At 45.6% G+C, this 72,089-nt stretch overlaps 2 protein-coding genes across 4 annotated transcripts; both read right to left on the bottom strand.

Moving 5' to 3' along the window:
• Nucleotides 1–20,758: 20,758 nt before the first annotated feature.
• LOC119385425 (uncharacterized) lies at nt 20,759–25,516 on the bottom strand. 3 transcript variants are annotated; one of them, XM_049413190.1, is made up of 4 exons: nt 24,920–25,516; nt 22,545–22,753; nt 21,684–21,998; nt 20,759–21,070 (listed from the first exon to the last, which is right to left on the bottom strand). In XM_049413190.1, the coding sequence occupies exons 2-4, from the start codon at nt 22,658–22,660 to the stop codon at nt 20,989–20,991; spliced, it is 513 nt and encodes a 170-aa protein (XP_049269147.1). In that variant the 5' UTR covers nt 22,661–22,753; nt 24,920–25,516; the 3' UTR covers nt 20,759–20,988. The 3 variants fall into 3 exon arrangements, with proteins under 3 accessions (XP_049269147.1, XP_049269148.1, XP_049269149.1); XM_049413191.1 differs by having other exon boundaries at nt 21,702–21,998; XM_049413192.1 differs by having other exon boundaries at nt 22,608–22,753.
• A 12,614-nt stretch (nt 25,517–38,130) lies between these two features.
• Nucleotides 38,131–71,781, bottom strand: LOC119384896 (bursicon). The gene is made up of 3 exons (XM_037652539.2): nt 71,700–71,781; nt 53,791–54,043; nt 38,131–38,383 (listed from the first exon to the last, which is right to left on the bottom strand). Exons 2-3 carry the CDS (start codon nt 54,034–54,036, stop codon nt 38,171–38,173), a joined length of 459 nt encoding a protein of 152 aa, XP_037508467.1. The 5' UTR covers nt 54,037–54,043; nt 71,700–71,781; the 3' UTR covers nt 38,131–38,170.
• Nucleotides 71,782–72,089: the final 308 nt, after the last annotated feature.

Raw genomic sequence — 72,089 nt, 5'->3', positions numbered from 1 at the left:
AATGGTCGTCGTCAACCGCGACACTTGTCGAATTTCCTTGTTGAAAAAAATTTTTTTGAAAACGAACTGCGAGTTCGTGCTGTGCAGTCATATGTGCACAACATACAACATTATCAGGAAAATCGGAAACATCGAATATACCCCTTTTTCGATCTTTCGTGGATCGCCCGCTGCTTGTAATGAATCCCACCCAACTAGCACGCAAACGTGTCCCGACAATGGCACTCATCTTGGCCGCAAGCATTTTGGCCGCCGCGTGTCTCCTGATGTTATTGAAAACACCGCGATGCTGACCGGCAGTCGAATAGCCAGAGTCATGAATGTAATGCCCAGGTATGATAATTGGTGTTCGGGACTGGGCACCCTTGCGATAGTAGTGGTTAGAGCAAAAAAAAAAAGATACTCTTATTTCTATGATCCGTGAGGGAGCACGGCGAGCGCATTTGGTATAGAAGGGGCGTGAATTGAAGAGAGCAGAAAGGGCACCTTCTCAAGGACAAGAGTGCGCGCAACACATAACCTCAGGCCGTGCTATCCATTTTTCAATTAAAAAAAAAAAAAACGTGGGTGCTTGGCGACACTGCGAATCGAACCCAGTACCTCCCGCATTGGTAGTCTGACGCTGTAACGACCGACCACCGCGGCAGTGTTTCAGAAGAGAGCTGGCCACGTAACACTACTTCATTGTATATTCTTATCTTTCCCCTCGAAGACACGTAATTCAGACGTCCGGTGAAAGTCGATCAAAAAAAGAAGAAAAAAAACTCGGGATCCTAATGCATTTGCTAAGGTGACCTCGAAGGTTAAAGCCATCAATGGGGCTATATTACCGTGCCTTTGTATCGAGTGCGACATCACTGATCACCTATCGCTAATTGACGTCACTAATGTCACTTTCACTAATTGAATATTCAATGTGTTTCGAGTATTGTCGTTTAATAATCTTTCACTAAACAAATCGCTACTCACTTAATTTGCTTCGATTCTCATATATAAGCACAATCAACGTTCGCTCGCTTTGTATGGCTTCGCTCCCATAGACGTTAGTAAGTAACGCGAACCGCCGTCTCTTTTTTTCTTTGATTAATCGTGCGAACGCGCAGCACGCGCGCCCTGTGAATCCAGGCGCATGTGTAGTCATGTCACTTCAGGCCGAGACAACACCGCTTCTTTTATGTTTGCTCACGCAAACTCGGCAAGGACGAAGTGACTGCGCCGTGTTTTCTGAAGAGCATTAGCACGTAGAAACCTCCCGACGAATCTTCCTTGTTTTACGCGTGCACATATCTAAGCGTATACGATTGCTCTCTCATTCCAGCCTTGTCAAAATGCTGCGGTGAATCGGACCTGCGGCATTACGCTATGATACCTTTCTTACTGCTGCTTTGTATTTCTGTACAGTTCTCCGTAGGCTCAAAAGCCGCTCCTATGTCTTGTACTGAGATCTTCGTAAGAAATGCAGCATTTATACGTCTAGCTACAAAACACCCTAATGGCAACCACCATACCGTGCTCGAACATGCCTAGTTAGTTTAGTGGCAGCGCAGCTTCATGAAAATGTAACTAAACTGGTTGTGGTAAAAGGCGGAGACGTTTCGGTCACATCTTCAAACCTTCAATGTTTCAATTTACTCGCGGTTTAAAGATGCAGTGCGTCTGGAGCGTTGTTCGCCTGCACTTGACGGGATAGCGCACGGATTATTAACAGCCATCGAGCAACTAGATTTTTGTTAGCTATGGTCATCGATGAAACACGAGCACTGGGCTTCGCGCGAGACCCCCAGGACGTCTGCGGCAACACGTAAGAGCTGTAGCAGACGCCCGAACTGGAAGCTGAGATGCAGCGAAATACAATGGGTATCATCGTATACCCCGATGCTAGACGCTTCGCGTGCAGCCTTGCTATCACCTGCGCGCACTTCTTTCTTTCCTTGTCGTTTGATCGGCTTTCGCGTTGCCTCCTTGCCCTCAAAGTGGCTGGTAAGTTAAATTCCTACCATTGCTATCGTAATCCCTCGAGATACGAGAATTCTTGGCTAAGAAATTGCGTAGGCAAGAGAAAGCTTTGTGAATTCGGGCCCTGAGGAGCACATCAGCTGCACGCTATTGGAAATAAAATTGAGCGGAGCATTTCAGTTAGCCGTTATTAAAGCCTATTATATGATTCCACAACATGTCTAGTTGGATTGGCTTTAATGCCCCAATAGGCATGATCGCTGAAACGCAGCTGTCACTAAGCGCTTTGGGTCAATCCAGAGCAGGCTCGTACATTGCAAATCGCAGCATATTATAGATGTGCGAGATTATGCATGAAATCTCAAACAAATCAAGCTTTTCGATCTTCACTGTTCGGAAACCGAAACGGAACGCGTTTATACGGCGAGCAGTCAGAAGTAAATGATCCAGTAATTTGAAACGACATCAAAAATATGTGCGAATGCTCACGATTCTCGAGTATAAACAAGCCTTTGCCGGATCACGTCCCTTTGATTACTAACTGCCATTTAACATGGCGTGCGAATATCAATTGAAGGTGGCTTCACCACTCATAAATGTATTTTGTGCTCATAAGCGTCAGCTTGACCTAGAAATCATCGCGTAGATAAGGCGAAACCCCCGCAGGAGGCTACTATCGTAGCAGGACGACAAACGATAGCAGACGACGGCTTGGGCGAGAGGTGCAACTCGTGATTGGTTGGGAAGCAGTACTCTCTACAACAGCCCATCTTATGACGTTGACAAAACACTTCTTTCATCGCGCGCTCCTGTCGTGTTCGTCATATCTTCCCCCTCGCACATAAGAGAACTTTTTATCTTCTCGCGATCAACGCGAAAGAGCTTTTTCTAAGTTGTCTTAGCGCCTACCCCTGCTGCGCAGTTTGTAAGAACAACATGGCGCCGTAAACTGTAGGTGTCGGCGCCGATTTTCGCAAACGCATGAGTCCTTCAGCGTTCGACTGGATGTGCTGTGAATACCGCTGCTTTTCCGGTGCGCGCAAGCGGTGTGAAGACCGACGGCAGTGTCTCTTGGTGTGCCGTGAAGCGTAGCGAAGCCTGTGCCACGGAGTGTTTATGAAGCGGGGATCGGCGCCTGTGTACCGACGGTAACTGGCACTGGAGGAGCCTGCAATGTGTGTTTGAGTGTCGGTAACAGTTCGTTTGCTTCGCGTTCCTGTGTCTCATTAAGGTGCAGTGCGGCATTTCGAATTGACAGCATTTTGGCACGTTACTTGAGTGATTCCGTGCTTCCGTGATTCCGTACGGTAACGCATGAACTACGCTCTGTATTTGGTTCTTGCTTCGCCAGTGGTTAGCCCGTGCGCTTCTATTTTCTTGTGAGCAGTCCAGGCAAATGCAGTGTTCGGGAGTGAAATGATGTGCGTTGTGAACAGTGGTGCTATGTTGACATTTCCAAGACTTGTGAAGCGGCTGTGCCCGTGTGACAGAAGATTAAAGCGTTGATAACCGTGTTTCGTCCTACGAAGTTGCGATGGTGCTTTTTGAGGGCTTTAAGGATTTGGCGCTGGGCTTGGCGCTTTCTTTTTTAACTCGTTGCTTCTCCTTTTTGTGATAACCGTAATTCGAACGTCATAACGTGTCGAACCGAAGTCGCTCGCCGAGGCATTGTGCTGTAAATGTGGCTGCTTTGGCAGTATGCCTTGACTGTTCTCCGGTGAAAACTTGGACTTGTACCTGGCAGCGAAAGTACGTGGACGTCACGCTTCGCTCGGACAGAACACAATTCTCACTGGTGCTTTGCCTTGTATGAAGCCGTAGACCAGCACCTGCTAACTACAGGTTTTCGAGCCCATCTGTCGTGTTGTTTTGCACGGCACTGGAGCCTTGACTACAGCGGCCCACGGCGATTTCTCACGCTTCACCAGTGGACGTACACGTCTTGCTAGCGTTGCATTTCTACGTCAACGGCAGCTTCCAGTCCACTGACGTCTTTTGCCTTTGGCTGCAGAGCACATTCCATTCCCGATGACGCTGACGGCTGCTAATATCGTTGTGCCATCGGTGAGTTGAACTTGCGCAACTAATTTCGTTGCTATTCGTGTAGTGCTATAACGTACGTTTGTAAGTTTTTGATCCCAGCAGATGTAATACCACCCCTTGTTAAGTTCAAGTACGAAAAATGTACTACTAACGCTTGGTATATACGTATATATGGCCTATATACATATATTGCAATATGAGCAAGTACACCAGCAGTTTTATGATTTTGCTTAAGCAGGCTTTTATCTGATATTAAGAGGAGCCTGTCTGTTTACCACGCTTGACAGTTGAGAGAAAAAATATTTGATGCGAATTTATCTTCCAGGAGCCATTTAGCACTTTTTCAGGACTTCCCTTATATTGCAAAATTACTTGTATAGAAGATTACCACTGTGGCAGCACTATACTTTACCAGGACATATACATTACAGTATGTAAAGCTTACATGGGGCTTCAGTTTGTTTCAAATTGAATAAAGCATATTTGATAGCTATGACTAAGCGATAATTTTGTGTTTCTGCCGAATATGTATTAAGAGCGCTTTCAATGATGGTTTTTTAATATATCCTTCTGGCCTCTTCACACATTGCAGATTTTCGTAAAGTCGTGGGATACATCGATTGCAAGCACTGGCAAATCAAGCCACCTCTATGACTTGGAGCACCCTGTACAGAAATAGGAGGACTTGTGCTCCCTAAATCTACAAGTCCTTTTGCAACGGTGGGGGTGTCATCATCCAGCCGACCTCAAAGGGGCCTGAAGCACGCATGACAGCCTCATCTGGATGGACTGTGCTCTGCCTGGGAGCTTCAAGGGTAGAAAACTGCCTAATGGCTGGTTGCTCAGGTCGTTTTTTTGCTTGTGTTTAGGTGTTTAACCCCCGTAACACCGGTTCATGTACACACCTTCACAACCAAACCATTGTACTAACAGTGGCTGCTTGTATGATTTTCACACCAGGCCCCGATGCTAATTGGACGCGTAAAGAGAGCACATATACATAGAATTGACAATGTCCGGAAAGTGTAAAGTCTACAGCTTCTGCATTTTACTCCATAGACAGTGAGGACGGAAGTTGTGCTTTTGACATAGCCACAAGCACTTTTTAGTGCTTATTGAGCTCTTGTGCCTGTCACTCACACAGTGTATCAAGGTGCTCTGCATGGAAATAGCAAGCGGGAGAAAACGCCTGGCTGTTCGCAACATGCAGGGAGAAAGAACTCTAGTTCAAGCCTCAGGCCACACAGGAGCAGTAAATGCGCATTTTACTGCCGTAGCTTATCTTTTTTCAATGTTGTGGCACGCTTGTATTTCCGCCGTACATGTTCTCAGCACAATTGCATAGTGGCACAGGGTATTTTCTACAATCGTATGTGTCCATGAGTATACGCTTGGTGATCTCTGAAGGTCACTCTCACTTGCCTGCAGAGCCATGGGTGCTCACACCTCCTGTCCCGTGGCTGGCCCAGCTGAGCAGCATGTGCAGTGCAGCCCCCCACCCATGCAAGACAGGTCATACAGTGCACCTTTGGTGTTCTGAGCAGGACACAGCGTATCCGTCCGGCATGGCAGTGACATCAATAATAATGATGGGAGTGTTTGTGGAAGCCATAAGAGCCCATTAACATGCATTAGGGATTATGAGTGTGTTTGTTTGCTCGGAATCATTTCTCCTAATCAAGTGCATTTTTTTGCAAAGTGTAATTTTGTTAAGAAAAACCGTTTCGAGCAACAAAAACACACATAATCCATAATGCTTTGTGTTTTCAAGTCTTCAAAATTTGCTCCTTCACACTGTATGATGAGGTGGCTATGTTAGATAACTTTAAAGTGATGAACAATAACTGTTGTCCTTGTAACATAGAAATACATGAGTACACTCTAGGAACAAATCGTCTATTTGGGAGTATTTCTGCTACACAGCAATAATCAAAATCTTGCTTGCTCGCATTTCCTTTTATCAAAACTTCGCTCTTTGCACTTTTCTGTCAAGAATGCTATGTCGCTTTGATAACACGCGCGTCATTCGTGACCCGGAAGTCCCGGGACCGTGGTGATAACGCGTGGAAAGTACGTGAGGTGGATGACGTTATAGTTGTGGGGTAGCAATACTCACAAATACTTGATTTTTTCTTAGAGTATAGCATAGTAAACTCATTTTTGGTCGGCTTCTTGCACCTAGTGTAAAGTCGAAATAGAAGATACTTTATTGGCTGATGTCTCACTATTAGGCAGAAGTTTGTTGCCTTCAAAATGAACATCGTAGGTATACATTTATATCATAAAATAATTTTTCAAGGTCTTCATTGTTGGTGGCTCTATGTTCAGACCTTTTTTCCTTGTTTTTTTATTATATTTCATACTTGTCACTGGATTCTGAAAATACGACAGCTAGACTTTTTCGCACATATCAGCTGTCGATTTTTACACATAGCATGGTTGTAACAATCACCTGTACTTTTCTATGTTCCAGCAGTGCCATGGGATCAGGTGCCCCACTGTCATGTAATTGTACAGTGTATCTCGGACAAAACACACAGGCCAACAAGTAGAGAGCGACTACCAGTGACTGTGTCCTTCTGTTCAAATTGCACGTCAACAGAAAGAATGCATTGTGATAGTTGGAACAGCTTGAATTGTATGGTGAGAATCTGCACAGCTGCAGTTTAATCGTTGAGAAGTGCATCATTCAGCAATTCCTTGCACCTGAGGATTCAAAATTAATTAAATTCTGCATTTAATATACCAAACCTTGACGTTGATATAAATCACACTGTAGTGGTAATGTGCAAATTAACTTCGGCTACCTTGAATTTTTAACATGCACGTAACTCAAAGTGCATATGTGTCTCTGCATTTCACTGCCATTAGAAACAGCAGCCATGGTCGGCAACCAAAACCGTGTTTTCATGTTTGGTAGTGCACGAATGAAACCATTGAAGCGCGTAGTTTTGCTTTTGCTCTATATAGGCGTTCAGGATACATGCATTATTATAGCACAAATGATTTTATGTATATATAAGCTCTGGAAAGTCATTTTCCGCGGAATATTTAGATGCAAAAGGAGCGTCACTATTCCTAGTATGTCCAACAGGCTTTAGCACCTGTGTAATGTTATCATATCGCATGCTTGTCCTCTTCAACGGTCAACCTTTCTGCATGTACTGTGTAAGTTTTAATTTTTTTTTCATATAGTGTTTGCTGACATAGGTTTCTCTATAATGTACTTGTATACTCTGCAAATAGTTTATCATCTATGCAGCTTTGCTCATATTACTGCTGAAAGTATTTATTGCTTTTTGTATGGTGACTATGCATGCATTTACTTATGCCTTTTGATGCGCCTGTGCAGTGGTTTAGCCTGAAGAGGGCTGCTGGTGTGCTCTAAACTTGAAACTGGCGACTTCGAACAAATTTGAAGGCTGATAACCATTACTACTATATTCAGACAAGCTGTGATAGCTCCACGAAAATATATTTAAGATTCTGTAAACTGTGCCAGGTAAATGTTCCTAAATTCCTCTATTGTTGTCCATGTTTCATGCACCTGAAACATAATTACTTTGTCATGGCACATTATAAATGTTATTCTGCCCATTTGTGCTGATCAACATTGCAGCTGAGGCCAGCAGCAAGATATACATGCAAGGTACTGAATCTTTGCATCACATTCCTTGCCCAGCAGTGCACTGAAATTTTTTTCAAGCGAAATGAGAGACTGATATACAGCAGTCTCTCATTTGAAGGAAGTCGGCACATGTGCACACTTTGAAACCTTTTTGAGGAGTGTTTTCAGAAGAAGCAATAGAGTATTTACATGTTAACAACAGCATTATTTGTATCGAGGAGCTTAGTAACAGTGAATTGTTTTATTTATGTATTGTCGAGAATTTGTCAGAGCTGTGCCAATCTTCCAGCCCACGTCACCTGACATGGCTTGTTATAGTGTTGTCAATATGCCGGACTATGTAAATAAACTATGTGTCATCTTGCAGACATGTACCAGAATGTGATGCATTGCGTTTTTCCTTGACATCACATTGTCGGGGGCTCTTTTCTTATATATCGTCGTAGGCTGCTGCCCACGAAAATGTATAAAAACTGCTTGTGAGTGGGCAGAAGCAGAAACTATACATGAAATTGTTCCAAGAGGGTTCGAGAAATGCCGAGTTGGCACATAAGAGTGGTGAGAGATTTCTCTCGTAAGTTACTGCCTTGAAACCTCATGTGCTCAAGACTGCGTGTATCAGCATTGTTGTTTTATAGCAGTTCATCCTGTTAACTACTACTCAATGTATGTATGTATGTATGTATGTATGTATGTATGTATGTATGTATGTATGTATGTATGTATGTATCTTTTAAACAAAAACTTACGTTTTTTTTTCTTTAGTGTAACTTTCATAAAAATTTTGCTATTTGATTTCTAGTTCTTTTTCTATCTCATTTTCATATCTCAATTATGTTTTCTACTGCGCAAAAATTAATGTGACCTTACAAAAAATATGTGCATTCAAACAAGATGTTTCACTTAACAACGTACAGTTCTCAGCAAGAAGTTGGGAACTATGCAACCAACCAGCAAAAATAAGTTTATAGGGCAGCTCCTCTGTGTAACATTGCTTCTACACATTGCGTTTGTCTAATATGTACAACAGACTAGGCGACTTCAACCAGGAGGACCAAGCTTTCGCCGTGGCTGTACATATTTTTACATATGTGCGTGGTATCTCTACGTATTGTCATACGTGTTGCCAATTACTATTAAGGGCACAAAACTAGGCAAGCTGAATATGCGGATTTTTGTTTGTTCACCTGTCATCTATACTGTAACTGCTGTTGATAAAGAATAAACTCGCGTTTAAAATTTTCATGTACTTACCAAGGGAAGAGTAGCCCTTTATGACGAAAAAGAATTTGCCGTAATGTTTTCCCAGGCGTACTGTTTTGCCCTCTCCTCAGAACTCGATAGCCTGCTGGAGTCCTTTATAGCCATTGACAGAGGCATTACACGGAGCTGCGCAACACGACAGAGACCGAGAGAGAAGACACAAACACATCACTGCGTTTGTGTGTTTTCTCTCTGTCCCTGTCGTTTTGCGCAGCTGGTCGATTCCACGAAAGATCGAAAAAGGGTGTATATTTGATGTTTCCGATTTTACTGATAATTTTGTATGTTGTGCACATATGATTGCACAGCACGAAATCGCAGTTCGTTTTCAAATAATTTTTTTTTTTCAACACAGCAAAATTCGACAAGTGTCGCCGGTTGACGACGACCATTTTACGAAGAATGCGTTTTCGTAACTTCGGAACCGTGGTGGCAGCTACTCAAGCTATATATTACAAATATCTTTCTTTTTGGCGGAAGTAGAAGTAAAGAGGAAATAGCTTTTATCATTTCATGGAATTCTGAATAAATTATGTATTTTTTAAAAATTCACGAAAAACGCTGCGTTTTTGAAAATTAGTCAAATTTGGGACGCTATGGCTACTTCTGTGAACACCTTAGCTTGTTCATATTTGCAGTATGAATAGGCCTTTATGTGAATAATGAACCTCTGCATTTGTATTTCTCTAATAATATTCAAAGTAGTAAATTTTCATGCTCGAAACAGCAAAAAGAGGAAAAGTGCTCCTCCATTCAAAAATCTATAACAAAAAAAAACCCAATCTCAATTTTGTTCAAAGTCCCCCAAAATGTTCTCAAAGGACTGCAGAATGATATTATGAAAAAACATGTTGCATCATTTTTATTACAACAAAAGCAGAAAATGTCAAACATTGTGTTTCCAGAGCGTGGTGGCCACTGCGTAAAGGACATCTCTAGTAACAAGAAAATACAGTAACACGTCTTTTTTCTTCTCTGAGCTTCGCTAAACAGCAGTAATGAGTGGGAACTGTTTTGTAAAGAAAAAAAAAGATCGTTCCCATTAAATGCATTTGCGACACCACTTACATTCCTCGTCGACGGGCAGCACGGACATTTTCATTCCTCTGGATAATTTTTTTTAGTAAATGCGCTTATATAAAAGTAACGAAGCTAAACGCGAAATATGTGTAGCTGAGTCGATCATGCATTGTAAGAATGTGAGAAATCGCAGAATGGCGGCAGTGGTGAACGGCGAGTACCGCAGTGCAACCTAAGCACAGCAGCCACACATTGTTTGCCAGGCTTTGTCGCTATGCACGAGAAAAAGCTGGGGTGTCGATTGCGTTGGTTACACGATACATTTTTCACCGCTCGTCGCCCTCCCGCCCGGTCTCTGGATCCGCACAGTGCGGATCGTGTGGCCCGCGCTACAAGCACTCGTGTAAACGGAGTAGCATGCGTTAGGCGGACAGATCCAAAGGGCGGCGCGATGGACGCCCGCCTGAGCGGGCGACAGCAACGAGTACGGCTGTGCCAGTCAGCCAAACACCACCTGAGATAGAAGTAAGCATCCAAATTGTGCTTCACTTTGATGCGATCACTATCCTACGCTCTGAAGGTGGCTATGGGTAGGCGTTATAGCCATGGCCGAGATTTTGTACGGACTGCCTCATGGTGCACAAAAAGAAAATTCCGCTGCAGCAGAATTTTCGTTACGTAGAAGATATCGGATCGATACTCTTTTGCGGAGGGTCATGAAGCAGGATGCGCGCTCAATTCAAGAGGGAAACCAGATCTGCCAGCACTCCTTCAAGAGAAAGAAGGATATGCAAAACAAAGCAGATGCAATGCAAACAAAACGTGTTTTGTCCGTGGCCAGAACTGCTGCCACCAATCTTCACGTGATCGATTCTTTTTAAACTCTGCATTCATCACATAAGGTTTGACAACGTACACATTTGGGGCGAACAAAAACCACACCTCTTGGCGACCGCTCTCCAGAAATTCATTTCCATTCATGAAGAGACCTTGGCTTTTATACCAATCTCTCAATTCTGGCACAGCACATCACCATAAGAGACGCATGGAGGGAATGCGTTCTTTAGCACTCAAGATATGAATTATACTCAACTGAAATAGATGAAAGAAAAGGAGGCTACAACTGAAAGTGCATACTGTGGACTGAGGGATGTGTAACACTGGCGTGAAGTCGCAAACCACGCGAATGCATTTAATTGGAACGGTCTTTTTTCTTTACCAAACAGTTCCCAATTTCCGACCAAAGATCATTACTGTTGTTTAGCGAAGCTCAGAAAAGAAAAAAGACGTGTTACTGTATTTTCTTGTTACTAGAGATGTCCTTTGCGCAGTAGCCACCACGCTCTGGAAACACAATGTTTGACATTTTCTGCTTTTGTTGTAATAAAAATGATGCAACATGTTTTTTCATAATATCATTCTGCAGTCCTTTGAGAACATTTTGGGGGACTTTGAACAAAATTGAGATTGGGTTTTTTTTATTATAGATTTTTGAATGGAGGAGCACTTTTCTCTTTTTGGTGTTTCGAGCATGAAAATTTACTACTTTGAAAATTATTAGAGAAATACAAATGCAGAGGTTCATTATTCACATAAAGGCCTATTCATACTGCAAATATGAACAAGCTAAGATGTTCACAGAAGTAGCCATAGCGTCCCAAATTTGACTGATTTTCAAAAACGCAGCGTTTTTCGTGAATTTTTAAAAATACATAATTTACTCAGAATTCCATGAAATGATAAGAAATATTTCCTCTTTACTTCTACTTCCGCCAAAAAGAAAGATATTTGTAATATATAGCTTCAGTGGCTGCCACCATGATTGCGAATTTACGAAAACGCACTCTTCGTAAAATGGTCGTCGTCAACCGGCGACACTTGTCGAATTTTCCTGTGTTGAAAAAAATTTTTATTTGAAAACGAACTGCGATTTCGTGCTGTGCAGTCATATGTGCACAACATACAACATTATCAGGAAAATCGGAAACATCGAATATACACCCTTTTTCGATCTTTCGTGGAATCGACCAGCTGCTTGTAATGAATCCCACCCAACTAGCACGCAAACGTGTCCCGACAATGGCACTCATCTTGGCCGCAAGCATTTTGGCCGCCGCGTGTCTCCTGATGTTATTGAAAACACCGCGATGTCTGACCGGCAGTCGAATAGCCAGAGTCATGAAATGTAATGCCCAGGTATGATAATTGGGTTTCGGGACTGGGCACCCTTGCGATAGTAGTGGTTAGAGCAAAAAAAAAAAGATACTCTTATTTCTATGATCCGTGAGGGAGCACGGCGAAGCGCATTTGGGTATAAAGGGGCGTGAATGAAGAGAGCAGAAAGGGCACCTTCTCAAGGAAAGAGTGCTCGCAACACATAACCTCAGGCCGTGCTATCCATTTTTCCATTAAAAAAAAAAAAACGTGGGTGCTTGGCGACACTGCGAATCGAACCCAGTACCTCCCGCATTGTAGTCTGACGCTGTAACGACTCGACCACCGCTGCAGTGTTTCAGAAGAGAGCTGGCCACTGTAACACTTACTTCATTGTATATATATTATCTTTCCCTCGAAAGACACGTAATTCAAGACGTCCGGTGAAAGTCGATCAAAAAAAGAAGAAAAAACTCGGGATCCTAATGCATTTGCCTAAGGTGACTCGAAGGTTAAAGCCATCAAATGGGGCTATATTACCGTGCACTTTGTATCGAGTGCGACATCACTGATCAACTATCGCTAATTGACTGTCACTAATGTCACTTTCACTAATTGAATATTCAATGTGTTTCGATTATTGTCGTTTAAATAATCTTTCACTAAACAAATCGCTACTCACTTAATTTGCTTCGATTCTCATATATAAGCACAATCACACGTTCGCTCGCTTTTGTATGGCTTTCGCTCCCATAGACGTTAGTAAGTAACGCGAACGCCGTCTCTTTTTTTTCTTATTATTAATCGTGCGAACGCGCAGCACGCGCGCCCTGTGAATCCAGGCGCATGTGTAGTCATGTCACTTCAGGCCGAGACAACACCGCTTCTTTTATGTTTGCTCACGCAAACTCGGCAAGGACGAAGTGACTGCGCCGTGTTTTCTGAAGAGCATTAGCACGTAGAAACCTCCCGACGAATCTTCCTTGTTTTACGCGTGCACATATCTAAGCGTATACGATTGCTCTCTCATTCCAGCCTTGTCAAAATGCTGCGGTGAATCGGACCTGCGGCATTACGCTATGATACCTTTCTTACTGCTGCTTTGTATTTCTGTACAGTTCTCCGTAGGCTCAAAAGCCGCTCCTATGTCTTGTACTGAGATCTTCGTAAGAAATGCAGCATTTTACGTCTAGCTACAAAACACCCTAATGGCAACCACCATACCGTGCTCGAACATGCCTAGTTAGTTTAGTGGCAGCGCAGCTTCATGAAAATGTAACTAAACTGGTTGTGGTAAAAGGCGGAGACGTTTCGGTCACATCTTCAAACCTTCAATGTTTCAATTTACTCGCGGTTTAAAGATGCAGTGCGTCTGGAGCGTTGTTCGCCTGCACTTGACGGGATAGCGCACGGATTATTAACGCCATCGAGCAACTAGATTTTTGTTAGCTATGGTCATCGATGAAACACGAGCACTGGGCTTCGCGCGAGACCCCAGGACGTCTGCGGCAACACGTAAGAGCTGTAGCAGACGCCCGGAACTGGAAGCTGAGATGCAGCGAAAATACAATGGGTATCATCGTATACCCTCGATGCTAGACGCTTCGCGTGCAGCCTTGCTATCACCTGCGCGCACTTCTTTCTTTCCTTGTCGTTTGATCGGCTTTCGCGTTGCCTCCTTGCCCTCAAAAAGTGGCTGGTAAGTTAAATTCCTACCATTGCTATCGTAATCCCTCGAGATACGAGAATTCTTGGCTAAGAAATTGCGTAGGCAAGAGAAAGCTTTGTGAATTCGGGCCCTGATCTTTGCACGTTGCTTCTGTGCGAAGCCACAACGATGCCCGTCTTCAGCATCTTTTCAAGGCCCGAAAGAGCGCTTCTCACATCTAGCATATCATTGCAGCCAACGCTGTGTCGAAGGATCTCAAACAGGGATTTGATTGGATTGCTTGAAAATTTTCTAGTAAATACAAATTTCAACACTCTATCTAATATAATTGTGATACACTGGACGTTGGCCACACTGGTGAATACAACATGCATGAGTTTCTTTGCTCAGAAAGTTCATTGGGGCGCCGGCCACCTTCAGCTGTTCAACCTATTCTAAACAAACAAGTTCCAGGAATGAAGTCAGGAGTCCTCAGGAGCAGCAAACTCCCTAGTGTCCGGGTGGTTCTGGTGAATATGCCGCAGGCAATTCTGACGTCCATGATAGTAAACCATCTGCTTACATTATTTATGAACTCAGCAGTTGGGCCGACGCTGACGAACTTTGCGTCGCACGTGTGCCGTGCATGGTCTTTCATGAAGGACAAAGCCGCTGTCAATGCTGGTGAAAACAACAGGACGCCAGGCTTCACTCCCATTTTTTTAATGTTCCACGGATGGAGATGTTTGCTCGTGAGAAAACGGACCGGCTTGAGAATCGAGCCCCGCTGCATCTTGTAGAGGTCTTTATGTAGGTTGACGAAACTTCACCATTTCTTCCCAATTCTCGTGCTAGAAATTGCGATCGGATGTTTTTTAGGATGTGACTCTGATCCAATGTCAGAAACAAACTGCGGTTTGGGTCGGCGGGATGAGGTACTCGGGTTTTCGGTTGCCCATCTAATAATATTTCCATTGCATCGACGTTTATATTATGGTTGTTAGAACTCGAACTATCTCGAATCCCAATTGTTCAGTTTTTTTGCTGGAAACAACCAAGGTCTGGCGACCTTGGTTATTTCCGCAAGTAGTTCACCAGTACATGCTCTGCTAAAGAAGTATCCCACTGGGATCCGGAACCTAGCATGAAGGCCATAGATCAAGAAGCACAAAAGCGAGTTCGCTTGTTCGCTCCTTTCCGAGTCCGACAAAACTTTGTTTAGAGCGCCCATGTCTACATCTCCCAGGAAAACATGTCTTTGTTTGTTGTATTCAAGCCTTTGCTTGATCCTCATTTTATCTACGACGAGGCTGCACATTTTGGCTTGCTCCGTCCCGAGGCACTCCATTTCAGTGCTGAGACTTTGTTTCACTAGTTCACTGAAACCTATTTCTCCCGCAGTAATTCCCAGGTACTTTTGAAGCGTAGTTCTGCACGGGAGCGCGAGGAGCTCTGTCTTTACATATTCATACGACTTTGTCGAGAGGTCCCGCAAAACTACACACTGTCGTATAGTGGTTTCACACCACTTCAGGTTTTTCGCCTTGTAATTAACACTTGATCCATAATGACTATTGCTGCAGAGCTGCCCTGATCTGTGTCCCAGGCTACTTGAAGAAATTTGCTCACGTAGCACTCTTCCTTCAATTGTTACAGCTCCTTTTTGCAGGCATTGACTGTTGCCTGCAGTCGTTCATTTTGTTGTTTCCATGCACTTTCCTTCTCGCGCCAATTTTATCGCTCCAAGAAGGCTGATGTTGAGCTCCTAGTGTCGGCTTGAACACCAACTGACCTCAAAGCACGCGCGCCTGCACCCTCTCCCGCTGGCTGCGTATCTGTTTGCTCAAGGATGTTTGCGGACTGATAGTAGTCACTAGACGCTGTCACAAAAGGCAAGTCTTGGATGTCGCTTGAAGAAACACTTTCTGGTTGCTGCCAGCTACTGGGCTCAGTGACTTCTTCAGGCGTGTTTGCGCGAACTTCTGGCGCCGATGCAGGGCGCGAATCGATTTTTTGACTTGGCAGACTTGCCGACGTGTCCGTCGAGGAATCCCGCTTTCTCTTCTGTATGCTGCTGCAGCTTCTATCCTTAGGTGGCTCCTCCTTCATGTACGATATAAAATGGGGAAACACACTAGGCACCGCATCGAGATTTAGCATACGCCTCTTGGTATTTCACGACAGTCAGCTTCCATAAAGTGTAAGCTGCATACGGCCGAGTAATTTGAGGTGGAATTCGGCACCCAGTTATTTCTTGCAATAACTCGTAGCCCTCGTTCACGTAACTCAGTGTCCGCTGATATCTCGTGAAAAGACACTCTTCTTAATTAATTAATGCTGTGGTGCGCAAAGGAACGAAACACGAAGGAAGGCAAACGAAACACGGCGCAAACTATGAACTGAAAATTTATTGAAACACCAAATATATATATACGCGGTTAGATGACCCCGTGTTAAAGGCAAGTGTACACACAGCGATTGTCTCACTGACGCGCTTCCAGAAAATTTATCTCCGCAGCAAGTAGTGTGGCGGAGGGCTTCGCGACACATGCATCACCAGCTTTGTCGATCACATAAGCTTCCTCAATTTCACGCGCTACCCTATCTTTGAACCTCGATTCCACCGTCGTCTCAGCGAACTGCGTGAAATTGAGGAAGCTTACCTGATCAACAAAGCTGGTGATGCATGTGTCGCGAAGCCCTCCGTCACACTACTTGCTGCGGAGATAAATTTTCTGGAAGCGCGTCAGTGAGACAATCGCTGTGTGTACACTTGCCTTTAACACGGGGTCATCTAACCGCGTATATATATATTTGGTGTTTCAATAAATTTTCAGTTCATAGTTTGCGCCGTGTTTCGTTTGCCTTCCTTCGTGTTTCGTTCCTTTGCGCACCACAGCATTAAGATAAGTTACCAACTCGCCCAGCAGTCCGTACTTCTCAAAAGACACTCCTGCTTCTTTCTTTCGCTGGCTAGAAGTGAAGAACGGAACGCAACAGCAGCGCATAGTGACCGATAAAAAGGCAGGAGGACATCACCGCTGAAGCAAACAGGCAGACCTACAACTGCCTCTGCGACAAAACGACGGGTTAAACTTGTCGTCTGCAAGGTGACTGCCAAGCGAATTATCACTTCGGTAAGAGTCATATTGACAATTTATTTCACCTTTATTCTTATTTACACATGAATATTACTACTTTTAATGTGATGGCAACAACTTCGAACAACGCTCGCGCTTTTTAGCAGACGACAGAAAAAGCGCCAAAGGCTGGCGCGCGAGCGGCGGAGAGCGGCGTCTGCAAGAGGGTGATAAGAAAGATAACAAAGCGCCGCCAAGCGGCCTCTAGGGGCGAAATCGAGAGAGTAATAGGAGAGGCCTCAGCGGGCGCAGCGGCGCTCACGCGGCAGGCACACAAAAGATAGACTAGGCGCTGAGAAAAAGAAAAGAAAAATAACGGCACTTCTACACTGCTAGCTCGTTGCAGCGGAAGTCGCCTGCTAGGAAAGCGCCCGCTCCTCGACTCCACTCGTGCAGTCACGTCCTCCCCGCGTCATTGCTTCCCTATTGGCCTTGGGCAGACGCTTTGGCGCGAGCGAGTTTTTCCAACTGTAGCGAGGAAGATCGCAGTGACGTTTGGGCTCTCTGGAAACTGGTTTCCGGTTCCCTCGACGGCAGCTGCTCCACTCTTGGAGCAAAATCGCTGTTATGTGAAGCAGGCCAACGCCTCCTCTAGAAAGATGCCTGCGGCGTCGCTGGCTACCCCATTGTAGCCGTCCTTCCTTGTGTTGTGGTCGCTTGTCCAGAGTTGGCGCCACGTACTGCCCCCTTGTTTTCAATGGGGCTGGCGTGGTGTGACGTCGAGGGGGGTAATGTGAGCATGCGCAAATGTGTGTTGCAAGCGGCCACCGCAAGGATCGCCAGCTACTGCCCTCATTGGAAACGGTGAAGGATGAAAAGGGGAGGACCGGAGGTTTTTGACTCTCGCGGACGGCATCTTTCTAGAGGAGGCGTTGAACAGGCTTAAGTGCATCGTCACCGAATCGAATCGCCCTGGACACCGCATTTAACCGACCAAAGGGTTTTCTACAATACTGCAGCGAAACCCTCCGCCGCGCTGAGACTACCGAAACGCACGCAGTCGGCGTTCGTTAGTGTCATGATCATTACTCGTGCCCTCCGAGATTTCCTCCGGCGTCGCGTCTTTGCTAGTGTTACTCAGGCCCATAGAGTTTCTTACAATAATATCTAGAGGGGCATCTGGCGCTAGTGTCTACGCGGGCTCCTTGAGCGGCGCTTCAACCCCCATGGGAATGATGGAAAGTACAGGCTTCGGGTCTGCTTCGGATGGATTGCGTTCTTGAGATTCGCGACGCTTGTTTGCCGAGTGTAAAACAAAGTGATATGAAGTTATTTCCAATTAAAACTTGCTTCATTGTATTGTACGTAAAGCCTATTACAAAAGGTTTGCGTGACCGTGCGGTGGATGTGAAACTTAGACGAATTCAACCACCAGGGTAATGGCATTGCTCCGCAAACGTGTTCCGTATTTGACAGTCTCGAGTAATTAATTATTCTTTTGTGCACCACTGAAAACAAACATGCGTGCCTTTATCACGAAGGTACTCCTGATCTATCTGTGGAAATAAAGATATTGTATTGAGTGAAAATTTCTCTGTCTCTGAGAAGAACACCAAACGTGTCGTCTGCTGCGACGCTTGCTCCGTGCGAGCGCGGCAACTGCAAACATTTTCGCAGACGATATTAGAGACTTTAGGCGTTTGCTGTGTATTACCGCCGCGATACTGCTCAAATCATCCTACTTTAGTGGCTCGTGCGCCACCTGGATCTCTCTGGCGTTCTTCCAGCGTGTATCAAGCTGACAAACAGGTTCTTTTGAAGCACACGCACCGGCCGTTTTAATGTCCTGGCTTTGTGCGTGCCCGCTTTGCGACAGCGGGCTGCAGCCTGAAAGCAGCAGCCTTTCATACCGCAAGTAAGTCTGTGCTTTCAAATGTACTGAAACACAGCTTTTAAGCAGGCGCTTTGCAATGTGTAACTTAACTGTAAACCAAGTTTGGCCTCATAGATACTCAAGGTATAGGTGTAGGCCTATCGAACAATGCATTATGCCATAATTTTGCTGCTGTACTACAATTCATTAGTAGAAAAAGTTATTCAAAGGCTGTTTTCAAAAGATGTAGTGAACCTTGGCTGAATTGTACATCTTTAAGGCTTGCAACAAAAATATTTGTACGAGAAGCCAAACTCCAGCGGCAGTGAGTTACACCTACACACTAACCTCTATTTTTACATTTGCACTGTTGCAAATATAGGTTTCCAGTTGACAATCTAAGTCTCCTGGAAAAATGGCTTCAAGCCATGGGTGTACAAGGCTTTGTTCCGACCAGACGTCACCCTCTGTGTTCTGCCCACTTTGAGCCATCCCAGTTTCAGGGTGGTCTACAACGACGCCGACTTCGTGAAGGGGCAGTGCCATGCAGGTTTCAAGCAACTAATGACAACACAGGGGTAGAAGTACGTCCATTTATTTCATTTTTACTTTCAAAGAACTTTCACTGCACTGCATGAAAATGAAAAGCAGCACATCCCAGAATGCCAGGGTCCTGTAGGCCCTGAAAGAACATAAAAATAAATCCACAAAAATTGTTAGCAGCAGCACACAGCAAAAGTAATATGCAAGAGAAGAAATATGCACTATTAAGGAACAATGTAAATGCATTATTAAAGTGTGGTAGTCATTTAGTGTTGATTGCAGTAATATGATACGGCACTGTGCTATATTTGTAACACATATACTCATCTCCTATACACTGTTAGCTTTTGTATTCTACGTAATGCCTTTTAAAAAAGTCTGAACTCGCTATGTTCATATGGGTGAGCTAACCAAAACAGAGACAAGTCAGACGGAGGTGAAATGTTTTTAAGAGTACACTCAGGGCCAAACAACGAAACGTTCCTTTCCTTCGACCGCGTCCTCACCTTACGTGAGGCCTCCCTACAGCCATGTACCGACGGAGGAAGCAAGCGTACTCTGAAAGCTCCCTTCACCCGTCCTCGCGGGAGGAATGGTTGCCGCGCTCCTGCGTTCGAGATTATCGAATATAAGCTTTGCTCACAAGCCTTTGTTCTGTAAAAAAAAAGTTGGGTCACCGCATCACTTCTAAATTGAAGTGTTAATGCAGAGACGCATGTTGGCTTTCTTCCAACTGCGATTACCAAATGTGAAAAGCCACCGTAGTCGAGCGCAAAACGTGGTGCGGTCTAGCAACACTGAAACGCCCGCCTCTTTAAACGCTGTCAGTCTAAACGCGCTTCACGAGTCAGACATACCTGCAAAAACACCCTTCTCCGAAGACGAGAAAGATCTCGTCCAGGACCTTGTGCTGAAATAGAAGACCGTCATCAAAAATAAGCGTACGGTCGCAATATCCATCAATGCAAAAGCCAAGGCATGGGAAAAATTGTGCACGGAATTCAACCGCAGGCCCTTTGTGCACCCCCGGGACGTCAAGCAGCTAAAGAAGCTGTGGGATAACATGAAGCAAAGGTGGAAGCGGGAGAAAGCGAAGCAAAGCCGTGACGTCCCCACTACAGGTATGTTTCCATTCTCTGTAAAAGGTCGCCGGTGCTACAAGTTTTGGGGTATTTGCAGGAGGCGGCCCCCCACCACCGCCTATGGACGAAAGGCTCGCGCAGATCAAAGCCATCGTTCCGCACCTGACCACGCGGGAACCACTCCTTGCGACAGCGACCGCCCGCTTGCCACGCCAGCAGCCCAAAACGCGTCGAAAATTCTGAACAGGATGATCTGTGAAAATGGACCAGCTGACAGTGATGAAGGTATGTCGCCTTCTGCGAACTCGATAGCGCGGCCACGGAGGTAGAAACCTCTGCAGGCAACGTGAGCGTTTCTAGCACACCACAGGTCACGAAAAGCGGTTGTGCTTACACACTGTCGTGATGTGGCAATGCATGCAGATTCCTGTCCGATTTATGTGCACTGCCACCCTATAATGCCCACACATTTCTTCGCTTGTCTTTCATGGATGAAACAACACATTTATTGCAGACCGAACAGAAGAACTCAGCCAAACCGACACACAGCAGCTATGCAGTCAATGCTGCAGAGCTCTTGCACACCATCCGTGGTTGGTGAAGATAGGTTATGCTTGGACGATGCCGAAGTCGATGCGGACATGAGCCAAGAGGAAGCTGCTGAGCCAGGTGCACAAATTCAAGCGGCAACAGCTGGGTCAAGTGTGCGGAATGTCCGCGGAGGCAGGTTGTCTCTGTTGCAGCACAGACTCGACGTAGAACTCGAGGCTCGCCTTGATGCTATAAAAGCAGATAAGAAACATGAAAAAATTGAGCACAATCAAAGAATGGAGTGTATGAGAGAAGAGAATGAGATCAAAATGAGCACCTTGAAGGAGGAAATAAAAAATTGCAACATCCAGCACAAAATCAAGCTTCGGATCTTAAAAGAAAAAGAAAAAGTACAGCAACTGAAGCAGGCGCTCCTAAGAAAACAGCTGCAGGCAGCAGACTCTCAATAAAGGAATACCTGAGAGCATGTTTTGGAAACTTGTCATATTGATATGCAACGACAAGCATAAGTATATTTCTTGCAGTTGTTGTTAAGTCATCAGTTGTTTTCACATTGTTTTGGAGATGAGAAGCCAGATGTCTCAAATGTTATATTTAAATGTCAGAAAGTGTAGTGTCTGAATGTACATGTGCCTGTTCAGCTGATGTTTTAAAGTTTTCATAAAGTCATATGAAGATATGACCTGTGTCATGTACAGCTTTCATTTACTGAAACGCCACAGCGGTGCAAGCAACACTGCTTGGATAAATGCATGCAGCACTCTTTAAAGTCAACCAGACTGAAGAGAGGCGATGTAGAGCAGGAACATATTTTTTGAAACAGCTCTTGAATGTAGATTACTTCAGGTTTGCACTGGACCCGTTTGTTCGTTCCCAGAGGAAAAACACCGGCGGATGTAGCAGCTGCGTACTTGTGCACCAGCAACTGTCAGGATCGCCTTGGCTAGGGTTGTCAGGTAAATTAACGTCGGGGTCTACTTCATCAGAGAGTGGACATGGGTCCCGACGCAAACAGGCAATGTTGTGGAGTGCTACACATGCTGCAGACCGATCAGTGTCCGTCAGCAGCTTTACCCGTAGGCATGCGAAGCGCCTTTTCCACACTCCAAATGTACGCTCCACACTGTTTCTTGTTTTTATCTGGCTCTTGTTGTACCTGCACGAAACGAGAGAATGTGCAAATAATGCATGAGCAACAAGCTATATGTGCAAAAGCAATTGTGAACATGTGAAGATACAGCCACTGATACATCATCACAATTATTAGGAAGAAAGAGTTCTTTCTTTTTGAAGACAACAACTTGGGTGTTCCATTTTAAATGTGTTTTAATACATCCTGTGTTATTGGCATGTGCACATCATGGGTACAGCATGCTTTTAGAGATAACAAAGAAGGGGCTGTGAGACAGCAGACAGCAAACCTCTTCAGAGACTGCAGTAAAGCATGTTTATGCTTGTATGGGAGCAAATTTAAAATTTAAGCGGCTTGCGTCTAGGAATACATTTTCTCTTTTTGTTTTTACAGTGGGCTTTACAGTTGCAAGTACTTCATTTGTTCCAAGAAATTTTGACGTTTATGTTATAAACGGCAGGTTTTCAATCTAGTTTTCATAAACGACGCTGCAATTTTAGTGCTTCAAGTAGTAATGTGCCTAGTAGCGCACCTATTATAATTTACATTCGGAGGTGCATGTGCTGTTACCTCTTTTCTGCACATGTTTGAGGATTCCTGAGTGGTGTCATGAAGAATGATAGGCACGCATACATCTGGTCACCAAGGAGAACGCCAGGTACAGCCTTCTGTTCGTAGAGTGCCATCACTCTGCTGTTGGTGAATATTCTGCTGTCATGCACGGATCCAGGCCAACTGGCAACTACATCAAAGAATTGGAGCTCGGGACCAGTGATAGCCTGTGAATCATGTATTGCGAATTTCTTGGAAATGGTTGCACCCAAAAGCAACAGCCATGTTTCAATGTGTGCAACTTGAAAATTTAAAAAAATGTGCACTTCACCACCACTTACCCTCATGCAACTGTTAAGCACACTGTGCCCGGATAAAAAGTGGCTAATACAACAGGCATTCACAACCCTTGGTCATTATCAACCTACGTGACAGTTATGCAATTTAGATCAGTTTATTGATGGTGCATATTTACTGAAATGTATTTGCTTAATGTTACTGATGCACAACCTAGTGTATGGGTGCGACATTACTGCTTAACACATTACCATGATCAACGCGACCTAAGGTACTTAAAAAAATGGCAATTAAAAAGAGTGACATTCAATAGAGTACCTTTCTGAAGCTGTACGTTTCATATGTAAAAGAAAAAAATTCGGCAGATCCCACGTACCGTGGGAGTCGATGTTATGCGAAGCATGTGGCGGGTAGGGGACTGTGGCGGTACTTTTTTTACTGAGCGACACGTTACGAAATGACGCTACAGAGTTGTATATATTTTATACGCACACATATATATGTTGAAGAGCCGCATATGTGTTATATAACCAGTTGTTTACGGTTGGGTAACGCTGCCATTGGCAACGTGGGTATTACCAACACCAGAAGCGGTAAGCTGATATGTAGTGACATGTCCCGAGGACGCACGCACGTTTCACGAACCTGTGTGCATTTTTGCAAGAAGTTCTTGACAGTTCTTGAACAAGGGCATCATCACAGTGATCAGTGATTACCAGCAGCTGGTCATGACTTGTTGGATCAGGTCGTGATCGTGGTGACGAGGGGTCCTTGTGTAGTGAACTATGCGGCATAGTAGAGCTGTTGGAATTCGTGGATGCCTCGGTCATTTGTCGACAAATTTTCTGTCGACAGAGCCGGCGACATGTCGGAACCTGAAGCCACCCTTCGCTTTGGTGAGGTATAGGCCGTCGAGGCTGGTAGGCCTGGATAGTGCTACGTAGACCAACATCAGTGGATGGTGTTTGTCGTATTCGTAGACTACCTGGGCGTATGTGGCCTACGTAGCCTAGTCTACAAAGCGGCTGTCAATCAATCTGGAATCATCCTCGGTCAGCATGAGGCCATCGCCCAGCCTCGTAAGAAGTGAAGAGGACACTGCGTCGTTCTGGTGGACGAAGTGCACTCTACAGTGCGGGGATGTGGATATCATATGTAACTTTCGTTAATGTATTCCTCCGAGATCGAGCAATGCTTCAATATAGCTTGCTGAATCGCAGGAATACAAACGTAATGTTTATTAGACTGCTATGAAATCGGAGCCAACACTGGAACTACAGACGTTAATCTGATATGGCGCCCGTATCGTAGGTGTATCAGGTAGTGTTTATTGCTTTCTTGTAAAATTAGATAGCCAGCACCACAATCGCAATTGACGTTGCACCGATATTACGCCTGCGTTGGCTGTTTCTCCGAACCAATTTATAGACCTGGCGTGGCTCAGAGGTAGAATACCTTATTGCCACGCAGAATGCTTGGTTTCGATTCCTGCTGGGATCCTAATTTTCATTCTTTCCATTCGTTGAGTCAACGCTGCCGATGTTGGTTTTCCTTAACGCTCTAGCATTTAAGTTACCGATGTCTGTTCTCGTCGTTCCTGGGTAGATATAAACTGTCAATCACCTGTGGCGCATACCCGTACACCGCGGCCCGTGGTAAACGGGTAAGTGCCACACGTGTCTAGTGGAAAGGGTTTGAGACGTACGCGACAGGATTTTAACGTTTTTCCTGTCATGACGCGGCAATCATATTCGCCAAATCCTCTTACCCCGCCATGTAAATTTTGGTCTACACCAAGTTAAGGAGGCGATCATGAGAGCACCCAGACGTAGGCGGCTAGATAGATAGATAGATACCTAGATAGAAACGCTCAAAGTGCCAGAGGTTCGCTAAGAAATGCTTCGCATTTAAAATTAGCAAGGGACAGTTGTACCTGAATGGCGTGTATTCACCATGGGCATGTGCAACAAAGGCAACCCTATTTCAACAGCAACGGCACAGCTTTGAAAACGTGCGTCTATACAACGCTGTCGCAAAAGTTACACACATCGAACAGGTTAAGAAAAGAGACAAATGAGACGAAGGCGTCACTTTACCTGCACATTAAATGAGAAGTATCCCTTGCGGTTGCGGAAGACCTCGGCCTTCTCGCTTCCAGGGCTCACAATCGGGACGTGCGTGCAGTCTTACACCCCGTTACACCTGGAAACAGGCCAATTGCGTAGAAGCGGGCGATCACATCATTCGCGTCTGCTGCATCGGGGTGTCGCACATATTTGGGAAACAGACGCAAACATATGACCTGGGTGATCTCCCAGACACAACGCCACACATACTGCTGTGAGACGCGCACGAGGTCGCCAACCACTGTCTGCATGGCACCAGTGCCGTAAAACCGAAGCGTGATGAGCACCTTCAGCAGCGGTGGGAGCGGGGTTCCCCTTCGGTCCGTGTTCTTTTTCAACTGTAGTTCCGACATGATCGGAATGACAGACGCCTTGGTGAATCGGAACCTGAAGGCGAAATCTTCTTCATTGCACAATTCCATGCGGTTGACCGCATCGCGAACTATCCTCACTGCCGGTGAATACCGGTAGACCTCTCCGAATGGGAAATGACAATCGCGGTTCAAGAAATCCGTGAAGTCAGCCGCACTCCCGTCCGCCCACGACGCCATTCCTTCTTTTACTGCGCACCGTGCACGCACGCTCGCGTCTCCTCGCAGAGGTCGGGTGGGAGGGTTGCCTCGGAAACAGGCATCACGTGGGCTAGCTGTGAGGTGAAGCGCTCGTTCAGGGCCAGGAGCAGACCTAAGGGCCCACGAAGGTAGCCCCAAAGCAACCTTAAGCTGAGGAAGCGCCAAGGAAGCCTTCACCGAGGGCTCCTCAATGAGGAAGCTTTCAGTGACATAAGGAACGTTTCGTTGTTTGAACGTTTCGGAACGTTTCGTTGTTTGGCCCTCAAACCTCGTATAACCAAGACGGATATAACGAATTATCGTTTATAACGAAGTAAATGAATAGTAGTCTTGTTATAGATAGTTACCTATACACTTTTATAAAGAATTTTCGCATATAACAAAGTTTTTTTAGGGGCAGATGTGACTGTTATAATGAGGTTGGAGTGTACTAACACAGAATAATTATCCCGATTACTCTTATTTCGTTGCATGTTTATCGGAACCCCACAACCAAGATATTGAGTTTTAGCCCTTCAAATGCATAACTAATAATTATAGATTCTCTTTATGCGACCATTAAAAATTATAAGGCAAACGTCACCAATTAAGAAGATGGAGTAATTAAGAGAAGTGTGAATGAAAAAGAAATAAATTGACAGAAGTTTTCAAATCAATGTGCAACCAATGGCACATGTCGATTTACTGATTACTCAGGCTATACGCATTGTTCTTTTTAGGTGCTTGTGAACTTTTTATACAAGGAAATTGTTGATGTCACTTTCCTTGGCATTATTGTCTGTTAGGTCCAATTATTATTGTGTCTAACAAAGAAAAATGACCCCCTAAAAAGTCATCTGCCGTCTTTCTAGTGAATATTGAGACATTCCGATTTGATTATGAATAAACCAGAATATGTACCACAAATTTGCATTTGAGGGAAATCCAGATAAGTTAGAAGTTCGCGCTGAAATGACATCTTGAAGCAATGAAAAATCCTTGGAACACGGGGTGTCGCTGAAGACTACCCCCCACCCCTTGTTGCAAGAATATTTGGTGGAAGAAATATACTAGAAATGCTATTGCAGTAGTATATGCTAAAGAACTACTGACACTAAAATTTGAAACTTGAGATGTTTGTGTTGTTTCATTCTTCTGCATACCCAGCTACCCATGATGAACTATTAGAGGTAAATGTTGCTATGAACGTATTGTCACATGCTTGTAAAGAAACGTGAGAACTGATCTGAGTCTGGGAGCATCTCGTGACATTGTCATTTATGACACATACTAGTTGCTCTCGCTTTATCTGATCGTTCGTTCATCCCGCGAGGTATTCTCAATATTACAAACAGAAAAGTTTTGGGAGTGCATACAACATCACAAAGAAGAGTGTACAGCGAGGGCCTTCATCCCTCACTTCCCGCATTGCATTGTCGGGCTGCTATCTAGGTGATACTGGCTATTTACACCAACGTAGCAAGGAACTCTTTTCTTTTCCAGTGCAGGTACGCTCTTCTTGTCTGTGACGCAGGGGCTGGGCAGGCAGGTGTACTGTGTGTTCTGTGATGGGTGTCTAATGGTAGACAGATTTCAAGACATGTATGTTTTCGCAGTGTACCTAAGTGTGACTCATATCACAGTAGCCACACTGTTCATTCCTTACTGCACTTGAGGTCCTAGTTCAAAAATTGCAATGCCACCAAAATTTGAGCCCACAGGATGTTGCGGTATTCCACCGTGGTGGGGTGCAGCAGTGTTGGCGGCAACGTGTTACACGTAACAGCGTTATCGATAATGTATAATTTTTTCGGTAACCTACTAACATAGTCGTTACCATTTTTTGGTAAGGTGAGGTGTCGCGTTACTAGTTACGTTTTATTCAACTTATCCAGGGACATTCTTTTGTAGCAGCAGCGGAATGCTGCCAACCCGCAAGGTGTTAAGAGTACCATCCAATGCGCTTGTCGAGCGCCTATTTAGCGTAGGCGCGGACGTATTCATGAAGTAGCGAGGTAAACTGTCCGCAGACAGCTTTGAAATGCAGCTGTTGCCTAAATTTTACAACACGTTGTAGTTACTAGAAAGGTCTCTATGCAGTACTCTAGAACTGGCATTCAATTTTTCTTTAAAAACGAAATTTGCTTCCTTCTATCGGCAACTGCAGGTATACATTCCTGTAGTTACTCAATTTTTGAGCGCACGAGGCTGACCTTGAAAACCTTCATATAAACACTCACAACTTTTGTAGCAAATATGCGGGTTAAAGGGGAAAAATTGTATATCTGTGCAAATATTTCCTCCCTGGAACTGGGCCGTTTAAGCATTTCTGCATGAGTAAAATATCTGAGCATCTGTCTTGTTTAGAAGCACAGCATCAGAATTACTGTAAACTTATTGAGGGCTGAGTGATGTTTTCTTTACGGAGAGCGTTGATAATTATATCTCATTTTATGCTTAATGCCACACTGAGAAAAATGTCTTTTCTATGTGCTACAGAGTTAGGAGCCATCACATGTAACTACAGGCAACTTCACAGCAAATGTTATACGCCTGAGGTTCGGCACACTTGTGCAAAGTAATCTTGTTAAACCATTATTTCAGGTGAAATTGTTATTTGGGCAAGACGGTTTATGTGAAATATGAATAATGAGCTTTATCGCATTATTACTGTGGGTTCGAATTTCTAACCATGGTGTAATGGCGCAAGTAACGTGCGTTTCTTTTTTTTCTGTAACGGTAACAAGTTACCGTTTTCTGGAGGTAACGTAGCGCTAAGGTGTACTAGAATTCCAGTACACCATAGTAGCGCGATAAAATGTTCATTTTATGTTAGTATAAGAGTAACGTATTTAGTTACTTTTTTGGTAACGCCTGTAACACTGGGTGCGAGTTTCTTATGATTTCGGGTGGGCAATTTGAATTGAGGTGTTATAGATCATAAAAGATGATGTAGTAGCATTGATTATATGTCATGTTCGAGCATTTACAATTCAGTTACGTTCACAGTTGTGCAAATATCGCATGTAGACACGCTTAATACAGCGTAATAGACCGAAAGAAAATATTTGGTAGTCAGCAGTCCCTTAGAGTGGAGAAGCTTTATGCATACACTTTAAAATAATGTTATGATCATTGTTCTGCACTCCCTTCGAAGCCTTGCTCTAAAGATTTGTTAATCTAAGTATCATGTGGTTACAATGTATGACACTAATACTGTTTGCTGCTGTGTCAACATACCAAAACAAAAGAGTATTAGAATGCGGCCCAGCTGCATACTATACAGTGTGTATGTTTTCTTTTGTTCGTGCCTGAATGAATATTCCTATTTCGGACAACCGAAACAATACTGTCTGCCTGTACACATATATCTGTTGTCTTCCGTATCCACCTGTTTTTACAGAGGCATTTCAGAGAAAATAAATGGCGACTGTGAATGAGAAAAGCATAAGTGTCACATAAGGTTAGGATTAAAAAGCAGTGAGTATACACTTCTAGTATTGTAAACGTGAGCCACTTCTGAGAATATTGAGTTTATACGTAAAAGTTAACATGTAGCCATGAAGCAGAGTGTGTAATTCGGGAGAAACGTGAACCAACATGGTGCACACACCTCCTCTGACAACAAATGACATTTGTTTGAGAACTAGAGAGAGCGAGTGTAGAGGTTGTTGCTGTCGTTGAACAATATTTCATATTCTAACTGCAGCATTAATTTTTTTCTGTTTGCACCATCGTGTGTGTGTGTGTGTGTGTGTGTGCGCATGCACATGAACCTAGAAAAAGCAATGCTGTTAGTGAGCACCTGTGTTTATATTAATGTCATTCAAACTGCCTCACTGTTTAGAAAGTGAGACCTAGTTAGGTCTTCATACAGCCCTGTATAATGACACACATCTGTCTTTCAACTTGTGCAGGTGCTATCACTTGATGACACCGCTGCTCAAGAAGCCCCCACAGTAGTCCTTGCAGCCGAGGCCTGCAACAATTCTGAGGTCTGTTTGAGATGCAAGAAAAATGAACAGTGAGCTTATGTGTAATCTATATTTTGAAGCAGGCACAAGGCACCTCACTGGAAGGCACACACCTTGCCGAAGACGACCAACAAAGAAGTGCCGAATGCCTATCCTACGTGGAGTTTACAGAAGCAAAGACCACTGAACAACTTCACCAAGACCACACGTATGCCTCAACAGAAAGCCCTAAAACCGAAGCGAAGCAACTTGGAGAGTCCCTGAAGGCAGCCAGAAAAAACATAAAGCTACTAGAAGCACGATCAAACAGATGCAGTGAGCAAAGCCGTAGTCTGCAAAACATGATCGATGAAATGAGAAGCAAATCATTAATAACAGAGGAGGCGCAAACAAAACTGGAATAATTTGAGAACTTGCCAGTTGATATAATACACAACTGGTGCAAAAATGCCCCAGAACAGCCTCGAGAGAGAGAAGGTACAGCATGGAAATCAAAAAAATTGCCACTACACTACATTATTACTCCCCCCGTTCATATGAATACATGAGCCCCTTGTTTGCCATGCCTAGTGCGAGATCAATACGGCCGTGGCTGAAAGTTGTGGGAGGGTGTCCTGGATATACAGCCGAGGTGCTAGAAGCACTATAACAACAACACAAAAATGACGCGCCAAGAGAGCGCCTCTGCTGAGCAATGAGCATTAAAAAGCATCTGAAATGAATGCTTCAAGCGGCCGCCTTATTGGCTTTGTGGATTTAGGCAATGGCCAAGAACCTCTAGATGCAGACGATGTCCCCCTTGCTACAGATGCGCTCATATTTATTGCTGTGGGGATGGCGGCACCCTGGGAAATGCCCTTTCAGTACTTCTTGAATGCAGGACTGTCGGGAGAAGTACTGAAGAACCTGGTCCTTCAAGCCATCTACTGCATACAGGACTGTGGACTGACAGTAAAAGCAATTGTGTGCGATTGACTCATGGCCAAAGTGGCAATGGTGAAGCTCCTTGGATGCCGCGTGCACGAGCTGACTTTTGAGGACCTTAAGACATCATTCCCCAACCCACAGAATGACCAAGAAGCAATATTTGTGGTGTTTGATTCGTGGCATGCACTCAACCCACTGAGGAACCGCCTCGGCGACAACAGCACTCTGTGGAGTCCCACTTATGGCGTAAGTGTTACAAATCCCAGCAATCACTGGTTTGAAATTTATTACAGTATTGTCACAATAATGGAGACATTACTAATAACTGGTGAGAGTTTACATGCCAAAATCACGATATGGGCACGAGGCATGCTGTATAGGGAACTCCACTTTAATTTACGAGGACATGATAATAAAATAGCACCAGCTTTTTGAAAATTACAAATTTCTTTTTCTACTTTGCGCAGTTGCATTTCTCTGCTTTCATGGCAACAGAAATCAACGTTGCATGTGACATGCAAATGGGATATAATTGCATTGCAAGAGCACAACATCGCCATTAAAAATTATATAAGTGGACATTGTCTAGAGTAGCGTCTCTCAACCATGCAGCACAGCATGCAGAGTGAAATACGTGGCTTTTATTTAAATGGGTCTTCGCGGACCCCCATTTGGGAACCAATGGTCTAGAGTATCCTAGCCAGCAATGTGTGGCTGCTTGCCATTGCAGTTCGACAAACCCTGAAATTCAAATTGCTCTGTTACATGCACAGTTCTCAGTAATTCAAACGCGGTAATCAGTCGGCGTGGTGGCTGGCATTTCCTTGTGCTATCGCACAGCGCTGCGAACATCGAGCTAGCTCATTAGGGTATACAATTAAAGTGAAATCCTTGGTCCTGCATTGTGACATCATTGTAACTCGATGTGATCACCCAGCGATTGCTTGTGACTCAAGAGAGGTCTGACCACCATGTGCACAAATTGTAGCGTGTAAGCTGTTGAGCACTGTATAACAGTGTTGCAGTGTATGAGGGGGGCTTCCTAGCGAGTGAAACGTCAGTGTAATAATGTAATCAGTGATTATTAAGATACCACTAGAATGGTCGCCTTTCCGTTATCTGTCCAACATTTTTGTACTGGCTGATGCGGGCCACAATTATCAACTATAGCCAGAAATTTATTTCTACGTGGGGGAACCCCCAAATTCCTGAAATTTAACATTTTTGTATGTGTATATTGTGTACATATACGCACACACACACAAACATAGACATAAAGGAACAAATAAAACATGGGCCATGAAGCCAATGCGATGAGAGTTTTCAGTGAAGTAAACTCTCTCCCCTATAATATTTCCAATGCATGTAATTGAGTGGAGGTACGTTGTGCTTCTTCATGATCTCCAAGAAGGAGGAGGTCTTCGGGCAGGCAACAAGCTCTCTCTTGGATATGTGGAGTACTGCAGACAAGTGAGCTGTGCTTACAATGCTCGAAAGCCACACTTTTAAATGTGTAAATTTGTTATGTACATCATGAAATATGTTTTCGTGTAATACACCTGTTTTTACCGCTTGCAGATTATGAAATTCAAATTTGCAGCGCAAACTTTCAGTTGATCTCTAAGCAAGGCACTCACTTTTGCAATGGAGCTTGGTAACCCGACTTTGACGGATGCTCCGGCACTGCTGAGTTCATCGTCATGGTTGACAGGTGAGAACTGCTTCTTTGTACCTATATTAGCCTACAAACTGGTATTACGGTGTTGCAATACGATGCAGAATGCTAGATCCGAAGCAGACAAACGAAAACACACTGTATCATTAACCAGATGTTATAGGAACAGCTACCAAAAAACAGAACAGTTCGCATGTAGTGTATTGGGACAACTAATGAAGTGCAAACCCAAAGCAAAGTAAAGTGGTTAAAAGAATAGCTCATAGAGCTAAAGAAATACTAGTTTCAGGCATAGCAAACATCCTAGACTAGTACGAGTTAGCAATGTCTTTTGATACAGCATTACATCTTGTATAATAAATTATACCCACAATAATTCAAATTATGATAACTATAACTTTCAGTTAATTCAAATATTCTTGAAGGTTTTCTTGAGGTTTTCGTGCTTTAATCTTAATGAAGCATGAACCAACTCGCCCAGGCATTCGTTGTAGCCCTAATAAGTAACATTTCACACATAATATAAGTTGGTTATAACCGTGCGACATTAAAAAATAAACCTTTTGGTTTGAGACAGCAGTACATACAGCCTCCGAATTGACACTGGAATCATACTGCCACATTTACAGAACATGCATGAAAAGTAGACTGTGATGTGCGCAATAAGTGCCTCCTTTCTTCCAGGACATCTGACACTTTAAACTCGAGGAACCCGGTTGCCAAAGGTTTTAAAGCCCCTCTGCGGCCGTGTACAATGCACTACCAGAGAGAGCTCATTGAACTGGCCGGGAGAGAACCCATGGGCATGCTACTGGGGTCAAGATGAGCTGTAGTGGAGGATGGACGAAGAATGTCGGTGATTTCTTAGGCATTTACACTGAAAAGTGTATCTCAACTAGCAATGAAAATCTTCGAGAAAGAGCTATGTAAGTAAGAGAACTTTAGAGTGTTAGTATTCTGCCATAAAATGTGTACTGTAAACAAGAAGAAATAGTGATAATTTATTTAACTTGACATAGTTACAAAAGCTTGACTAATTTTATATCAGTGTAGATAATTTAGGTGTGAGCATTTATACTAGCTGCGAAGTAAAAATATTGCATGGCATTTGAAACTCTCATTTAATGTCTTAGACGATAGCAAAAAAACAAAAGTAACAACATTTCTACAGTTTTCAAGAATTAACCAATTCTGGCAACTAGGCTTGCGCGAATAGTAAACTTTAGTTTCGAAGCGACTTCAAAGCCAATAGTGATTTGGTCGAATAATTTCGAATCGAATTCGAATAGTCTATATCAAATAATATTTAAAAAATGAGCATATTTGTCATGACCCAACTAAGCTGCACAATATTTTTTTTTAAATTGAAACAAGGCGTGTGCAAATGTCATTCTTTTTGGTTCAAAGTGAACTGGAAGCAAAATTGAATAGTAGCAGGATTTGACTTTCGGTAGAATGCAATCGATAACCTGTAAAATGCGTTATGTTTTATGATTTACTTTAGTTAGAGCATATAAGCCGGTACAACGAACTTTTAAACTTAAAAATTTATGAATCGATCTGAGAGTAATTTATTCATTTAACCTTGAAGTGGGGCTTCGTGGCAGTACAAGTTTCCCCTGGCAAGGTGTAATCACGGCACAGCTCTACTCCACTGCAGTGAAACCACCTTTACAAGGGGTTATTTGTTCATTTCGAATACATCGAAATTTAGAATAAATTAAATTCATTTCGAAGCGAATTCGCATACTGTAATATTCGTTCGAATATACGACGTGCTCGAATATTCCCACAAACCTACTTGCAACCTTAAAACTTTCGCATTTTACCCATTCTTGAAGTCAGAAAGCTTTTGCAATGCATTCAATATCTTTGATACCCCAAATAAAATTTTTTTTGTGTTTCTCTGCCGTTTTTTAAATATATAATGAAGTTCTTCAATAATATATACTCTTATTTTGCCACCTACAATATTGTTTTACAGTAATGCTTCTACAGTTGTTCAAATTTTTGCAAGTATCGTTTGACCTCATCAAGAACACACAGACACGCAAGCATACACACTCACACACGCACTGAGTTCCTGTGCTATGGTTTTGGAATTGAAATAATTAGCACATGTTTTGCATACTATTCAAAAACGGATGTACACTTGATCCTGAAACTACTAGTTGGCTTTTCGCTCATACCAGATGGCAGCAGGCACCGAAGCCATTTTTTCCTTTTTTTCTTGCATGCAACATAAAGTTGTCATTGTATGAAGTTCAAGTTTCCTTAGGATTACGGGAAACAGGGAAGCAGAAATCTTTAACATGACATACCAGCAAAGCCACAGTTCCTGTGTTGCTGTTGCAGTTCCATCAGGGCCACCTTAAAGGATACTTGATAGCCACGCGTGAAAGGTCCACACAGGGTCTCGAGTTCTTAATGTGATGTTTACCCGTGCATACTCATACTTTCCCGAAACCTGATGTATGGCACTCCTCAAGGAAACCTGTCACAGAAGTTGCTGTAGACAATCCAATGAAAAAAGGAGAATATACAGGTTGCAAGAGATACTTTCAGACATGACTGTGTATCATGATGACCATGTACAGGGGTGGTCAAAAGTTCCCAGGCCGCAACGCCCGGCTGAGGAGCAGCAGCTCGCTGCTATCGGGGCGCCCTCATCGCAATCACGCCTTGGCGCACGCTGGCGTCGAGCGTGTGCGTGAAGGGGGAGGGGCACCCCTCTCTCTTTCTTGCTCTCCTCGATAAGAAAACGACGTATAAACTTGGTGCATCATGTTCCATCATTGTCCGCTCGTCGATGTTTTACTACTGTGCAGCGTGTAGCGAGGCGGCAGTCTTCCGGAAAACTGACGCATCATGATTGCGGACACATTTAGCTAGGCACTATATTACATTATAGTGGTTTTCCGCTTCCTGGATAACAATATCGTGCGTTTAACTTTCCATTGGCACTGCGGTGTTTCTATCAGCCGTCTTCGCAGGCCATTTCGCTGCATACGAGCTTGGTCGGAGCCCGAAATGTATTCAGAAAAGCTTGTGTTGGGGCTAGTTGGAACATCTTAGTGGAATAAGCAGCGCTGCACCGTAGTAGTTTATACCTAGCTTCCTTATGAAGGAGAGTAACAAAGAGAAAGAGGGATACACCCCCCCTCCCCTTCCACGCACACGCTGGACGCCAGCGTGCGCCAAGGCGTGATTGCGATGGCAGCGCCCCGATAGTAGCGAGCCGCTGCTCCGCGGCCGGGCGTTGCGGCCTGGGAACTTTTGACCACCCCTGTACATCCTCATTCCACCATTCCAGATAACCAAGTTTACTTTACAAACTACTTTCCCGATTTAAACGTCCTGATGAAGTGACTTGTAGTCCTAGTAACCGTACACCAACCATACCTACTTGGGAGACAGGTGCCCTTCTGAATCCTATCTTCCTAGTCTTGTTTGCAGGATGAGACAAGCACTAAGGGTCATTTGTCATTGCAAACAGATGAAAGGTTGCACTAACGGTAGTGAGATGTCATCAAACTTCGGTTTCTACAGCAGGCACAGGCTATCGTGAGACGCCAGAAAAGTCAATAGTGGCCTCTACAGTGTGCATTCAGGTTGCACAGTGAGGAATGAGATGTGCAGTATTATTAGGCACTACTCCTGAATAATGAATTTGCTCACTCCTACAAAGCTTTGGTGCATACATTGCCTTTAGTGTGGAATCATAGTTCTCAATAGTTTAACCATGCTTCATTTTTATATCTATGGGAGCATCACAAGAGAAAACTTACAAGAAAGGAAGCTTAGAATAACAGAGAGCTGAGCTAGTTGGTAAATATTCGTTCTAAAAAGACAGGGCGTGCAAACACGGGCACAAGAAAGAAGTCAGGACACCACAAACGCCGCGCTTGTGGTGTCCTGACTTCTTTCTTGTGTCTGTCTTTGCACGCCCTGTCTTTTTAGAATGAATACTTACAAGAATTAACAAAATACAAAAATGCATGCCAAAGGCTGTTGTTTGGAAAGCACTGGCCGATGTCAATGCATACCAGCTGATATGATTACGCATCCGTTTCCGGAACAGAATTCAGTGATCATTTCGGGCTAAGGTGTTTTTATTCAATAGAACCACAAGACCGCAAAACCGTGATATTTTAGGTAATGTAATGGCGACCCAGAAACAAGAACTTTCCTGTTTCTTCAATATATTTAAACTCAGACATCCGACTCACAATGTATAGGCAGCAGTCGCACTAAAAATGTGGCACTGCACGTCACATTAGTGAGGCTACACCAAAAAACCTGCAAGAACTTACATGTTGCCCTGCCATACACTTGCTAATTCCAATGCCTTTCCTTGGTGTCCATACAGCACTTTGAAGTATGTGTGACATTTGGCTAACTGACGCATGGCTGGACATGAACACATTACATTGCACTAAACATGTTCAAGAATAATACATAAATTGCATAAGAATGGAAACCTGAGCTAGTTGGTATAAATTCATCTTTCGTTCATGCAGTGCACATGGGACGAGGACAAAGAATAAGAAGCCAGGACAGGTGCCTGTCTTGTGCTCCTTATTCTTCATCCTCATCCCTTGTGCGCTGCATCAACCAAAGATGAATAACTAGAGTGCTCAGCCCTAACCTGCCTTAATTCACAAGTACATCTGCACCAGCCACCTGAATCAGGACCCACTCGAGATGTACTTCAGCTGCATTCGCCAATGTGGAGGCTGGAGCAACAGTCATCGGCATCAGAGTTCCGCCATGATTACTGCAAGACGCTTGTCCACTCCGCCGTCATGTCTTTAAGAAACGCCCATGCTATTCCACAACTTGATGGCATCTGCTTGCCAAGAAGCCAGGCACACAACGGCGACTTGCTCACTGCACGCAGTGAAGGGGGCAATGTCGACCTCAGTGACACACGAGGAACAGCCGCTCTCACAGAAGCAGCCTTGTTCCACAATTACCACTTAGTCTTAAGTGAATATTCAAAAGAATTGGTAAAGTACATAGCTGGATACGTCGTCAGAAGCACGGCGAAGAAGCTATCCTGTGAAGAGTGTGCTGCACTGCCTCTTTGTGACACCATGCACAGCCTTCTCGCAATGCTCAAAGACAACGGCGGCCTCATTGAGCCCTCCAGATTTGTGCACACAGCATTACATGCTGCCGAGTGCCTAATGCGTCGTCACACTGACGTGCACAAACAGAATATTGGAGCACTCACGCTCCAGGCTTTCCAAGAGTTCGCTCAAAGGAACAACAGCTTGCTCCAACAAATTGCACACTACCATGAAGAACCGCAACACATTATTAACCTAACAAAAGCGCTGCAACGCAAATATGTCACACTGCGACGGCATGCTATTGGCTGATGACTCACTGAGCAGAGCAGAGGAGTGCATATCATACATCAAATGACAAAACGCATACTGCCCATGCACCAGTAAGAATGGCATCAGTAGATGAATGCAGGCCTAAGATCATTAGGAGCCCTTTCATGCAGTGCTGCTGATCAAGTTCTATTGTTGCAGAGGCTTTCAGCTTTCCATGTAAACATTTAACCACACCACTGATTGATGGGCGGTAGGCTGTAATGTGGCTGAGGAGAGCGCCAAGAAGCCTTTCAAGGCTATCAGGCTCAGTTGTCAGCCAGAGTGGTTAATTCAGTTAAAGCCAAGGATGAGTTTTGTGTTTCATTTACTTCTGAACTGCGCCTTTCAGTTACACTTCCCCATTCCCCCTAGGCTCCTCCTGTGCCACTTGCTTTTGCGAATGCCGACGACACCAGCGCAAAGAGAGCAGCGCTGTAAGATTATCTTCGGCTAGTTTTAGAGCGGCTCTGATAACAATACGCGCAATCGGCATGCCCCCCCCCCCCCTTAAGATCAGCTCTTCGGATTTGTTCCATGTAAGGGGATAAGGAATAATAAATAATAGACGTGATGGGTTGAACCTGTCCGCGCTGCGGTAGTTGTTTCTGGACGTATTCAATAACATGAAGCGAAACATGCCGAAACATGACATTTCTTGTACTTGTCTTTATTTGTCTTTTTTTTCATCTGTTAAGTCAGCTACGGAAGGGTCAGAGTCCGACGAACTCTTGCGGCAGAACTGAGGCTTCGTCTGGTGCAGTGCAAGGCCGGCACATGCACTCTACTGGGGCCCGGGTGACCAACTTGCGGAATTTGGGGCCCGGGCCTTTCGGGCAGAACACAGCCTTCGTAGCCTCGCGCTCGCCCATCTCCTGGCAGCACATGCACGACCGCTCCACCTGCCAGTAACGGGAGCCGGACACCTACGAATTACCACACACACAGTTTGAACATCCAGCACTGAAAAAGTAGGCAGCTCAATACACTTTTCTATGCTTTGGTTTTCTTGTGATAATCGGTAGACAAGCAAATGCAAGCTTCATGCACGAAACTGATACTAAAGAAAAAGTGGAAAGGAACAGGTCTCGTCTCAGTGCCCAAACCTCCGCACACATTAGCTCTCGGAAATGCACAGGTGGAGAATAATTTGCAAGACTCTACTGAAATGTTGAAAAAGGTAGGCTCTAGCACTCACCCTGCGTCGCAGTATTGTTCCCACACGTTCAGCGTGCTCAGTAGAAGAATTTGTCACCCTACCATTGAGACGTAACGGGTAAGCAGAGCTCTAATGGGCGGTTAATGCTGACTTACAGAAGGCACTCACTATAAGCATAAACGTCAAGGTGATGAAGTTGTGTGTGTGTGTGTGTGTGTGTGTGTGTGTGTGTGTGTGTGTGTGTGTGTGTGTGTGTGTGTGTGTGTTTGCGTGTGTGTGTGTAGCCCACCAGCCGAAACGGTAATAAAACTACATTTCGGACGTGAGTCCTTCTTTTCACAACTCTATCGTACCGGACCCATCGATCTATCGATCTTCATACCCAAATTACTATATATATATATATATATATATATATATATATATATATATATATATATATATATATATATATATATATATATACATTGCTTTCGGGCTTAGGTACAGATTCCCGAAATACATACACAGATGCACACACCGTCGCGATTCAGCCGCAAAACGTAATTGAGTACCGGTAATCAGTTACAAAAAATGTAATTGAGTTACCCAGAGCGTTACAGTTCCGAAAAAGTTATCGATTATCTTACAATGTTTCAAGATAATGTATTTTAATATAAGTAACCGATTATTTGTAACGGGTTACGTACAACTCAGCTGATATTAGGGAGTTTTCGAATAGGGGCCCCAATCGTTTTGGGGCCCCAAAGAAATAGCGTCGAGGCCACTGCGCATGCGCGAGACCCTAACAGCGTTTGGGTTTTGCATTGGGGACGCTATTTCTCGAATTTAGCGGGAGCCCCAAAGCCTGCCGCAAAAGCTTTGCGTCAAAGAAACACAACGGTACCCACTGAAGCAACGGCTCTTGGCCAAGGCTAGAGTGACCTAGCACAGGGGGAGTGTCCAAAGCGCCACAGACCCTATACGAAAACTCTTAGCTCCTCCTTGACCCAGCACACGCAAATGGCTTCGGGGCCGCTATTTTAAAACTCCCCATTATCAGCTATAGCGAACTGAATACGCACGCTGCTTGACCACGCCTCTTTTCTCTGGCATTTACTGTTTTTGTGACGACACGCGAGAGCTGCCCGGATATCGGCTATGCAGAAGAAACATCTGGCTGGCGCAAGGCTCAAAATTCGAAAGGTAGCAAAAATTAAGGCAGCTTCGCACTGGGGGTGCCAAGCCTGAAGGAAGAGCGGAGCATGGCCGATTTTCATTGTTTCTCTTCGCTCCTTTCTTTCTTTCTCTTTTTTCGTTTCTTTTTTCTCTCCTTTATCTCTTTCACGGATGCAACAGCTGCGCCAATTGCGCCACTTTGACACAATTGCTTATTTTTGCGCCAAGCTGAGGCAAAACTGTGAAATTTGTGGAAATTGCGCCACGCTGCGCCAAAATGCCCAACCAATTTCAAAATTTTCTCAGGTGCGCAAATTTTAGCATGAAATGGAGGCTGCGTTCGTCATCTGTAGTGTGAGCATTGTCGTCTATTACAGACGCGCATATCCTAACCCCAGTCTCTGTGTCACTGCAAGGACGAAGCAATGAAAGCGATAGCAACAGATTGTTATACGAAGTGAGGCTGGCAGCAAACTCTTTTGTATCCGATCTCGCGTAACTCTACAAAACGTTGGTGTAAGAGTATACGGCCGCTCCGGGAAAAGATGCTCTTTCTGCACAGTGTCTTCGCATTGAGAGCGCGACAGGTAGCAGGATAAACGAGCCGCCCGCTGATGGCTGCCGAGATAGCGCGCGCGCCCTGAGAATCAAAGTTCGAAGTTGCTGCTCGAGCGACAGTCCCCCCCCCCCCTCCCGTCTTTTCATGCTCGTTGAAGACGGGCGGAGCATTTACTCTCTGCTTCGATGGCAGGCCTCCCGAGTGGAGTGGTGTTATCGCATGCGCCCTCCGAGCAACGGAGATGGGCTGGCTCGTTTGATATCTGCTTCAGCCGCGTTCGTCGCCCGCACTCGCGCGCTTTTACCCGCGGTAGAAAAAATATGCCCGGGGGAATGTTGTCAATTTGAACTTTACACGGGACATGACTCTATGAACCCGCCGAGAGTGTCCATTAAATTGCTATCGCAATAAAAAAGGACAGTGGTTCTCAAATTTTCTGAGGCTTGTTTTAATGCATGCACAACGCTTTTTAAGCCACTTTTGCCGCAGTACAATGCTGTCCCGCGGAAAAGCGTACTGAGATTTAGAAGGGGCTATTAGTACTAGCTGTCAGGGACACAGCACATTTTGTTCCTTAATTTCTCGTTGGTGCACTCGCCGTGTAATTACGAGCACTAGTATGATCGCTGACGTCTAAAAAATAATTGCAATCATTTGGAGCTGCTGTGTATGGAGTGTCTGTGGCCTTGAGAAACAATACACAAAAGCATACGCCAGTTTTCGTTTTTTCGCCACCCCCCACTTGCTCCTGCTTTACGAATATTCCGAATTTCGAGGTTGGCAGGTTTGCAGGTGCACATTAGCTTTGCAGTGCCTGTCGAATTATTTAACGGCCCTGCAAATGCTAATGTGGACTTAGTCGTTGTTCGCACTGTGGGGTGCTCAGCACACTGTTTTTATTGAAATAGCAGTGTTCACGTGCACTGTGTACGAGTTAGCTGATGTTGAATGCTTTTGTACGTATTTTTGTTTTCTTTTCCAAAGTAAGCCTTCTTTGTTATACTGCTCCAAATGTGGGATTTCGTGCTAAAAAATTCAGGTCTTTTTTCCATAACCTGCTCCAAATTCGGATTTTTGTGCTCCAAAAGCAACATTTCGCTGCTCCAAAAAAGGCTCCAAATCCTATTTCGGCTGTTGCACCCTTGCTCTTTATTTCATTTATTTTTTCCTCTCTCTTTATCTATTTCTTTGTCTTTCATGTTCTATCATTGTCAAGGCGCTTGAAGAACAAGATCAACAAGACTTGTCCTTGGCGCGAGCGCGCGCTCAATATGCTACAGATGGCTATGCTATTCGTGGTTTCGCCTGCCTTACGCCAAGCTACGACAGCATACAATGAGAGCATACGACAGGCCGGGCGCTTAAAGTGCTCCGCACATAAAAATCGTCAGGCCTGTGCGGAACACGCAGCACAGTCACAGCGAAACAGCGGCCTTTCTAGAGCCCCTTGTATACTCTCTTGGGGCAAATAACACAAGTTCACATGTAAGGTATCCACTAGCCACAAATCATAATTTTTGTGATGTAGGGAAGCATCCACCATGCCATTATTGCCCTTGCTGCGGATAAGCGAGGTACCCGCTACACATCAGTAAGGCATTAAGAGCACTTTGCAGTGCGTGGGAAGCTTTAAACCACACACACTTTGCGCAATTACCATTGTGTGACGCCTGGTTGTTATTTTACTCTTCTGCCACGCTATGTTATACGTGCAAACACGATACCTCGCCCGCCATGACGCATGTATGTCCTTTTGAAAAGGAGTTTCAAGCACCAGCGCGGCTCTGTGGTAGAATACTCGACTCTCAAGAAGAGTGCTCGGGTTCACATCGTATTCAATCCTAGCAATTTTTTACTCGTTTCTATTTTCCTTGTGTCGCGCGATAGCGGTTTCGGACACCGGCGGTGGCGGCGGAGGACAATTGCGGCGCCAAAACCGGCTGTTGTTGTGATTTCATAACAGCTAGCTTTCGCTGTAAAAACCAAAATAAATATTGATCGACACAACCACACTTAACTCACAACCCCATCTTTTTACAGCCAAAACTGTTACAAGATCACAACGGCAGTGGGATAGTATGTCCGCCGCCGCCGCCGCGACCGGCGGTGTCCGTAAACACCATCGTGCGAAAAAAAAAATGAAAGAAATAAAAATTATCCAGGATCGAACTTGAACCCGGGCCTTCTGCTTCTTAGTCAAGTATTCTACCACAACGTCACACTGGCTTTTCGTTTTTCTTTATTTCCTGTTGTACGTCGCACGAACGGGGACAACAGAACTATGTTACAAGATCCAACAAACTTGTAACCACACACCTGCCGTCAACCACTGCATGACGAACAATGCGATTTAAAATTCCTAGCAGGGGTTCTACCCTAGCCAACCATGAAAGAACACATTCGTTTGTTTTTTTTCTACCTCAATAAACCGGGCCATACTTCCTTGAAATTACTGTCTCGCTGGTCTTCTATCCGGGTCACGGTAAATTCCAGTCATCCGTGACCGCCATTAACTGCGCAAGCTAATCATCATTATTAGCCCAAATGGTAATCCGTCCTCATTGCCTATTGCTAAGTATCTAATTCCATGAGGGTCTAACGGATATTCTTTTTTTATTGTCTTCTGCAACACGTCCCAAAAGTACACCCCCTCCGAACAGTGCAGAAAGACGTGGTCAATTGTCTCAGGTTGGTAACAGATTAAGCAGTCGGAGCCCCTTGGCATGTAAAAGCCTTGCTCCTCTAAAAATTTCACCATCTTTCACTAAAGGGAACCATGTGGGGATGTGAGGGAGTGCATGGGTCGACCTAAAGTTCCGTTCATCACGGGCACCTTGACCGATGTTAACGCGTCCTCGCATGTGGAGCACACCATGAATTCACTGTAGTTGCTGTTGCTCGTCCCGAACTCTTGTTGGAGCACGCCACGCGGGTTCATCGCGCGTCTGCAGAATCTTGTTCCCCGACGCCATCACGTGATTGCTGAGAGAGTGTAAGGGGGAGAGACCAAAGCGTCTTACCCAGCCCCTTACACAGGCCCGAACGCGCTAGCGCGTGCCAGCAAACGTGGTTTTGTTTGCGTTACGCCAAGCTAGGACAGCATACGGCAGCCCGGGCCCTTAAAGTGCTCTGCACATATCATCATCCAGGTGGTCGAAGAACAAGACGAAGAAGACTTCTTGGCGCGAGCGCGCGCTCTGCACGTACCATCATCAAGGCTGTCGAAGAACAAGACGAAGAAGACTTCTTGGCGCGAGCGCGCTCTCAATATGTTACAGATGGCTATGGTGGGTTTTAGCAAGTGGACGGTCGCCAATGGAACTACGACAAACCCCCGCGCAAAAGCTGCTTCGCATCTGAAAGATTCTTACCGCTAGTGTTACGGTGTGTAATTTAAAAAAAAGAACACTTTGCAGTTGAAGCTGCTTGCATTTTTTTAACTCGCTTAAGTACATTCTGACCCCTACCTGCAGCATATAGCGGTCTGTACATTGTAGTGGGCAACAATGTCACATAAAGCCTTTTCTTTCCAACAGAAAAGAGGTAGTCGGTAGAAAAGCGGACGCTCAAAAGACGCACACTTGCCACAACTTCCTTCATAGAATCTAATTTGCGACGTTAGGGTTGCGTCGTACCCGGACTCTGTTTGGTAGCTCGACTGAGTCTCCAGGCTGAGGAAATGATGCTGGAGAGTTGGGAAAACGACAAAAAAAAAACAAGTTCGCTGGCACTGTTTGTGCGCTTATATACATAGTGAAAAGGTAACAGTTGAGCGACGAGCGAACTAGAGGAACCTTTAACCCAGGGCTCAAAGTGTCTTGTCTCACTCAGCACCGTCGATGCAACTCTTCAGGTTGGCTCCTCCTTCTTGATGGCAGCCAATCAGACACACGACACCACCCACCAGGGCACCAACCAATAACACTGTCACCGACAGGTCGTTGTCCTCGTTGAGGCAGCAAAAGTTCTGGGTGCCAATGACGCTCACGACAGGTCAGCCTGGAGAACAGGATGATCGAGTAAGTTTATCCGGCTCTTCCCAGAAGGGTAGCAAAGAATTTACAGCGACTTGATGGCTCTTGTCAAAACATACAAGACGGGTCGGCACCTTAGCAACTGACCATGTCAAAGCGCCCCATTGTGAAGACGGCGAGCGCTTTGACATCGCAACGCTGTGCTTCGGAGCTCGCAAGCTAACCTTCCCTTTGTGGGGCGCTTCCCGCCGCGGACAGCCCATTTCTGGGAACACCCCAGGTGTCCTCTGTAGTGTGAGAACGCATCGCCCGTCCATTGTCACAGACACCGCGTCGCCAGGGACGGTCAGTCATAACAGCCTTGTACTGCACCTGTCGTCATTTCAGTGCTGACAACAAACTCGGGCAACAGTAGACCAAGTCTTATTTGGCACACTGTTAACAGGAAGCGGTGACTTGCCTCACGGAAAAAGAAAACCATGTTTACCAACTGTTTGATGAACAGGTCTACCAGCCCAAGGCCTCCACTTTACCCGTCTAAACGAATTCGTACGACTGCACCTTACCGAGTTGCACTTCCACACAAACGTGCTGCGTGTTCAACGCAGCACATTTGTGGTTTTGGATTGCTGGGAAAAGCCAGCAGACGACGATCACAACTTTCCAGAAGCATAGCCAGGGTGGCGCACCGGGCTCGTGCCCCTCCCGAAATGTCTTTCTGCCAAGAGACACAGAGCACAGTATGACGCAGTTGCCTGCCGGCCCCCACTTCGGAATACAAGTTTTTGGCTACGCCACTGCATCCCTCTTCAAATAGATGCACATGCAGGCCTGCTCTGTCCACCGAACTTTGTTCTTGAATGAAATGAGCAGGGCCACAGACAAGGACGAGAAAGGAACGACAAACATGGGCGCTACAACCCAACAGACAGTCAACTACAACAGTACTTTGTTACAATTTCACCTTCTCACGTACCGGTCTATTTAGTTTGAATTGCCACAGACGGACAGGTAAAGAATACCTTGTTTATAGTGAGTTTGAAGTCTAGAAGAGCGCGTTTTTGTATCTTGGACTTTCGCGCTAGCGACATTGCCGATTTGTTGGGGACCAATTTTATGTCTACTTTCACAATGAATATAGAATATACATACAGGGTACACCAGCTAACTCTGGCCAGTGTTTAAAGATAGGCGGACACGAACAAATGCATGTTGATGACTGTTGCGTGGAGTTTGTCGACTATATTTTGTGTTCTGCTTAAGTGATTAATTAAAAAAGTTTATTTAACGAACTTTCGAAGCAACGAAGCTGGGCACTCAATTCCAGTGAGAAATTTCTACAACGATTTGCGAAACGTCCGAATACACAGGTTCTATCTATTCAGTATTTGCGTAATTATAGATGCCCGCGAAATAAAAAAAAACACCACGCGATATGCCCGCTTGCGCGTCGCTGATTGCGATGCCCCATATATATATACAGGGTGTTTTTTAAGCAATACAGATTGTTAAAGGAGCCATGACACCCAATTTTCGATCGTAATTTGTGTAATGTGGATTAATCCTTGTGCATTCACAAATAAGCTGGCGAAATTTTAGCGCATTAGGTCGAGCACTCAAATTATAATCGAATATTTTTATAAACAGGCGAGTGGCCTGAGAGTCAGGCAACACTGTTGCACTCGCGAGCCGTGACGTAACAAGCAGCTAGCTGTGCAAGCCTCTGCATTGCGGCGAACGATATTGTTCCGTGGTCAGCTGCACGTGATACCGAGATATTTGAGCTTTCTTCAGCTTGGCACTGAAATTGAACGATTTGCGGCGGCTGAAACTTTGGTAGAAGACGACGGCTCCGTTCCGTGCTGCACGTGACGTCACACGCGCCATAGCAAAATGGCGGTCGCTGGCGGTGGGCGGACTTTTCAGCCGGCGACTTCTAAGTCTTGTTTTGCACTGAAATAGTCTTTTACGGCCCACTTTTGAAATTCGTATAGGCATAATGGACCGTCTACTTCTAGTTTTCGCTGAAAACCACAAATCTTTGCGCGACCGTGTCATGGCCCCTTTAATAAAAATCTTATGACAGTAAGGCACCTGTCGTTTTCGCACACGAGCTTCACGTCGAGGCGGAAATACTTTGCTTAGTTTAACCCTTTCGTGACCGCGCCACTATAAAGTGGGTCACCAGTGACCCCAAAGCGCCGAACGAGAATTTAAAAGTACGGGCGCTAGCACATTCTTTAAACACTAATGCTTCGTTTCCTGCATAGTTAGTTCTTTTTTTCTGAGCGGCGGCGATTTTAACAGCGACTCAAAGATAGGGCTTCGCGTGGTTTGTTCGCGAAAATGGCAGACGAAACGGCAGCGAGGCGAGACCCTCTCACAAAAGCTGTTCCTTGGACAATTCTGTTGCGTCCGCAAGCGATTTATCTGCTGTTTCTAGCAGAAGTGACTCCGAGGATGATGTAAAATCATGGAAGTATAGTTCGCATGATAATAAACAGTAGAACGAGCCCGGATCGTAGTCAGGTGTTGATCAGTACGTTACGCTTTCTGGCACACCGAGTTTTTACTCCGACTGAATTGTCGTGAGGATGCTCGCACTCTTATATCTTTCATTGCGATAGCAATTATGTGGACAGTCTCGGCTGATTTTGCCGTCGCCGTCGCCGCCGTCATGCACCGTATATGTATATGTATATACATATATCAAAGCAACAAAGAAAAATAATTCAGAAAAATTTTCCGACGCGCGGAATCGAACGGGCGACCTCCCGTTTCCCAGCGCGCGGCGTTAGACGGTTAGGCCACGAACAGCACCGTCTTCCAGCCTCTTAACGGCGAGCTATTTATATACACCGCTTACACCAGCATGTTTTCTGAGTTACCACATAGATGGCGCGATGTCCACGCGTGGCGCGCTTTAAAGATCGTCGCCATGTTCCTGCGAACGCCGTTGCTCTTCGCCCTACAGGGCGTGGTCGCCTTCGTGCGCTTATCTCGAGGAAAGAAGGGGGCGCCCGGAGGGGGGGGGGGAGCGGGGGGTTGTATGTCTTGTGCTTTCCCCGCGATGTCTGCGCTGAAGTAACAGAGCGTACGAAGGTCGCTTCGACGCTGCAGCGGCCGCGTTTGCGAAAGGGGCGCGCTGTTCAAACAGAAATAAGGAACGACTGGGACAGTTAGTTCGCGCTCGTCCTGTGTGTACCTGTTCGTTCGTTTCGTGCGAACTGCTTTGTGTTTGAGCAGTGCGCTTCCAGTGTCGAGCTGTGACGCATGATAGTTTGCGCTCGTACAGTGTGCGTTCTTTTCGTGCGTCCTTTGGGCTCGAGCGACGCGCTGGCTATTTCGAGCTGCTTTCCGTTCTTCGCGTTATATTCCAATTTATTGCTACCGCATTCATTGCTTAGCCGTTGCGGCGAAACTGTGACTTTTATTTGTAGTGGCTCCACATTGTATGGTAAAAATTTAGTGACGTAACCGTAAACCAGTACAGAGTAATGTTCAGCCCAAGAAGGCTATCCGCGGTCATGACCTCAGAGTAGTCCAGCGCAGTGAAGCGATATGTGTCACAGGGAAAATCAGTGTTATGGGCATATTTTTCACAGTGGAGGTAGTAAACAGGATTTGTGTTAACAAAATGAGTGTGTGCGGTTGCCAGTTCTGTAGAAGCAGCCTTATGCTAAAGATGATGCTTCTTGGGAAATGGTCACGGCCTCAGAGATGGTGAATTTCATTTGCCTGCTGCTCTGTATGGGCACCGTCGAGCTTTCACGACTACACCTACCCAAAACAAGTACATTCAGAACTAGTGCTACCGATTGACGAAGCGGAGAAAATAGAAAAAGTGCTAAAAAGACAAAAAACTAAAACGCATGTTGTGCCCAGTGGCACACCAAACTTAGAAAAAGAATTTTTTTTTTACATATTAGAGCTTTCAGACATGGTTCCACCAAATTCGATAATGTCAGACATTTAAATGTGAAGATTTTTTTGTAGCTTACATGTTTAGAATATTTTTATTGTGTGCGATGAAGCCATCCTTTAAGATGCGTTGGTGCCGTGTTCAGTGGTACCTTTTACTAATGATTTTTTTTGTGCTGCTGATAAAATAATTTGCTAAAATACCTATGGCTGAATAGAAAATATATTCTTCTTCTCATTTATGTTTACTGTATTTCTGTGGTTGAAAAAATTGAAGAAAGAAATAATATAACCATGCAACCTAATGGAATATTGCAGTTTTCACTGGGCAGACAAAAAATTTGTAACTCAGACGCTTTTTCAGCCAGATCATTCAAACTTTCGTGTATTATTTCAAGCAGTTGAGCAAATATTTTTAATATCTCAGATTATTTTTCGTTATTTATATTTCATGTTGGGAGCATAACATATAATGCTCTATGCAATGTTCAATAAATCTAGTTTTTAATAAAAATTCTTGCATATTATGCCTTAGTATGAATTTTTCAAAGTAATACCATTGGAAAGTACTATCACTACTATCACTTGGCTACATATTGATATAAAATATTACACTGTATCTATCATATTACTTAAAAGAAAAAAATATTACTAAAACATACAAAATGTCCCCAATTTTTCCACGGTCACCAATGACACTGTTGTGACTAATTTACAAAAAAGTATTTAATTAACTTTTAGAGTATTGACTTAAGGGCAGGTGTCACACCAGAACTACCCGTCACAAGGGAGTGACAAAATTTGAATGAAGGCGCGCCGCGGCCGTATATTTTCGTGAAAAGCTGCAACTCATCTCACTTGTGCTTGCGCATCGCCTGACATTTCTGCGTGGTGTTTGGTGCTTATCCGTTTCTTTTGAACTGTGCACAAGAAAACCGCAATATCAATCTTTTCTTTGTCTGGGGAGCATAAAAATCCGGGGCAGCCACTGCGGTGCTTCTTCTTGCAGACAGGCGAAATAGTTTTTCACCTGCGGTAAAAGTAGCGGCGCAAACAACAAGACGCCCCACACAGAAAAGGCACCGCACACATAGCGCTTGTTTGTGCCGCGTCCATTCCATGTGGAACGTCTTGTGTGCTTGCGATGCTACTTCTAAATGCGAAGCATTTCTTAGCGAACCAAATGCACTTTGAGCGTTTCTATCTATCTGTCCATTCATCTAGCCGCCTACATCTGGGTGCTCTCGTGGTCGCCTTCTTAAATTGGTATAGACCGAAATTGGCACAGCAGGGCGTGAGGGTACGACGAACATGACTGTCTGCTTATGACATGAAAAACGTGGAAATCTTGTCGCGTACGTCATGAAACCCTCTCCTCCAGTCACGTGCGGCACACCAGTGGGAGGCTGCGTTAGGCAGCTCGAGGCCTGACATTCAGGAGAGGATAGAGGAGGCCTACTTCCAGTAGTTCTTCCGCCCACCCTCTGTCCCATTGCGCCCTTCCATTTAAAGAGTGAAAAATAAAGTTGTTCATTCATACCCGTATACCACGGCATGCGGGTATGCGCCACAACTGATTGACAGTTTATGTCTGCGCAGGAACGGTGAGAACAGTCATTCGTAATTGAAAAGCGAGAGCGTTATTAAATCCGGCATCGGCAGAATTGACCAAAAAGAATGCAAAGAATGAAGACCAGGATGGTAGCAGAAATCGAACCCAGGCGTTCTGTGTGGCAGTCAAGTATTCTACCGTAGAGCCACGCCAGGTGTTGAAACGGCTTTATAAAAACACCCTATGCAGGCGTCATGTCGGTGCAACGTAAACTGTGGTTGCAGGGCTTGCCGTGTAATCTGATAACAAGATAAAAAAACATTACATATGCGCTCTTATGACACAGGCGTCATGTCGGGTTAACGTCAATTGTTGTTCCAGTGTGTCTTTTATAAGTGTCTGATAAACATTACACATGTAATCCTATCACTCAGCAAGCTATATTCAAGCGTTGCTCGAACCCGAAAGAATAACCTAACGAAATATATACGCATCATCGCACCGTAGCGTGCACTACGGTTCCAAAAAACTGGCGTCTGTGGTGTTGACACCTGATGCAACGCAACACCTCAGTGTTGACGTTGCATCAGACTACTTAAAGGGCCCCTCACAATTTTGAGCTAACGAGCGCAATGCATACACTGGGCGTTCACGATCCCCTCTGCCAAAATTTGCAACGCTACGCGCCGCGGAAATAGGTCAAATTTCAAGGTGAACGCTGCTTGCCCTTCCTCTCGCGGGCGCGCGCTTTAGAGAATGAGGGGATGACGTACAGTGTCGTCCACTCTTAGGGTGAACACGGATCAGCATGGCCGCGCTCTGCGCATCGAAACGAAACGGCGCAGACGCTTGGGAACGTGCTCCTCTTGCTGTACTACAGGGAAGCGATCACGGGCGTGCCAGCACCGGCGTTGGCTGGATGCACTGGCGCTCCGCAGAGCGCGGCCACGCTGAGCCGTGTTCACCCTAAGAGTGGACGGCACTGTACATGAGAAAATGGCCCTACGTAGATGGTAGTGCTGTGACGTCGCTCCTCTACGTAGACGACTGTGCTCTGACGTCGCCTACAGTAGCACGTGACACTGCGATAATTATTTGACACGACATGTGTAGTTTGTGTAATTTGTTGTTTGAATAGAATAATAAAACTTGAGAGAAATAATGAGAGACACAAAGGGAATGTGTGCGCCTTTTTCATTTTTTTTTCGTGAATTGCAGCGAGATGCGGGGCTAATGTGCCTCCCTTTCCCATGCGTTCGTGTCCCCGCGGTTAGCGCATCGAGCAGACGCCAGCCCTGGAAACGAAAGTAACGTCCTGGCGCGTTCGAGTACTCATTATGCTCATTTATTCTACCGCGTCCACGTAAACGTTAATGCGGCACTGGCTCATGATACCGCCCCTCTCGTGCCAGTACAAATGTCTCAACTCTCATGCCCGTCCCGTAGAAACAGGCAGTACACCACAGAGAACGCCGACAAAACGCCCACGGCCGCTACATAAAGAAAAGGTCGCGGCCGTGCAACGCCGCTCGCGTGCTCGGGCTGGCTCGGGCACGTCATGCGCGCGTGACCATGCATCCGCATGACGTGTTGACCATGCGTGACCATGCATCCGCATGACGTCATGACGCATGACGTATGTGTCAAGTGAAGAGGGCAGGGAAGGAATTTTGCTTGCGAACGCTACACGGGGCGAGTGGCAAGGGTTTGAAACTCGCCTCCTCGCATCATGGTTTCGCGCCGCTACAAATTATTGTTTTTCTCAGCTCGTAATGAACCGATTTGAAACATTCTTGCGGCATACTGCTCTTCATTCGGCACACAACTTCCAGCGTCTAACTAAAATTTGCTATGTGGCCTGGTGAGGGGCCCTTTTCAAGCGCCACTGTAGCCGACGAGCCTGGTAAGCCCACGATGTGCCCACTACTCCATTTAGGAAAATACGTCGATCCAACTATCAACGCTTGGCTCAAAGCCAAAAAAAAATGCAGCATCGACAGCTACGCCCTGACTGCTTCGCATGAAACCGATTATCGTAATGCGTGGGATCCGCCGAATTTTTACTGTTTTTACCTCAGGAATATCTACGAACTAGACCCAAATGAAGTAATGTTATAGTTTTTCCCGCCTGCTTATAATTTCAAAAAGAAACAGATAAGCACCACCCATCGCACGCAAACATTAAGCCGTGTACTTGTGTATTCCAGAATATTTGCCGATTTTTCTGACCAGATTCTGCTTCGGCGCTAATTCATTCAATCTTCGTCGCTTCCCTGTCACATGTTTTCATGCAGCCTTTTTCTCCCTGTCCCAGTCACTGTAAAACTGCATGTCGTAAAAAAACTCAACTCAACTCAATGTGTCCTTCCGGTGTTCTGCCGCGCTTCGTGCGCGCCGAGCGCCATCAGTTTCGATTTCGCCCTTGAAATTCGCTTAAACACGTTGGCGGCTTGTTGGTTTGCATCGATGAAAAGTGAGTAAGCGCAACCAGACAAGGACGTAGAAGAAACCCGATAGCGCTGTGTCCTTCTGGCTTTCCTTCTACGTCCTTGTCTGTCGTGCTTACACACTCTTGAAATTCGATGATGAATACCTCGAACTACGTGCAACTTTTGCTATTTCTAAATAAGGGGCATGCCATAAATTGTCTCGCGCTACAGCTTCCTACTATAAACAACTACACTAAAATCAATAATTGAAAATTTAATGAAGCAGTTTTTGTTAATTAGTCGCGTCAATGTCATTTTAGCTGCGGGAAAGTATTTCCGCCTCGGCATAGAGTTCATGTGCGAAAAGACGGGATCCATGATTGTCATATAATTTTTTTAAAACAACGGCGTTCTCTAAAGAAAACACACACACACACACACACACACACACACACACACACACACACACACACACACACACACACACACACACACACACACACACACACATATATATGTGTGTGTGTGTGTGTGTGTGTGTGTGTGTGTGTGTGTGTGTGTGTGTGTGTGTGTGTGTGTGTGTGTGTGTGTGTGTGTGTGTGTGTGTGCGCGCGCGTGTGTGTGTGAGTGAGTGTGTGTGAGTGAGTGTGTGTATATATAGCACATGAATGTTCGCACGTTTCACAACAAAATATCTGATAAATTATCAGTTATTTTTGTTTGTTACACGTTTATGTCTTCATTTGCAAATATTGCTTCGGGTGCAGCGAGAACACTCCTTCCCGTATGCAGGTTTCATGTGCGCTTTGTGCCTGTGGGCATTTTGGGTAGTACGCAACCTTTACTGTACCGCTTTGTATATAGCTCAAGTGATGGCTCTTCATGGAGCACGTGATTATTGCACGTGATTGTGTTCTCTAAGCTTGTCTCACGTTGATTGTTGTGGCCACGTTAACATTCTGCTGTATATTGCGTTCTCATTTTGCTATCATTTTGCGACATCTACATAAAGTACATTTGTGAATAAACGCTCGTAATTAGCGTACTTCTGAAGATTCCCTTCATGAATTTACGGTTAAGGAACTAATTCAGGAATTCAGGAATTTACACAGAGGCCAACGTGAAATGCAATATTGTGTTAACGTCTTGAAATGCGCTGGTTGGTACATACTGCAGCGCCGTGTTTGTCTCCTCTCGTCTTCGTCCTTGTTCTAGCGCTGTTTCTTCTTGCAAAATGCAATATTGTTCGAAATTAGATGCGCATTGCCGCTAGCGGGATCGCTGGAATTTCTGCTTCCGTGTAAAGCGCACTCGTAATTCAAAACAGGTCCACTTCGCGAACCGGAACGTCAAGATCCGTCGCCGCGGCGACCACTGTCCACGAGGTGGGAAATGATACAGGACGAGTCCTCCCAGCCACATTTCCTCAAAACTTGTGAGAATGTTGATTCCATGAACACGAAGATACGTTGACACATTTAGCTCCGTCGAAAAGCACACAATTCAGATTTGAGCGCTCCATACAGGTGCCAAGAAGAAAGAAGCGTTGTGATTACTATGTAAAACACGGCTTACGTGTACCTGGACGTATGAAGAACATGACCCCTGGCAGGCGAATGACGGTATGGGCTTGGGCTGGCAGCCTGGCTGCTTGAGCACGTGTATGACGGGCCGCAGCTGGCAACTCTCCTCGGGACCCATGGCGCAGTCTGCTCGTAGAGCCATCACGGCCACCACAGCCACGAGGACGCGCACCGCTATGGAAGCCGATCTGCAGCCGTTGTCACAGCTGGACGGGCTATCGCGGCCAGCGCGGGTGAAGAACATGTCTAGCCTGCAAGTGACACGTGCAAACGTCTATGAGCAGTGCACATGAAATGGCAAGTTACTGAGGAAGTTTATTACAACATAGACTCCAAGAAAACTGGATATTTTTCAAATAAGGTTCCCACATTATCCTGTTTCTAGATACAAAAAAAAACATTTTATTGCGACAGAAATTATATGGAGACTGGCGGCGGGTTTTTGCCGTCGCCGATATATATATATATACCACGGAGAATAATACATGCGAAGAAAATTTTCCCAAGCGCGCCACGGGTGATTCGAACCTGCGACCCCCCGCTCCGCAGACAACTTTACCACGTGCCATACGTCCTCCAAAACTAACGTGTCCTGTGATGCATGGCGCGTGGTCACGAGTGGCACATGCCGGCATATCGCAGCTCGTGGTTGGCGAGTATGCGCCGCCGAGACATTGGAAATCTTAACGGGATAGCATGAAGGAGCCTTTGTCGCAGGGAATGCGGAGTCGGCTGCGTTGTCGATGGGTGGAATACGGTAGCAAAGAATAAAAATCACGGTTACACTCTTGTGCTTCCGCTCTTGTGGTTGCACTATTTGCTTTCCACTTCTCTATTACTGTAGTGAGCATTACATATGTTCAGCAACGACTACGCCCAAGGCTTAGTCAATCGTTTCGCGAATACGCCTTCGGCCGCTACTTAGGATAGGAACATCGTCACACCGTATCGTGCACCTCGTGGCCATAAAACTGACGTCTTTGTTATAACGTGAGTGCCGCCGTTACGACTGATCATGAGTTGCCCTCACACCAGTGTACCTGCTCTACCTGATAAGCGCACGATTGTGCAGAACTACTGAACTTACACAATAACGTCGATCCACCACGTGGCACTACACTCAAGGAAAAAAATCCCCTACGTATGCGGCTACTCGCTGACTGCTTCGCATGAAATTTATCGCCATAATGCGAGTGATCTCCCCTTTTTTTAGATGCGAAGCATCTTAAAGCGGAGTTCACACCGGTGGTGGTAGTGGTGGTCGTGTGCGGCGCTACCACCATTACTTCGTATGCGCATACCCTCTGCACACACCTCCTCTCCACTCTTCCTCTCCACTTCCCCTTTCCCCCTCTCCCTCTCCACTTTCCCTCTCCCCTCCCCCTATCCACTCTTCTTCTGAAACGCGGCTAGACATGCCGAAATACTCTCCTGCGCCACGCCGCGATGAGCGCTAGATCATGCGCGTTCCCTCCCCATCTCTCTCCTCTCCTACGCTGCCCTCCTCTCGCACGCCTGTCGACCGAGTTCCCCGCTCGCTCTGTGAGAAAAAAACGGCCAGGCTAGAGGGAAGACAAAACGCGCGTAGCGTTCCTCTTCGCGTTCCACAACGCGAGGTCGGTAGCATGCCCAACGAACGCCAACGGAACGCGATCGTGCAAGTGCTCCGGCTTCGCATTGCCTCATGGTCCGCTTTAGAGGGAAATGGTGTAATGTGTATCATTGAAACATTTGCTCACCTACTGTATACTGCGGCCAGGCGCGAAACGGCTATGCTCATTTCCATTCGAGTATCTTCTTCTCTAGACAACAAGTACCGCAAGCGACACCACGAGGTGTCACATCAACGACTAATCCTTATAACACTAACTCAACCACGGCGACAAGTGGCCATTGACAAAGATAGATCCGCCTATCGTAACGTCGGCCTGCCAGTCTGGGGCACTTTACCCCTGTTCCAACAACATCTATAAGCGCTTGATTGCTAATGGAATCCGGGGCAGTGCTGGGCAGTATGCAAGATAAATGTATCCTGTATACTACCTTAGATACTCTTTGCGTATCTTGTATCTCTATTGCAATACGTCTCGCAAAACGAGTATCTGTATCTGTATTTGCCATACATTCAGCAATGTATAGTATATCTTAAGATACAAGATACTGCTGTAGAAACACCACCGCGCGATCCAAACGCTGGCTGAACTCCGCGTCTTAAGCTGATACTGCTGCCAGTGAGAACACAGAAAGAAACTAAACAACAGCGACAATATTTTACCTTTCTGTGAGAGTGATCCAGGGAGCACACATGATTACGTATACGCGTCCGCATTGGTGGAGCAGGTTCACGTGATGGCTCTCGAGCCATCTAGGCAAAACCAAGCGAACGAACGTGTGTACGCGCACGCGACCTTTTGTTTTGTCGATGTTTTATTTCTTTTAGGTATGTCGTTGTGATGACATTTGTTCGTAGCGACGGCACTTTGTTTTGTACTGCGTGTGGTGCCTTCCGCTCAAATTATGACGCTGCTACAGTGTCGTTATCGAAGTTTGTCTCGCGTGGTGCTTCGTTACAATCTCAAGAATGCAAGAATGGGGTTGTTTTGCGTCTCGCTCCTTTCGCACATCAGCGACTTGAAAGATCTCGTGGATGTAAGCTTCGCTTGCATTCGATGAAATCCACTTACATGCAAATGATATTCTCACAACCGCCGCACCACAGATGCCGATACTGGATGCAAGAGAACAAGCATTTACGTAAGAGAAGATATTTTGCCGTACTGTATATTTGTTCTTCCTGTACATCTTAGAAACGTCAAGCGCAATCTTTGACAGTGACAAACAGGGAGGGAACGACACCAGCGCTACTATCAACTCAGAATTTTTTGAGACAGCAAATATATATATATATATATATATATATATATATATATATATATATATATATATATATATATGTATATATATTGTAGAGAAGCCTTGGGACATGGTAATGGGTTACCCTCTCCAGCGCCTTCTAGTGGGTCGTCCTCTTTGGTTGCTTGAAAAAGAACGCCGCTCGCGCAGGGAGTTCGTGCCTTGCCGTGACTGTCGCCATTACTCATTGTCGTTGAGTGCTGTCTATTAAACACCTTGACAATTTGGTGGAGAGTGCTCTGCTCCCATTCAATGCCCCTGGAGCTCCGATCCCGTACCCTGCCATCTACCATGCCTCAAGACGCCGCCCAGCAAACGCCTCCTCTCGCAACGAGCACATGTCCCGGTGTCCCCCGTATACGCGATCCACCTATCTTCACTGGCGCCGATAGCACCGACGTGGAGGACTGGCTCGCAATTTACGAGCGCGTCAGCATCCCCAACAAATGGGACGAAGAAGGCAAATTAAGCAACTTGGTGTTCTACCTCGCGGGCGTAGCAAGCTTGTGGTACAACAACCACGTGTCTGATTTTGCGACTTGGTCCGATTTCAAGACCGCCGTCATCAGCGTTTTTGGCCGCCCAGCAGTTCGTAAGCTGCAAGCCGAACAGCGCTTACGTGAACGATCTCAGCAGGCCGGTGAGTCTTTCACAAGTTATATCGAAGACGTCCTCGACTTGTGTAAGAAGGCCAACGCAACCATGTCTGAGTCTGACAAGATCCGGAACGTAATGAAAGGCATTGACGACGATGCCTTCACCATGCTGCTCGCCAAAAACCCTGGCACAGTGGCCGAGGTCATAACACTGTGCCAGAGCTACGAGGAGCTCCGCCGGCAGCGTTCGATGACCCGTCGCTCCCCATCACGCGACGCAGAGCTTGCTGGCTTGGCGGCAATATCTGACCAGGCCGCGTTCCTGGCAGAAGTCAAGTCATTCGTGCGCGAGGAAATTGCACGCCAGGTCTCCCTCCTCGCCTTTGCCCACCCGCCGCACGTTCAACAGTTGTCGACCACCCTTCTTCCTCCTCTCCGCCGAGCGATTGAGCAGAAAATTGCGGAGGTCATGCCTGAGTACCACCCGCAACCTCCGGCTCCTGCGCCCCAGAGTTACCCTCCAGTTGTCGCTAGGACGCCCCATGTAATTCCTGCGGCTGCCCCAATGAGTTACGCCGAAGCCGCCGCTAGACCTCCGTTCTTTGAGGCGGGTGTGCCGGCTACATATGCTGACGCCATCCCTCGGCCCCGACTGCAACCCACCATGCAGTCATTTCAGCAGCCGACCCGTCAATCACGTCCTGCGACATGGGCGGGACCTACCCCGGCGAACCGATGGCGCACCACCGACAACCGGCCCATCTGCTTTGCTTGCGGTTACGCCGGTCACGTGGCCCGTTATTGTCAACGCGTGCAGCCGCCTCGAGTCGCGTCACCTATCACCAGCCAGTCAAGCCGTGCATTCTACGACCCACCTCCCCCTATGTCGCCGACGTCACGCCCACCTCCAGCTACTCGCCGCTCTCCGTCTCCACGACGTCGATCACTGTCACCCATGCGGCCACGTTCGGTCGCACGAGAGCAGGAAAACTAGTCGTCGCAGTCCAGGAGGCAAGGGCTGCGACGCTATCGAACTGTGAAAGCCCTCAGCGAAGTCCATGGAATGTAATAGACGTGCTTGTGGACGGTGTTCGCGCATCGGCCCTTATCGATACTGGAGCCGCTGTATCCGTTATGGACGCAAAACTTTGCCGCTTACTTCGAAAAGTGATGACGCCACTTTCTGGGATGTCCCTCCGTACCGCGAGCTCCCAGAGTATTCATCCTACAGCTGTATGCACTGCTCGCGTCGTCATTCAGGACGTTATGTACGACGTCGAGTTCATCATAATTGCGGCATGCTCTCACGACGTCATCCTGGGGTGGGATTTCCTCTCCCGCCACGACGCCGTAATTCGTTGCGCACCAGCCGAAATCGAACTCTCACCGTTCTCACATTTGACGCCGACAGACAGTCCACCGGCAGTGAGCAAGATCCTCGTCAAAGACGATACGAAAGTGCCTCCAAACTCGTCAACGGCTGTGTCGGTGTACTGCGCCGGTCTCTCCGACACCATTGCACTCCTTTCGCCATCTGCACGCGTCTGCACTAGGAAAGGGTTGCTGGTACCTTTCGCGACCGTGCGAGTCACTCAGGGCAGCACCGCTATTTTTGTTACCAACCCATCCCCGTGCATTGTTACGTTGGTTCGAGGGGAATGTCTCGGCAAACTGGAAACCGTTGAAGACGCACAAGTTCTGGACGCATCCGATGACTCGCACGGTACCAGTTCCCGCACCATCAGTGCTGTTTCCAAGTCTGATTCGTCACCTACTGATGTATTTGGTCCCTCCATTGCTGGCAACCTTACGTCGATCCAGCGTTCGCAGCTTCTGTGCTTGTTGGATGAATTTCGTCATTCTTTCGATGTCGGGCAAACATCCCTCGGCCGCACGTCCGCTGTTACGCATCGCATCGACACTGGCGCCCAACCACCACTGCGGCAACGTCCATATCGCGTGTCTCCCACAGAACGCCGAGTAATTAACGAGCAAGTGGACGATATGCTTCGACGTGACGTAATTCGGCCCTCCGACAGCCCATGGGCGTCTCCTGTTGTTCTCGTGGCGAAGAAGGACGGTTCTGTGCGGTTCTGTGTGGACTACCGGTGGCTCAACAAGGTCACCCGCAAGGATGTTTATCCACTGCCGCGAATCGACGACGCGATTGACAGCCTCCAAGGAGCAGAATTCTTTTCATCTCTCGATTTGCGCTCGGGGTACTGGCAAGTACCCATGGCTGATGATGCTCGACCAAAGACAGCCTTTGTCACGCCCGACGGCTTGTACGAGTTCAACGTCATGCCGTTCGGTCTGTGTAATGCGCCCGCGACCTTCGAGCGCATGATGGACACCGTTCTGCGTAACTTGAAATGGCACACGTGCCTGTGTTACCTGGACGACGTCGTCGTCTTCGCTCCGGACTTCTCCACGCATCTCCAACGTCTGCGGCATGTTTTGACACGTTTGAGCAACGCCGGCCTCCAACTGAATCTGAAGAAGTGCCGATTTGCGGCACGGCAGCTGACAATCCTCGGCTACGTCGTGTCCAAAGACGGAATCCTTCCCGATCCGGCCAAGCTTCGGGCCGTGGCCGAATTTCCCAAACCTACGTCCGTCAAAGAACTGCGCAGTTTCGTCGGACTGTGTTCATACTTTCGACGCTTCATACGAAACTTTGCCACCATCATATCGCCGCTGACGAAGCTCCTTGGAAGCAACGGACCCCTAAATTCGTGGTCGTCCGAGTGTGACGACGCGTTCGCAAAGCTCCGTCATTTGTTGACGTCTCCTCCCAAACTACGCCACTACGACCCTACGGCCCCAACGGAGGTACACACGGACGCCAGCGGTGTAGGCCTCGGCGCTGTCCTTGCGCAACGCAAACCAGGGTTCCCCGAATATGTCGTGGCGTACGCAAGCCGTACGCTTACCAGAGCCGAGACTAATTACTCAGTCACCGAAAAGGAATGCCTAGCGATCATATGGGCCCTTACAAAGTTTCGACCTTATTTGTACGGTCGCCCATTTGATGTCGTCACCGACCATCATGCACTATGCTGGCTGTCGTCATTGAAGGATCCCTCAGGCCGCCTCGCCCGCTGGGCACTTCGCCTGCAGGACTACGACATCCGCGTGCTGTACCGCAACGGACGCCAGCATGCTGACGCCGACGCCCTCTCGCGCTCTCCCTTGCCTGACGACAATGCCCTCTGCTCAGTATCTCACATAGCTGTTGCTTCAATCAGCGTTCACACCATCGCTACCGAACAGCGCAAGGATAAATGGATCACCTCGCTGATCGACTTGCTCACTGATCCGACGGCAACACCATCCACTCGCGCGTTGCGTCGTCAAGCCCACCATTTCGCCGTTCGTGACGACCTCCTGCACCGACGCAATTACAACGCCGACGGCCGCCAGTGGCTACTAGTGATACCCCGCAGTCTGCGTTCTGAAATATGCGAAGCCTTCCACTCCGACCCGCAATGCGCGCACTCTGGGGTATCCAAAACTTACCACCGCATTCGACAACGATACTTCTGGCGTGGGATGTACCGCTACGTGCAGAAGTTCGTTCGCTCCTGCCTCGATTGCCAACGCCGAAAACCTGCAACTCACGTGTCGCCAGCAGGTCTACAACCATTACCTTGCCCTAACCGTCCGTTCGGGCGCGTGGGCATCGATTTGTACGGACCACTTCCTCTGACTTCGGCTGGTAACCGCTGGGCCATCGTCGCTGTTGACCATCTAACGCGATACGCCGAAACCGCCGCCCTCCCGGCGGCTACAGCGCGCGATGTTGCCTCCTTCCTACTACACCGATTCATACTGCGTCACGGTCCACCCCAAGAGCTTCTCAGCGATCGAGGCCGTGTCTTCTTATCGGAAGTCGTGGAAGCCATTCTGAAAGAGTGCCATGCTGTTCACCGCAAAACTACTGCTTACCACCCGCAGACGAATGGCCTAACCGAACGCTTTAACCGCACGCTCGGCGACATGCTGTCAATGTACGTCGCCGCTGATCACACCAATTGGGATGCCATTTTGCCCTTCGTCACCTACGCCTATAACACCGCCCCTCAGAGCACTACTGGTTTTTCACCGTTCTTCTTACTGTACGGAAGGCACCCGTCGCACACCATCGACACGATACTTCCGTACAAGCCGGATCCATCTGAGTGTGCGCCTATTTCTGACACAGCCAGGCTCGCTGAAGAGTGTCGCGAGCTTGCCAAGACATTTACGACGCAGGAACAAGAACTGCAAAAGAGCATTCGCGATGGCACCACCACTTCTGAACCCACGTTCCTCCCTGGAGCGCTCGCATGGCTCTCGGTTCCTACCACTGCAAGTGGTCTTTCTTCAAAACTGCTGCCGAAATACGAAGGCCCATACCGGGTCGTCGAGCGCACATCCCCGGTCAACTACTTGATCGAACCCATCGAACCAGCTTCGGACATGCGCCGTCGAGGGCGCGACATTGTCAACGTGGAGCGCCTCAAGGCCTACTATGACCCACTCATAGTGACGAGCTGTTAGGTCGCCGGACGGCTCCCTTTTCGTACCCGGGGTAATTGTAGAGAAGCCTTGGGACATGGTAATGGGTTACCCTCTCCAGCGCCTTCTAGTGGGTCGTCCTCTTTGGTTGCTTGAAAAAGAACGCCGCTCGCGCAGGGAGTTCGTGCCTTGCCGTGACTGCCGCCATTACTCATTGTCGTTGAGTGCTGTCTATTAAACACCTTGACAATATATATATATATATATATATAGATATGTATATATATATATATATATATATATATATATATATGTGTGTGTGTGTGTGTGTGTGTGTGTGTGTGTGTGTGTGTGTGTGGTTAGAATAGCACGTGCTAACAAGGCCATGAGCGGGCAAAGATTATCTCAATGACGCGCTTCCAGGAAGTCTAAGTCCGCGGCAAGTAACGTGACCGAAGTTAGTAGTAGTCAAAAACATTTATTGCCTATATAACGTTTCTGGGCAAGTGACCGAGGGTTTCGGGACACATGTGTCAGTCGATTTGTCAATCAAATAGGCTTCTTCAATTTCACATGCAAAAAGAAAAGAACAGGAGTATGCTTGTATTCTATGTGAGTAAAACGCTCATACTATTGCTGGTGTATAGGGCTATTTTTTATGTTAAATACTATTCGGTAGAATATTTCCATATAAAGTAGGAGTACTAAGAGGAACATTTCCATCGAGTAAGCCCTTGTTTACTCGGAAGCAGTGTTTGTACAAGTGGGAAGTTTGACAGAGACAAAGAGGGTGGGAACGACACCAGCGCTACTACCAAATGAAAGTTTTATTAGGCAAGATCAAACATATATACCAAACCGGAGCACGTAACCCGCTGCACATGCGTACCGTCCTAGGTGTAATACCATGCACTATCACACCGTATCTACTTACAAACCCATTTCCTTTAGGAGCGACACTTGTTGGCTGGAAATCGTTAATGACGAGTGACTGATACAAGATCACCCCCTGATGTGAATGTGAAATGCCTCTGCAAGTTCTCGTGTGGGGCGATCACGGTGTTTAAACAGAGCGACCGTATCAGAAAAGCGCGCTCCGCAGCCACACTGCGCACAATGCAGAGCTAAATGCGTGAGTGGCCTTCCGTTCAGAGACGAAAGGTGCTCCTTTAAGCGTATACTTAGGCAGTGACCCGTCTGCCCCACATACACTCGTCCACAGGTTAACGGAATACAGTAAACAAGGTTCGACGCACATGAAACAAAGCTAATTTTGTGGCTAACGTTACAAGTACGAGTACCCACTCGGCCTCCAGCGTATTTCCAACAATGGAACACAACCTGCCCAGTTTGTTTTAAAGACGGTAGTCTTTCTTGGGGAACTTAAACGCCGAAATTTTGGTCTGTCTGTCACCCGTTTCAGCCACCCGGCAAAAGTTGAACCACATGCCCAAGGCCAGCCCTCTTGAACTGGTATGTAGGTTCATACTTGTGTACATTGTCAATCAAAAAGCAAACATTACGCATAACTGATGCGCAACATCACTACGTAAGTATTAGGTAGTGTGTTCTTTTAGCAGAAAATACATAGATACGTAATTCTAAAGACCCTAGTTTCTTAAGCTGCGCTGAAAATACAAGACGGCGACGAACGCCCTCTGCCACGGAAGAAGGAAACCCTCTGTACAAGCGGATGTTTGCGGACCTATGCCAAATGGCGCTGACATCTCACGCAGCGCTCGTCTATCGCCTTTCGGCGGGATTTGCAGCGTAGCACGCAGACACGCGGCCAATGTTTGGCTCAAAAAACAACGTTTAGCCCGTACCTATGGGTAGCCTTTTTTATTCCATCCGATATAACATGGACATACGGTATTACCGCCAATCTGCTTCGTTCATGTTCCTGGTGGCGAAGTTGGCACCCTTTGACATGCTTGATTAGGCGCTTGCGAAGGGCCTGTAGTACGGCTCGAGGTAGCCAGCATCTTTCAGCCGTACTACCTGCTCATTAAAGCTGTCTTTTACCAAATAATCGCACGACATGGTAACAGCTGATTTGAGACAGTAGAGGGCTATTCCGTTTTTAATTATCTTCGAGTGGAAGGATCGGAAACTCAAGAGGGCCTTGCTATATCGAGGGGCATACTTCCAACATGTATGATCAGCTGAAAAACTCATGGTAAGGTCTAGAATCTCTAGGGTGCTTTCAACCGGTATCTCGGAAGTGAAACTCAAACCTCCGCCTCTCGCATTAAAGGCTGCTAAAATAACACATACGAACGTTTCCATTTGTACATTGTTCCCTAGTACCGAAAAATTGTGCACATGGCGAAATACCTTAATGGCAACTCCCTGCAACTATAGCAACAGATCACGGTCCCTCCTGCTCAAAAATATGTTGCTGAGGACGGGGGCAACCTTGGACCCAATGCATACCCCCGATTTCTGAACATATAGTTTGTTCCGAAATGCCACGAATGTAAAAAGTGAGCAACTCCAGAAAGGCGTCTACCATGATTGCACAACCGTTTCTAAAAACAATCTTGTCGTTATCACCTGGTAATGCAGTCTTTAACCCGCTTCATGAAAAGGTCATGCGGAATGGAGTAAAACAGGTTTTGTATATCTATGCTTATTCCGGAGCAATTCATGCAATCAGCGATAGATACAAAATGAGTGATTTAATCAGAGTTACGTATGAAGTACGGATCAGGCATGGCTAAAGGTTCCAGATGCTTTTGTAGGAAATTGTAGACCGCTTTTTGCCAAGTGCCCCGAAACAATAGAGCGAAAGGGGATCCCCGGCTTGTGCGTCTTGGCCGCAAAAAACAGATTCAAAGTGAGTACGGTTTCTTTCTTGACAGTAGCGGCTAAGCCTCCCAAGTTGCACTGATTCCACATCTCAAGCACTCGCGCTTTGGCCTTAGCACGTACATCCTTGAAGTTCTTACGAACGGCTGTCTGTCAGCACCTTCTCTGCAAACATAGACTGCTCAAGAATGACAAAGTGGCCTTCCATGTTCGACTCAAGAAGACTTGCGCCCTTTGCAGCCAAAGAGGAAAATAAATTTGTTCTTCCTGCTAAATTATTCGAGATGTCCTTTTATTGATAACATGATTGTTAGGCCAAGTGCTGTCTACGCTCTCCTCCGTTTGCATCCCACACATTACCTGGCCATCTGCATAGGTTTTGCTCATTTGTCTACTGTAATATGTATTTTGTAACCTGCTCCTAAATTTCGTCTCTGCTTTATTCTTATTTTTTAACGCTCTGCGTCATTTCTACTATTTCCATATCTACATTCCATTTCAGTTCACTGTTATGTCATGGCGATGTTGAGGACAAAAGTAAAGTAATGTGAGCGTGCCTAGAGAAGTGTGTAACAAAAATTCTGCTTACGATTTAGTAAAATACCGAATTTGTGTTTTCATTATAATAATGCGAATTATAAGAAATAATCTTAAAGATTCTAGGAAGGGCATTTGAGAAACATAGTACCAAGTACTCCGATTTTCTCACCAGCGTACCCACTAGACCTTTTATGCTATTTTCCATAGGCACCGCATTTTCTGTTGTCTGACCGTAACATCTAAGTTGACAATACATCATGCTCTATTGCCATAGCTTTTAGGGGTACCGCCTGTATCGTGTTTATACAGGGTGTTTCACGTAAGTGGAACGAAATATTTACAAAGAAGTGGTTAACCTGAAGTGCGAACAATCAACGACATGATTTACCGTCATATGGCTCTCGTTAGGGTATTTTTATATATCCCTTATTTGTTAAGGAAAGAAGATGGCTTTTAAGGGCTCGTTTTTCTTTGTTAGGCACAATATTAATGAAAACAAACAGACAATAATGCCAAGAAAAGTATAGGAGATATTACTTGTAATAATTGAGATATAAATGTGAAGAAAGAAAAGTGGACGAAAAGATAACTTGCCGCCGGCGGGGACCGAACCTGCAACCTTCGAATAACGCGTCCCTTGCTCTACCACTGAGCTACAGCGGCGGTCATTCCCCCCGTCCACTTTATAGGGTATATATGTGCATTTTAAACCTAAGAGTGTCAGAACCGATCGCAACCGTGGCGGCGAGTGTCGAACACTCAGTTTCTGCCTTTTGGTGTCACGTAGCACGTGACGCCAACTTCGGGCTTCTACCCCGCAATATTATATGCGTTAAGGAGACTCCTTTGACATTCATATACTGCTTTTTTTCCCGAAGCAGTTCCAAGCAAAAGCGCGGCTCTGAGGTAGAACACCTGCTTGCCAAGCAGACGGACCTGGGCTTGGCAAGCAGGCGTTTTTGGCTGGAATCTAACATTTTCATTATTTATTTTATTTACAAATTTCTCGATTTTTGTGGTCCCGGACAAGATGTTTCGCTCACAGGCAACGACGCCGACACCGACGCCGACACTGGAATTTCTGCGAAACGAGCTCTTTAACGCTATTGCGTTGAAAAGAAGGCTCACGTTTGTCCTGGCCCTGACCAATGAACGTACTTGATTAAGAAAAAACTTGAAGGACGCTTGACCTTCGCCTTCAAGAGTACAACGCGATAGTGTAATTGGGCCCCGTGGGCATCGTCTTCTCAATTGCTAGCCTCGCTTCGGTTCTCGGTGCATGCTCCAGCTCTGCCGTAAGGAAACGAACGATTGTGCCCGTAACATTGGCCGTTTAAACTATTCTAGAATGCCTACTGCAAGTACAGTTGTTAAGTGCCCACTACGCCATAATTATTCTCACTGCGAATGAGCGAAGGGCCCACTACGCACCCGTAAGGCAACACATCCTTCGCAGCTGTTCACTGTGTTGATGCTTTTCCTGATGATGATGATTAAATATGTTTGAGCGCTTTGTAATGGGTGGGCCTTTAAAACATCGACTCGTTGTGAAATTCACGTGTTTTGACGCCGGGCGCGATTCTACGCTTCTGCCACGCAATATTACATGCGTTCAGGAGACTCCAACATTCACATAGTGTTTTTTTCGAAGCAGCTTCAAGAAATAGCGCTGCTGTATTGTAGAGCACCTGGTTGGCACGCAGACGGCCCGGGCTCGATTCGAACTCGAAGCGGAAGATTTTTGTTTGCATCTTTCTCGATTTTTCAGTCACAGACAAGATGATGATTTTTCGCTCACAACCAACGAGGCACACCGACACCGACGCCGAAACCGGGATTTCTGCGAAACGAGCTCTTTAACGCGATCCAGTTCAAAGAAGTAACGGAAAATTGCCGGCTGAGGATACCGATAAACATACAGTGTGACGCCGCGTGAAACGTCAACAAATTCGGAATAAAAGATCGACACCGTGAAATGCGTCCGACAGCCGCCGCTTTCGTTGGCCATTAGATTTTCATCACAAATTTCGGCAATCTTTTAACCAAGTATTTTATATACCCCGTATCAGGGCTGGGTAGTATCGCGATAGTATGGTATGAATACTTTTGAGTATCTGTATTTCTGTGTCGAGATACATTTGAAAAATGCGTTGGTATCTCTGTAGTGAAATATTTTTATGATGTATCGATTATATCGCGACACTGTGCCGGACACGAGTACCTCGTTACTTTTTTGTCGGAATGAGGTGACGTGTTTCCCAAAGGGAAAGGAAGACGTTTGGTGCTAAGGCAAGCAAAGGCGCGCCGCCGGTCGGCGACACAGTGAGGGTGGCGAAGGGCTCGCCCTCACGCACAGAATTTTTCATGCAGTGAAGCGCCCGACACCAGTGACGAAAGAATTGCTGTAGCGGTATTGTCATTCTCTGCTGGCGAAAGTCACTTTCTTAAGGACCAGTGCCTCAACCGTAATTTTTTTTCGGGCAGCAAGCCATTTTGCGAGTGCACGAGTCTTGTGTGGAGGCCGAACCGACGATGAATAAATGACAGCCTACTTGTGAAGCTGCTGTTGCTTAAATTAATTAACGCAAGAACGTTCTAGCAAAACAGAGCTCGTGTACAGAATTAATGTACACTTTTTATAATGCACTGGTTTCCGTTAGTGATCCGAGCAGTGTGCTTGACTTGCAAGTTTCAATGCGCTGGAAAAATAATCACAATATTATCTAGCACCTAATAAATGTCTTTGCGGAGCATCGGAATCACCAAAATAGGACAGTAATATCCCAATATTTGTATTGTTGTATCTGTATGCCTGTATTTGTATACCGTCATGTTTTTTTTTTCAAAAGTACTTCGGAAATATCTCTTTACGTCAAACACCAATATATCTCGGTATCTGTATTTTATGCTTCCAACCCATGATTTCGATATGTGTATTCCGGAATACTGATTGACTGATTGATTGATTGATTGATTCATTCATTCATTTATTGATTGATTGATTGATTGATTGATTGATTGATTGATTGATTGATTGATTGATTGATTGATTGATTGAGTCTTTATTTTCCTTTGTCAAAAAAAGGAGGGGACGGGAATAAAAGCCACACAGGTGGCTTGACAAGGGTGCCGACTCCCCATTACATGGCAGTGCAGTGGACATTCATAAAAATAAATGCAATCGAACACTTAAAATACAATAGATAATCAAAGTGGACATTTATACAATAGTTAAAAGAAGTAGTAGCTACACTTTAGCTAACAAAATAACAACGAATTATTACACACTCGACGCAGACATGAAACTGAATGGATACATATATCGGTACATTGCAAAAATAGGAAACACATCGTTTAACACATCACAAAAAAATGAAAATAGAGCGTAAGTTCATTCCTACGTGCTATGTAATTCTGTGGTGATCTTGCCCATACAGTAATGCTTGATATCTTTATTAGATGCTACTGAAGGATCGAAGTCATCATTTAAAAGTAGATTGAATAGTTTAGGCACTGTGTAACACAATGACTGCGTGCAACCGTATGCCCTAGGGGTGGGTACAGCCGACCGTTCCTTGAATCTGGTATCCTTGGTAGACCTATTTTCTTTCAGCTTTGCTAAAGTGATAATGTAGTTTTCTTTAATTCGCAGGAAACAGCGGTACATCAGTGTTAACCTGTAGTCAAATAAACTAACTACAGGCATAATATCATATTTAGCAAGAAGTACAGCGGTAGAATAAAGGTAAGGTACATTTGCTATGTAACGGATAGCTCTCTTTTGGAGCATATGCAACTTTTTTAGATTTGTGATACCAGTGGTACACCACACAACACTGCAATACTCCAAATGAGAAGACACCAGAGAATTATACACAAGAATTTTAACTTTAACAGGGAGCATGTGTCACACTCTTGCTATGACACCAACAACGCTGGACATTTTTGATCGTATGTATTCCGTATGATCGTTCCAAGTCAAGTGTTCCAAAAAAATAACACCAATAGTGTTTACATTGGTTACAAACTCTATCAACTCATTGTCAAGATGAACAAACAATGGTTTCGATATTTTTTTCCCTTTGGATCAATACAATATTGCTTTTGTTTTCCCTGAGTCTATTATCAAGCGATTCATGTCTGCCCAAGTTTTTATCTCTTTTAAAACTTGATTGGTTGTTCCTTCTAACTCACTTTCAACTGTTCCTGGAATAAATACTGTTGTATCGTCAGCGTATGCGACAAACTGTGCTTTATCTGTTATATGTACGATGTCGTTAACGTATATAGAAAACAATAAGAGCCCTAGTACGCTTCCTTGGGGGACTCCTTTTTTAACAGGCCGCTCGGTAGATTTTGCAGTGGTGATATCCACATATTGTACCCTGTGTGTAAGGTATGAATGAATGAAATCATGAGCTGTTCCACGGACACCATATTTCTGGAGCTTTAGTAGAAGAATAGCATGATCAATGAGGTCAAATGCTTTCGAAAAGTCTATGTATACACGTATAATGAATTCCTTGTTATTTAATGATTCTATGATAATTTCTTTTTCGGTAGTTAGCGCCGTTTCTGTTGAGCGATGTTTCCTGAACCCATGTTGAAAGTCACAAAGAAGGTTGTGCTTACTGAAATACGACGTCAAACGCAAGTGCATTAGTTTTTCTATACCTTTTGAGAATATCGGTAGGATAGATATGGGACGGTAATTGCTTCAAATGTTCTTATCGCCTTTTTTGTATATTGGCACTACACGTGCAACTTGCATCAGTTTAGGGAAAACGCCACTGGACAAAATAATATTATAAATGTGAGTGACGACTGGAGTTATAATATCAAGGACATATTTCACGGGAACAATTTGGATTCCATCACCATCTTTAGTTTTGCTATTTTTTATTGAGTTGAGATAAGAAAAAACTTCTTGACAACTAGTTGGACAAAAGAAAAGTGAATCGGGGTTTTCGTTCCGTGTTAATGTATCGCTAACATAAGAAGCTGTGGTGATGTTATCTTTGAATCTTATTAATACCTCTGCCCTGCCCCCTAGCTGGCTCTTGATAAGCTTCTCTCCTTGCATGCACGTGTTTGTAGCAAAACGGCTTTCGTGTGGCGTTTTCATAAAACCCTGCCTTATCCCATTTAGCACGGAAGCGAAGACCGCCCTATAACGGGCGAGTCTGTAACTCCTCGCTCCCAGTAGCCAACTTAGGCCAATTTTATGTGCCCAGTAAATAGTATCACAGGGCTCTGGCCAACCAATAATCTCTCTTGAAAAGAAATCTCGGATATTCAACGCAAGAAACCCTCTTCGCAACAGTTTCATCTGTACGTTCTACCGCGAAAAATTGCGTTTTCGCACATGCGCTGTTTCTATGCCTTTGATGTTTTTATACGTGAGAGTTCATGACTTTAGCTACACGACTGGTCTGCATGACATATCAATCGTCCTTAGTAGATTATCAAGCATGCACGTCAATGCCGAACCTTGGTATATGCCACCGGAGGTACAGGCTTTTTAGGCTTTTTGAATCCATTAATCAATTTGAACAGTTAAATAGCGCAAACTTCAGGGACGATAGACAGGAGAATGCGGCACACACAAGCGCTAACGTCCAACTAAACTTTATTAAAGCATACGCATGAATATAACGGGTAACACCGCGCCTCCGCAGCTTCACATCCACGTAACCACATTCACCCATAAGTGGTAAGATTCATCTCTCTAAATGCACAACACCAGTTCGATAGAGGAAATAAAAGTTAATAAAAGAAGTTTGCGCTATTTAACTGTTCAAATGGAGTACCAACTAGCCCAAACACGCACCTTGCCATTATTCAAGTTTCTTATTTGTGGTCCTAAAGTAAGGTGGCTTTATTTGCAGTCCCAGTGGTAGGAAGTGCTTATACATCCACTGGTACTGCTAACACGATCGTCGTCCCCGGCATGCAATACGACAAAGACGAAACAGGTGCACGTTGTTGATGTTTACGATATCAGTGACGTAATTGAATATGATTTTCTCTTTGTTTATTTTCTGTGCCTTTTTTTTCTCAACCTCCGCTACGGCGTCTCTCATAATCATATCTTGGTTTTGGGACGTTAAACCCCAGATATTATTATTTTTTTTTCTCAAGCACTGATTTTAACATCAAACAATGTCGCCCTACAGCGTCACGGTGCTTCGCTAACGCTAACGCACTGCGCTGTTGTACACGCTCGATATTTATCATTTTCATAACATTTTGCAGACACTTACACTTCATCGCGGGCCTAATAAACGGCCGCATAACGCTAGCCAAAACCATATTATCCAATCTCTTGCAAAACAATGTTGGTGATTCCCGTGTTGCTTTAAGCGAGTTTCGTCCGTTTCCTCTTGCCGTACCAAACTTATCCATAATTTCACTCTAGCAAACAAAGAACTTATCAAGAATAGCGAAAAAATTCATCAATTATGAACGTTCTTTCGGTGGGGAGTAATCGCGAGGTATACGAAACTGGCAGTTCAAGCGTAATTGCATGCCAACACTTGCGACTCACCGATTGCGCCAGCCGGAGCTGTTCGCCGCGGCCCGAGTTCGGGTTGGAGAGAGAGGAGCTGGCAAGTGGACTGCGAGCCAAGCTTTTTGAGTGGACGCCTCTCAGCGTTGCGCCCAGAGATCGCATAGCACCCCCCGTGGTGCCCGTAGGTCGACGGCGCCGTGACCGCAGGGGTGCGGGTCGCCGGCCCCCGGAGAAACACGCTTTGAGCCGCGCGAAAAGTACGTAACACAACACACGAGGAAAGAGTTGGCTTCTCCACTACTTCGTTGACTTGTACAGCGGTCTGCTGACCACTCACTACTAAGTTTTGGTGGACGCACAAAGAAATGTGGTGACATGTGGCGAAGATAATGGAATGGCTCTGTAGCGGTGACTTCGCGACAAGCT

The sequence above is a fragment of the Rhipicephalus sanguineus genome, chromosome 3 (genome assembly GCF_013339695.2).
Source record: "Rhipicephalus sanguineus isolate Rsan-2018 chromosome 3, BIME_Rsan_1.4, whole genome shotgun sequence".
Taxonomy (NCBI): domain Eukaryota; kingdom Metazoa; phylum Arthropoda; class Arachnida; order Ixodida; family Ixodidae; genus Rhipicephalus; species Rhipicephalus sanguineus.
This window is presented reverse-complemented; position numbering and strand designations above follow the sequence as displayed.

Excerpts from the sequence above, each read along its gene's own strand:
- LOC119384896 (XM_037652539.2), bottom strand. The coding sequence starts at position 54,036 with ATGTTCTTCACCCGCGCTGGCCGCGATAGCCCGTCCAGCTGTGACAAC. Across the intron at positions 38,384-53,790 it reads CATGTTCTTCATACGTCCAG|GTGTCCGGCTCCCGTTACTG; the intron begins GTACACGTAAGC and ends GGTAATTCGTAG.
- LOC119385425 (XM_049413190.1), bottom strand. The coding sequence starts at position 22,660 with ATGGCACTCTACGAACAGAAGGCTGTACCTGGCGTTCTCCTTGGTGAC. Across the intron at positions 21,999-22,544 it reads CAAACATGTGCAGAAAAGAG|GTACAACAAGAGCCAGATAA; the intron begins GTAACAGCACAT and ends CGTTTCGTGCAG. Across the intron at positions 21,071-21,683 it reads GGGTCCAGTGCAAACCTGAA|CATCAAGGCGAGCCTCGAGT; the intron begins GTAATCTACATT and ends CTGCTTTTATAG.